The sequence below is a fragment of the Oncorhynchus mykiss genome, chromosome 25 (genome assembly GCF_057628025.1).
Source record: "Oncorhynchus mykiss isolate SJ-2025 chromosome 25, ASM5762802v1, whole genome shotgun sequence".
Lineage (NCBI taxonomy): Eukaryota > Metazoa > Chordata > Actinopteri > Salmoniformes > Salmonidae > Oncorhynchus > Oncorhynchus mykiss.
In genome coordinates, this window is record NC_143046.1 from 78,893,917 (window position 1) to 78,966,005 (window position 72,089).

General features: G+C 43.4%; 1 pseudogene across 1 annotated transcript; it reads right to left on the reverse strand.

Moving 5' to 3' along the window:
* Positions 1-21,062: 21,062 nt before the first annotated feature.
* On the reverse strand, positions 21,063-34,550 carry LOC110504227 (galactocerebrosidase-like; annotated as a pseudogene). The gene is made up of 9 exons (XR_016491556.1): positions 34,541-34,550; positions 34,293-34,411; positions 29,960-30,263; positions 28,789-28,913; positions 28,391-28,519; positions 27,881-27,970; positions 27,734-27,821; positions 22,094-22,274; positions 21,063-21,749 (listed from the first exon to the last, which is right to left on the reverse strand). The product of XR_016491556.1 is annotated as a galactocerebrosidase-like (transcript).
* Positions 34,551-72,089: the final 37,539 nt, after the last annotated feature.

Sequence of the window (72,089 nt, forward strand, 5' to 3'; positions counted from 1 at the left end):
GGCTCTCACACACTTTCCATAAAGCAATTTTGCAAGCCCACTGGAAATGTGAATTACCTAGAAATGAAGAGAACTGTTCCCTCTGCTCTCCTTCTCCCCTCCTCTCCTCCCCATGTCCCTCGCTCAATGTCCCCGGGGAGTGATGCGGACTAAAGCTACGTTGATACTGAGGTGTGTCTGTGTTTGTGTGTGTGACTTGTAAATCCATTTTTGATTGTGTTGTTCCATCATCACTAATGTTCACACTCTCCTTAGCATGGGATCACTCTTGTGTCTGTCTGTTACTGATGTCCCACAGCATCAACGGTATGACAGCCACAACAGAACCAAACTCTGCTAACTCACATTCACACTCGTCTGTTAAAGGACATGGCCAGACACACAACTCAGAGAATAGAACTCTTATATTGTTTTAGAGACATGGTTTACCTTCCGTTTCTATATTGAGCTGTCTGGTGTTACTTTTATGAGTTTACACACAATCAATTTGTACCCTGGTGTTTTTACATGTTAGGATTCCAGCTTTAAACAGCATTCCTACCTGGATATTAACATTTCAATCATTGGTATGGGGGCCGTGGAACTTTGGGTTAAACTATTCTAGATGGACTGAGGCACCAACAGATATCACATCAACAGATGACTTCTTAGTAGATACTATTATAACTACAGTATTTGTTATTACTATTTATCAGTGGTGTAAAGTAATTAAGTTAAAAAATACTTTAAAGTACTACTTAAGCAGTTTTTTTTGGGGGGGGGGTATGTGTACTTTACTATTTATATCTTTGACAACTTCACTACATTCCTAAAGAAATTTACCTGACACCCAAAAGTACTCGTTACATTTTGAATGCTTAGCAGGACAGGAAAATGGTCCAATTCACGGACTTATCAAGAGAACACGTGGTCATCCCTGCTGCCTCTGATCTGACGGACTCACTAAACACAAATGCATATTTTGTAAATTATGTCTGAGTGTTGTAGTGTGCCCCTGGTTATCCTTTCATTTTTAAAACAAGAAATGCCATCTGCTTTGCTTAATATAAGACATTTTAAAATTATTTTTTACTTTTGATAATTAATAAGTATATTTTAGCAATAACATTTACATGTGATACTCGTGTGTATTTAGAACCGAATACTTTTAGACTTTTACTCTAGCAGTATTTTTACTGGGTGACTTTCACTTTTACTTCAGTAACTTTCTATTAAGGTTTCTATGACGATTGGGTACTTTTTCCACCACTGGTATTTATTATTCTTGTTCTATGATTTCAAAACCAGCAGAGCTGCGTTGCAACGACACCTGAATGTATGACAATATCTCTCCGTATTGCTGTGTATTTGCTGCAAAATCCTACTGTATATTTGACACACTTTATAAAAAGTGTCTCGGCAAGTGAAAAGGAATAGCAGATTTGCGGATATGGAAGGCATAACTGGGCTTTGACATAAGAATCGTGATAATGAGAGCTGCATTAGCGCTCTGTTAGTGCACAGGCTAATACATAATACTAATGGCGCTTACAGTACACCAGGTTCACATTTAATCATACAGGGATTGACGTTTGATTCTGATGGATATAACAGTCACACAGACATATGTGAAGAAGTCATCTGTTGCATTGCACCTTCTGTTAAAAAAATACCAAATAAATAACTGTCCAAAAGCACATTTTTCTCGGCTAGTTCTATTCATTATGGGCCCTGGTCAAAAGTATTGCAATTCATAGGGAACAGATGTAATTTGGGAAACAGTGTATTGCTCTCCTGTCCTGTAAATTTATATTTATCAAAGATCACCTGATTGACAGATGAGAGTAGATGAGAGTATTTAACGTGATGATCTGCCCCTCTTCGTCCTTGGCTGTGAATTGGATTTCATGCTGCCTGGATGCCCACCCAAACGCCCCCTACCCCCTGTCCTTTTCCCTTTGGGCCTCTCACACCCCCTCGCTCCTTCCTCCCTCCTTTCTGTTCAGGACAGGGGTGTGTGTGTGACTGTGTTTGTAATAGAGGCAGATTGAAAGAGCAGCATGGGCAGGCCTCCACTGTGCCCAAACCCCCACGCTCCACCTGATGTTTTAACAAAGGCCTCCGTCTCCAACTCCACTAGCAGCAGCACCTCCACAACCATGGCCATGGCTGCCTCCCAACCCCCCAACCCCAGCCAGACCCTATCCGAGCCAGGTCAACTGTAGCCAGGTCCAGCCCCCAGCCCCAACACAGGCCCCATCCAGCCGGTCCCAGACCCCATCCTGCCGCTGCCTCCACAACCCTGGAACCAACCGTATGAAACCTGATGGTAGGGAGATGAGGAGAGACAAGGAGCAGATGCACTGACAGTGGGAGAGGAGCAGGGCTGTGCTGGCTCCTCTACGGCTACACACTTTATCACATGTGGGAAAATCAGTGAGGCACAGCGCAAGAAGGTCAGCACCATTAGTACTTTATTCATTCAATCTATTTTGTTGTTGATTCAGACAAATTAAACCGGAACAAGAGAATAGTAAACTACTTGTGTAGGTGGGCAAAAAGGTCAGAAAACATGTTTTACTAAAGCAACTTTTAGTATGTGATTAAACATTGTTAGCATAACAGATGCTGAACACATTTAGACTCATCAGAGTAGTAAAGTTGCAGCGCAGGGGAATCTTCTGTTCTGACGTGGAGAAGAGGTCAGAGGGAGTTTGATCATTGATCCTACACTGACATTATCGGTAAGCAATTATACAGAACAGTAGCATACATTACTACTGAACAATGCTCTAATGAAGACACCCTCCACTGCCATCCATCACAGAGAAATACCCCTAACTTTCCAATAGGGAAGGGAGAGCAGCGCACACACACAGTTCGACAGAGCCTGCTGTTGCAGCGTGGCTCTTGGAGGCTCCTGTTCCCAGCTTCCCTGCTGTAAGTATGGCTGCCTCTCCTTTTCTTCTCCTCTCCTCCTTCCCCCTGTCAACACAATCCCTCCGTCGATCTGTCGTGAGGCTAGGGCGCGGTGGGGGCCGTTCCGCCTCTCGCTGCGTCCTCTGGGCGCTCTCTGGGCCCCATCTCTCCCCGCCCTGCCTGTCTGCACCCCCCCAGCGCCTGTCATCTGCTTCCGAAAGCTGGCATGGCCCAGCCGGGAGAGAGAGTGAGAGAATGATTTTCTTGTCGTACCACCCCTTTGTCTCTCTTTCTTCTCCTCCTTCCTCCAAATATTTTCCTTGGTACTTATCTGTGGCATATTAATGAATCTGCCCTGCCATTCCGAAGCAAAAACTAACTTCAGAGGGAGATGGAGGAATCAATCTTTTACTCTGTACACTGTTCTCCCCTCACTCTGGACTCTGCTCTCCTCTCACTCTGGGCTCTGATCACCTCTCAATCTGGGCTCGGATCTCCTCTCACTCTGGGCTCCGATCTCCTCTCACTTTGGGCTCTGATCTCCTTTCACTTCGGGCTCTGATCTCCTCTCACTTTGGGCTCTGATCTCCTTTCACTTCGGGATCTGATATCCTCTCACTCTGGGCTCTGCTCTTTTCTCACTCTGGGCTCTGCACTCCTCTCCTCACACACACTAATGAAAGAAAGCAGCTTTTTGGCTTTGCCAGAGGAGGATGTTTGGAGCAGCAGAGCTACGTGTGTCTGTGTGTGTGTCTCTGTGTGTGTTGATCATGTAAGGTGGGAGTTTGCACACCTGGCATTTAATGAATCCTCTTAAATGTAAAGTCCCCAAATTTGGGGACCCTATTAGATGTTTTTCATTCAACTCAGTCTAGTATGAAACCTGTGGCCCCTATCTGCAAAAGCAGAGTGTCTGTGGGAAACTCAGTATCTTGGCTATTAATCTGTGCCCTCAAATCTTTGGTATGACTTACTACCATATATAAGGGCATACACATCTATAAGGGCAGGCTGAGCCGATGACCTCATTTCAAGATGGCTGCTACCTACATTCCGGTTAGTGTTGTGAAGTATAAACTAAATAAACACAGAATATGTTGATACACACCGATAGACGGGACTCCTCAGATCATGAGGATATCTTATTTGTCTGCCTGTGACCTACCGTTATTGATCACCAGCCCCGAAAGTCAAAATGCTTATTTTACACAACATTTTCACCAAACAGCAAACATGTCACAAGGTAAGCTTAAATTTGGACTGTGTTTGAGGTATAGCAACATGGGGGGTATCAGATGACTCCTTATGTTGGTAGGAACAAATCTATTGCTAATGTTATCTGAGCATGAATTAATTAATGGCAACATCACAATTCCACCAAATGACTATATCTTTGCGCATCAAGAATATGATGTTGCCTGCTTACGCACTGTAGGCATCCATATCCCCTGTATGTCCCCCAACGCACTGTAGGCATCCATATCCCCTGTATGTCCCCCAACGCACTGTAGGCATCCATATCCCCTGTATGTCCCCCAACACCAGCACAATGTTTGAGAGAGGTTGGAGTTGTAGAAATATATATATTTTTATAGTGAACTATAACTTTTAGGCACATCTAGTGTTCAAAAACAGTGCAATTATTCTATTCGGACACTTTGGAGAGGTTGAAAGGACACTTGAATGTACCCTGGATACACCATAACACCACCACAATGGTGAGGTTGATATGGTAGAAATTGTGTTTTTATACTGAACAACTAGCATTTAGGAATTTAAAATATGTAATAGCACTGGAATTATCTAATTTACAGACATATGCCACTTTGGGGAGTTTTAGGGAGACTTGGAAATGTCCCATGACCACACCTGACACCACTTACTAAAACATCTGCCCATGTCTAGTTGTTAGGTCCACTTATCCCATTTATTTCTGATGTTGTTCACATGTTGTGAAAGCCATCTGATGTGTTTCCAGCTCTAGTCATCAATCATTTATTTATAGCTTATCAATGAAAGATGACTTTCAAAATAAAAAAATAAAAAATGGTTATTTTGTGTGTGCTTGATCTTGTATATTCTGAACTATGTAACTCCTTCATTTCATCATAATCGCTCAGATGTCTTCTTTCCAAATATACCATGTTTTAGCATGTCAGAATCATGTAATTACATATGAATAGCAGTTACTTTTGGATATGTCTATTTATGTGGAAATCTACATTTTGCCATTAAAATTTAAGTGGATAAATATACTGTAGCACCTGAGGAAAATGTAAAGTCAAGCATGTTTTCACAGGATAGTGAGTGAGTGTGCATTTGAGGGTAGGAAATGCTGTAAATGTTCAGGTGTCAATTCTTTGGAGAGGGAGGTTCATTTATAAACTCACATAAAAAGACAAAATTACAACAGACAAAGCTAAGAATAAAAACAATGTGAAACAGTATAGCTGTGTTCAAATCAAAGTTTATTGGTCGCCTTCACAGATTTGCAGATGTTATCGCAGGTTCAGTGAAATGCGTGTGTTTCTGCCTCAGTGCAGTAATACCTAGCAAAGAAAATACAATTCAATAAAACACATAAAGAAATTAAGAAATATCAGAACAAGCAACGTCAGAGACAGGAATATAAATATATACAAATATAATGGTGTGTATACGAATAGAAAGTGTGTGTAGTTATTTAGAATGAGCCATGACTATAATACAGTATATTCATCTAAAGTGGGTAAAACAGCATGTAAACATTATTAAAGTGACCAGCATTTAATGACTATGTATACAGTGACCTTATTCAGTCAGTTTTACACCTTTTATACATTTTTATAAATTAGTCAAGCTTGCTCTTAGTCAATCAAAGCACAGTAAATAGACTATAGGCTACCACTTCGCCAAAATGTCTACTGGCCGAGATTGTGTAGTTCTTAAATGCATTGGGTTCATGCAGGGCCTGTAGGTTGGAATGATTTCTCTCTATATTCAGCTATTAAAAGGCTACATTTTGTTATTACGATATGTATAAAAAGCTGTGGAATATAATCTAGCAATGCAAGTCATTACTCTATTCTTCAGAATTGCATTGTGTTAATTACATTAATTTCTTGTTTCTAAAGTATGTCATTTTGAGAAGATTTGAAGATAGGACATTGCCCCTTTTAGGTGGTGGACCAGAGCCCAGAGTGAGAGGAATGCAGAGCCCAGCTGTTCGATCCCCATTGAGGGAGGAGCAGATGTTTTAAACAGTACAAGTCAAAAGTTTGGACACACCTACTCATTGCAGGGTTTTTCTTTATTTTTTAAACTATTTTCTACATTGTAGAATAATAGTGAGTACATCAAAACTATGAAATAACACATGTGGAATCATACAGTAACCAAAAAAAGTGTTAAACAAATCAAAATAGCCACTCTTTGCTTGATGACAGCACTGCACACTCTTGGCATTCTCTCAACCAGCTTCATGAGGTCGTCACTTGGAATGCATTTTAATTAACAAGTGTGCCTCGTTAAAAGTTCATATGTGGAATTTCTTTCCTTCTTAATAAGTTTGAGCCAATCAGTTGTGTTGTGACAAAGTAGGGTTGGTATACAGAAGATAGCCCTATTTGGTAAAAGACCAAGTGTATATTATGGCAAAAACAGCTCAAATAAGCAAAGAGAAACAACAGTCCATCGTTACTTTAAGACATGAAGGTCAGTCAATCTGGAAAATTTCAAGAACTTTGAACGTTTCTTCAAGTGCAGTCGCAAAAACCATCAAGCGCTATGATGAAACTGCCTCCCATGAGGACCACCACATGAAAGGAAGACCCATAGTTACCTCTGCTGCAGAGAATAAGTTCATTAGAGTTACCAGCCTCAGAAATTGCATCCCAATAAATACTTCAGAGTTCAAGTAGCAGACACATCTCAACATCAACTGTTCAGAGGAGTGTGAATAAGGCATTCACAGTCAAATTGCTGTGAAGAAACCACTACTAAAGAACACCAATAATATGCTGAACACACTGCTTGTGTTGCAAAATAAATGTACACATACATGTCATTCAATCATTGCACCGACACAGCCTGTGCATGTCAGCGAGCGTCTCCATGACCAGGCGCTAAAATAGATTTGGTTCTTGTGACGCTCAACGCACTGCAAGTCCGGCTTCTCCCATCTCCTCATTGGTTTTTAGGAGCATATATCCACGTGGGTGATTGAAAGATGAACTGAGGTCCACACTCCAGTTGGTAGTGGTAATGCACCTGGATTTGGTTGCCAACCACCATATAAAGTCCAAAATAAGAAGAAGAAGCCTGAAGAAAGGAGGAGAGATGACTAGAAACTAATTCGGTTTACCGTTTTATCTGTGGATTCATTGTCGGAGTAGAGGACCTTGTGCATTTCAGGTAAAATAACAACCCAATGTTTATATCCCAGGACAAATGAGCTAGCAACAGCAAGCAAGCTAGCTAGCTAAATTGCCATAAATGTTTAATGCTTTTCGACCGGTCCCCAAATTAATATGGTAGAGTTTTTTAAATATTTCAACCTGCGTGTCCTGAGCACGTCTGGTGTGGGTGGACGAAATCAACTTGCACGGGATGGCACACACGGACGCATGTGCGCGTGCGGTCTGGTCAGCACGCAAGAAGAAGAGACGTGCTTGGCCCAAGAAACACAAGCAATAGACATTAGACCGGTGGAAATCTGTCCTTTGGTCTGATGAGTCCAAATGTGAGATTTTTGGTTCCAACCACTGTGTCTTTCTGAGAAGCAGAGTAGGTGAAAGGATGATCTCTGCATGTGTGGTTCCCACTATTAAGCATGGAGGAGGAGGTGTGACGGTGTGGGGGTGCTTATCTGGTGACACTGTCTGTGATTTGCTTAGAATTCAAGGCACACTTAACCAGCATGGCTCCCACAGCATTCTGCAGTGATACTCCATCTCATCTGGTTTGCGCTTAGAGTTACTATCATTTGTTTTTCAACAGGACAATGACCCAAAACACCTCCAGGCTGTGTAAGGGCTATTTGACCAAGAAAGAGAGTGATGGAGTGCTGCATCAGATGACCTGGCCTCCACAATCACCCGACCTCAACCTAATTGACATGGTTTGGGATGAGTTAGACCGCAGAGTGAATGAAAAGCAGCCAACAAGTGCTCAGCATGTGTGGGAACTCCTTCAAGACTGTTGGAAAAGCATTCCAGGTGAAGATGGTTGAGAGAATGCCAAGAGTGTGCAAAGCTATCATCAAGGCAAAGAGTGGCTACTTTAATAAAGATAAAATCTAAAATATATTTTGATTTGTTTACCACTTCTTTGGTAACTACATGATTCCACACGTGCTATATCATAGCTTTGATGTCTTCACTATTAATCTACAATGTAGAAAATAGTAAAAATAAATAAAAACCCTTCAATGAGTAGGTGTGTCCAAACTTTTGATTGGTACTGTATATATTTACCCCCAAAATTATTGGGGATTGGAAATGTTGCAGACAATTCCATTAATGGAAGCCGCAATCTATCTGCAAAAAAGTTTCTGTGTTCTAAATTGGGAGTAATTTTACAGCTAGTACTGATGGCATCATGTTTCTATAACTTAATTGATGGATTACAAATAAATAAAAATACTTGACCTAATAGCAGCTTGTCGGACGGAGATCTTGCTCTAGATGTCACCAGCTGTCTACTACCTTAGATACGAATAATGCGATTAGCAGACGTGATCAGCAGAGATAGTACCATGGATAGTACACAAGCTTTGATTGGTTTACAGTTTAGTACTCAGCGGCTTTTGCCTGTCCAGCTTGTGAACATAAAAGTAAGTATTTTGAGAAAACAAACTGTATTCATAATAAATAAATATACACAATACAGAGATCGATCGTCTTGAAAACTAAAGCAGAGAGCCTTCTGTGGCCCACCACCTATTTAAGACAAATGTTCCAAAAGATATCACCATGGCTACAGTATGGCTAGCCAAGACGAATACTAGGTGTGTTTTTGTAGCTTTGTTTTTGCAGACTATCAATAGTAGCCAGCATATTGGTGGTATGTCCACTACTGAACGTTTACTTTTGTAAATCACCTTCCCTAAAATAAATAAGCTCAGTGAGTAGACTGATGGCCAGTTCTTTTAGCTCTGGATAGCTCACGTGTGCTGTGTGAATTTATGAATGTGGTCTTCAATGGTTTTCAATGGTAGAGCAGCTAAATGTAGAACTGGAATGCAAAAATGTGCTGAAAAGTTACTGGCGCACCTTGAACTTGAAAGAAAATACATGAATATACCAGAAAAAAAGTAGGCTAAGTGGATTTTGACTCATCGTTACCACATTATATGGGACATGCTAATTCACTCATATTTTATGGCATGTGCAAATTCATGATCTCTGTGTAGAAATATGACTACAACCACAGCACACACAACCGAGAGGCGGGACAGACAGCAGACTGTTAAACCAGCAGTGTTATCCTGTCATCACTCACTTTGTGTTCTATAAATATAGATTTTTTCTGACTTAGCGAATTGAAAAGTAGCCTTTTTAATGTAATTGGAAAAAGTACCCGGATAAAAATGACTCTGTAATTGGCTACATAGCTTATAGCCGGCACTAGTGGAAAACACTTTGTACTACCATAGGGCAGCAGTTTCTAAGGTACAGGGTAGAGTACCAGGTGGTAGCTGGCTAAGTCAGTGACTAAGGCTGGTGGTGACTGTTTACAGTCTGATGGCCTGGAGATAGAAGCTGTTTCTCAGATGTTTTTATTGAATATTTAAAACATACAATCTAATTGCAGTGAAGCTGCTCAACATCTACATCACATTAGTCATCTAACAGATTCCCATCCAGAGCGATCCACAGAAGCAACCAGGGTCAACTCCCTGCTCAATGGCAAGGTCGATATATCTCCCACAAGGTCAAAAACAAGGATCTAAGCCAGCGACCAATCAGCCACCGGCCCAAGCTTCCAACCGCCAGGCCACCCGCCCTCCAAGGTCCCCCCCACAGTTCCCAGAGAGCTGCCCCTCAACCATCCGAGACACACCCCAGAGCCCCCACTCCCCCACCGAGGAAAAAAATAATAATTCTGTTCCTGTCCCCAAAGCCCCAATGCACTAAAAACCAACAAAATGAACAAAAGAGAAAAAAGAGAAAGACAAAATAAAACAATGCAATAAAACTAAAGATCAACAAAAATCATAACAGCAAGGCCAACTGAATATGTTGGGTCCCAGCTTTGCTGCACCTGTATTGGGGGAACAGGGTGTGGCTCGGGTGGGTGAAGTTCTTGATGATCTTCTTGGCATTCCTGTGACTCCGGGTGCTGTAGATGTCCTGAAGGGCAGGCAGTGTGCCCCTGGTGATGTGCACCAACCTCTGGAGAGCCCTGTGGTTGCGGAAGATGTATTTGCATTACCAGCCAGTGATATAAGTAGAAAAGATGCTCTCAATGGCGCATCTGTAGAGGTTCATACGGGTCTTAGGGGCCAAGTTGAATTTATTCAGACTCCTGAGGTTGAAGATGCGCTGTTGAGCCTTCTCACCACGCTGTCTGTGTGAAGGGACCATTTCAGGCCCTCAGTGATGTGCACAGTGGAGAGCTTTTGACCCTCTCCACTGCAGCCACGTCGATGTGGATGGGGCGTGTTCTCTATGCAGTCTCCTGAAGTCCACAATAAACTCCTTCATTTTGTTGACGTTGAGGGAGAGGTTATTTTCCTGGCACCACTCCGCCAGGGCTCTCACCTCCTCCCTGTAGGTTGTTTCATTGTTGTTGGCAGTGGTGACCAGTCATTCATTGCAGGTGAGGCAGAGCCCCACCTGTTTTGAGCCTAGTTTAGTTCATTTAAAAAATATATAATTTTGGTTGCCTGTTTCGCATGTTATTTTTGAATTTATACGTGTCACATATCAGTTGGTAAACAATGTAATAAAAAAAAATGAGTTAGTAGTGGTGGAGAGGTTGTATGGTGGAGAGGGTGTATGGTGGAGAGGGTGTATGGTGTAGAGGGTGTATGGTGGAGAGGGATTTCTGCTGTGTTAAAAACAACTGTGAACCAGGAGGAAAAAAAACGATCTCTGGCTGTGGAAAAAACATTTTGAACGGTCATCCAACTCGGAATTCCAAGCCAGGAACTGTGGAATCTTTCTAGTTCTCCGACCTGAAGATCACTGATGTCATGATTCAACCTTGTTTTTTTTCCGAGTCCCCAATTGTCTTCAAAGCACCAAAGAATGCCAGACTTTGATGACAAAATTTGCCCACAAGAATGACCGCCGCGACACCTTTCTGTTCAAGTGAGAACATCACAACAAGGTGAGTCCAAAAATGTATTGTATGCTGCTGCACAAATTATGTAATATGCCAGGGAGATATGTATACTGTAGCTAAGAAAGTAATACTAAGTGTATGTTCTGTAGTAAGTGGTTAGTAGCCCATGTGCCTCACCCTAATAATTTGGTCCCTTTCCTCCTCAGAACTTAGCCTACTATTCTGACTTGGTGGTGCATATGTAGCCTTAGAGAAATGTCATCATTGAATATTGTAAGAGCTTTCATTGTCTGCTTTATATGCCCCCTTTATTTATCATAAAGTTCTGACTTGGTGTACAGGGAGAATACTGTAAGAACGGTCCATGTTCTGAATTCTGTCCCTGTACATTTCAAAAGTGCTGAACAAATAGTTATTTGACTACGTCCGTCTTAGCGCTCTCATTAACGTCTTAATCAAAATGACGGATTGCTTGTTATCTGCTCATTGATCCCTTATGCCATAGTTTGTACATCTCAATTGATGGTAGAAACCACATTTGTTTAAGCAAGTCAGCCATATCAGCTATGTCTTTTTAAAAGGCAGTAAATGGGTCTGAATGAACTGTTTCGCTGCCAGACAAGGCTTCTCTGATAGCCAGGTGTATTGGTGGTAAGGATTCACTCCATGGTGCTGAAAAGAAAGCTCTGCTGTTGGGACAGATTTATGTAGGCCCTAACAGTTTGTGGGCAATGAATGTATTGTTTAGTGACTTTGCTGGCATGCATCTAAAAAACTTTTTTTGTTTGCCCCACCACGACTTACATGCTAAAATCGCCACTGGTTGTTGGTAATCAGGCCTTCCACTGTTGTTTCGTCAGCAAACTTGATGATTGACTTTGAGACGTGCATGGCCATACAATCATGGGTGAACAAGGAGTACAGGAGTGGGCTGTGCATGCACCCCTGTGGACCCCTGTGTTGAGGACCGGCGGTGGTGTTGTTGCCTACCTTCACCACTTGGGGTCAGCCCTTGTGGGAATTCCAGGATCTAGTTGCACAGGGAGGGATTCAGACCCAGGGCTCTGAACTTAGTGATGAGCTTGGAGGGCACATTGGGTTCGAAGGCTGAGCTGTTGTCGATGAACAGGATTCTTACATAGATATTCCTCTTGTCCAAGTGGGATAGGACAGTGTGCAGTGGGATGGCGATTGTGTCGCCCGTGGATCTGTTGGGGCGACATGCAAATTGAAGTGGGTCTAGGGTGTCAGGTAAGGTGGAGGTGATGTGGTCCATAACTAGCCTCTCAAAGCCCTTCATGATGACAGAAGTGCAACTGGGAGATGGTCATTTAGTTGAGTTATCTTCGCGTTCTTGGGTACAGGAACAATGGTGGGCAACAATGGTGGGCAACAGACTGGGATATAGCGAGAATGAACATGTTTGTAAACACTCAAGCCAGCTGATCTGCACATGCTCTGAGGACATGACTTGGGATGTTTTGGCACTTAAATGACACTGTTTTTTCAGTTGTCCCCATAAAGCAAACATAACAATATTGACTGTAAGCTTGAAGCTGTCCCCCCAGAAATATAATGTCGATAAATTAGACATTAATATACAGGTAGGTGACATGTCTCTCACAGACTTTGACTGCCCAGCTCCCTCTTTAATCAATGAAAGCATTTTCCAGGCCTCCTGAGATTGACTGGAGCAGACAAGAAATATTGGCAGAAAAGAAAAATGTGTCATCCTCCCAAATTGAGGGGCACATAATGATATTCACAAGGAGACCACCTGCAGAGACGCAAGGCAAACTGTTCCTAAGCAACAAAACACATTTTCTTTCTGAATGCCGATGAGGCTGAGGTTTACTGGGGGAAATTTCCCCACCGAATTAAGGCCTCGGCTCATGGTGTGTGTGTCCTCTGTATGTGTGTGAAAAATACATCCCTCCATGGCTTAAGGGGCTTTGAGGAACAGTGACCAGCATCACTCACAGTGGATCCCATCCACCTGCAGCTCAGCATATTGAATGGACCCTGTGACACAGTAAGCTATACCTTCTTACACTGAGTAATGTGCTGTAATGTGCTACATTTCTTTATGGTAAAGATGTAAATTAATCAATTTATGTTTAAACACATACAGTATGATGTGTTTACACATATGATAGACAATGTCTGCTGTAAATATCTCTGTATAAACGTATAAATAAAAGACTGAAAAACTCCAATGAGCCCATAGCTGAGGCAAGGCTGCCATCTAGTGGTCTAATGCTGACATTCAAAATATGTAGAGTGACCCATGGAGGATGATGTCATGAGAGATGCATCTCCAGTCTTTTTGTGGCTTTCTCTCATTTCTTCATCTCCCTTTTTCCAACTGCACCAATCGGAATAGATGCAAAACACTGTGTTTTTTTTCTCGTTTGATGGTTTGTCATTACTGTCAGTTCAGAGGGAATAAAATAAAAAGATGGAGGAAGCCACGTTAACAGAAGGAACTGTAAGTATCAAGAATCTGCCTTACTTTTCAACAGACTGTTTGAACACCAAATACAAGTACATCAATCTGGTTTTATTTGAGGGTAAAAAAAGGGATTAAATCCAAGTAAAATGTGTTTTTATACGTCAGAGTTGTAATTTGATTTAGGCCTACATATCAGGAAAAGGAAAATATGAAAATCAACGTGAAATTGTGTTGCGTTGGCTCGTGCTGATTAAGCATGTACGATGAAATAATGTGGTGTTCCACTGCAACCAATTATGTACGCTTAGAGCTGCAAGTGGAAACATGAGTGACGTAATGAATTGACTTTTTTTTTTTTTTTTTTTTTACATGTATCCTTTGAATTCACAAGACAAATCAAAGTCATTATGATCAGACTGGGACTACTTTTTAGTTACCAAGCGCACCCAAGTTCATTGCTTCAATTAACATGTTAATTAACTGTTGGCTTCAGTCAGGGTTTCATCCCGTTCTCAGGCCTTTTAAGTAATGGTCTACAGAAAAACAGCACAAGGGAAGCTGTGTGTTAACAAAACGGGGCAGGGAACGACACATTTACTAATCAACCTAATCAAAGTTTAAGTGAAATGAGGGGCCACTTGAAATGGCTGAAATATTGTCTGCACTCAACCTCAAGGGACCCCTCCCTGTTCAGTTCACACTTTCCAAGTGTTTAAATAGGACTTTTGAGGTAAACTAACTGTTAGTAGGACATCACGGCTTAAATGCATCAACTGTTACAATTGTGTTGTGATCACATTATTGGACAAATAATATAAAAATGCTACCACATAACTTTATATAAGAACTCCCCCTAAATATAATCAAAGGGAGAAAAGGCTTTCACTGAATCACTTTTAAATATGATGCGAGTACAATTCTGAATTGCAGAGGGCACTAACCTGATATTAAATCCTGATGAGAAGTCCTACTTCACTCCACTTGGGGGATGATCTTGAAGAGATATTCAAACTGAAATACAAAACACATAAATAATATATCAGAGGTGAAGCCATGCTATGAGCATCACTTGGATTTGTAGGATTATTGGTAACTTCAGACATGTTTTTTCAGCTTCATCTGGATGTCCTCTGACTCAACTCTCTCCACCAAGGACGGCCCAACTACATAGGTAGACAAGAACTGCACACAGATGGGGGACCTTTAAGGCCGGCAGTCTTACCCAATGGTGTACATAAACTTTGAGAAGCGTTGAAACCACCGGTCGGCCATATTGACAATCCCCAGTAGGAGCAGTCCATCATAGGAATGAATGGAATTCTACACTATTTCAATTAAATGTTTCAAGGAACAAATGACATGTATTCACATATTTTTTGTTGTTGTGGGGACAGTAACATTAGCATCTCAAAAAAGGATACATTAAAGAAAATGTTTTCTATATTTATTTCACATTATACAGTTTAAAAGTACGCATTAAATCGTCTTCAATATAATAAATGTGGCAAAAACAAATGTAGACAAATGCATTTCTATAGCTTACAAAATATAATATAACGGTGGGGGAGTGCCCCATCGGTCATCTAGTCCATATATAAATGATTGGTCTTACCCCGTTGTAGCTAACTATTATTATCATCATCCTTACCTACCAAGGTGTATTAAACAGACACACAGCCTATTTCTCCTGGTTTTGAAAAGCGCACAGCAAAGAGTAAGCTAACATTAGCTTGTGGGCAATGAATAAAATACGATTTCTCTGTTTAGCTCAGAGGTGTACAGTTAACAGTTAATTATTATTTATATGATATGTACCTGCATATCAAAATCTAAAAGAACAACCTTTGCAATACATTGAGACATAGGAGTCAAGGTGCTATTAATAATCTTCTCCTGCGCTCAGATGTTGTCTGGGCGTCTCTCCCGTTATTTAGCAACAAGGGGTATCGTTTCATCACGTTTTTGTGCAGGTGCAAACTTGTTGAAAAAAATATGCTAGAGGTTATTTCAAAATAGGCTCTCTTCATTGTAAACATTCATAAAATAAAAATTAAATAATACTTTCGGTATTTAGTCACGAGGCAATGATTCTTTTCACAGTGCATAGAGAACAAAATGTTAATAGAAAAGGTCATTCTCAGATCCAAACGGTTGATTTCCCATTATTTGTTGGAAAATACAAGGCATTTCCCAATTTTTAAAGCTAGCAAGGCTTGCACACACACACACACACACACACACACACACACACACACGGCAAACATACAGTATAGTTGTTAATCAAATATCTGTGCAATCAAATGAGCTGTTCCTTTTAAAAACATGTGTAAATAAAAGCCTTTTCTCATTTGACACACAATCACATTTAAGGGCCCACAGAGGCATAATGGTTTCAATAAATTAATTCATGACCAAGACATTTTTATCGCAAACAAACACAGACAAATTATGATTTTGCCTCCACAGCAAAGTTGTCGAACTGTGCCAGTTCAAATGAGTGTGTTCCTATGGCAGCCCAGCCATTCTTTGGTCCCAATACCACAGTATTCTTCCATAGATGATATCCATTCAGCAACCCTGTGGCACATTCCCCCTGAAAATAGACAGGTTTCTATTAGTTAATGTGTCCATATAACACAGATAAATATACGTATGTGTAAAGGAAAAGGCAGGGAGAGGAAACTAACCACCAAATACTTCCATTTTTTAAGTTGTCTGGTAGAGACAAACACAATTTTACTCTACCAAGATCTTGAAGTCATTTATATGAAAAGAAGAGCTGACAGAGATGCATTTTCATGATAATTATCAGGTTTCCATGGAACTAGTTTTCCTACTGTTTCAGAGATTGAAGTTGTGAACATACCTCGACTGAGGGATAGCGTGTGCCAGCCGTATGCTCTCGTTCCAGAATGACCCTCCGCAAGCACAGTCTCTCCAACTGTGAAACAAATAAGACTTGTAAAACAATAGGCATTAATATATCAATGGCTTGTGCACTACACAACAAAACATTAACTGATAAGCAGGAATTTGTTAAACGCAGGTGTCACTTCAAACAATTTAAAAGGGGTAATCTGCAGTTCAAACACTAAAAAAGTTAAGGGAGAAATGGCTGGAGAAATGTAACCACTCAGACTCATAGACAGAGCTATGGATTCAAGGACTGTTATCCACGACATCAAAATTATAGATTTAACCATGTTTTGAGTCTATACAGTTTTTGTTTATGATAACATTGTTCACAAACATTGGCGCCCCGGCAAAATAAATAGTGGGGGTACGCCGTACTGGTAAAACATGATCCTATAACAATAATGAAAACAAAATGTCAAAACTGTAGGCTATTACAGCATTATTTATCATTACCTCACGTCTGAGGCATGAAACATCAAATCAAATTTTATTTGTCACATACACATGGTTAGCAGATGTTAATGCGAGTGTAGCGAAATGCTTGTGCTTCTAGTTCTGACAATGCAGTAATAACCAACGAGTAATCTAACCTAACAATTTCACAACAACTACCTTATGCACACAAGTGTAAAGGGATGAAGAATATGTACATAAAAATATATGAATGAGTGATGGTAAAGAACGGCATAGGCAAGATGCAGTAGATGGTATTGCGTACAGTATATACATATGAGATGAGTAATGTAGGGTATGTAAACATTAAGTAGCATAGTTTAAAGTGGCTAGTGATACATTTTTACATACATTTTTACATTATTAAAGTGGCTGGAGTTGAGTCAGTATGTTGGCAGCAGCCACTCAATGTTAGTGGTGGCTGTTTAACAGTCTGATGGCCTTGAGATAGAAACTGTTTTTCAGTCTCTCGTTCCCTGCTTTGATGCACCTGTACTGACCTCGCCTTCTGGATGATAGCGGGGTGAACAGGCAGTGGCTCGGGTGGTTGTTGTCCTTGATGATCTTTATGGCCTTCCTGTGACATTGGGTGGTGTAGGTGTCCTGGAGGGCAGGTAGTTTGCCCCCGGTGATGCGTTGTTCAGACCTCACTACCCTCTGGAGAGCCTTACGGTTGTGGGCGGAGCAGTTGCCATACCAGGCGGTGGATACAGCCCGACAGGATGCTCTCGATTGTGCATCTGTAAAAGTTTGTGAGTGCTTTTGGTGACAAGCCGAATTTCTTCAGCCTCCTGAGGTTGAAGAGGGGCTGCTGCGCCTTCTTCACCATGCTGTCTGTGTGGATGGACCAATTCAGTTTGTCCATGATGTGTACGCCGAGGAACTTAAAACTTACTACCCTCTCCACTACTGTCCCATCGATGTGGATAGGGCGGTGCTCCCTCGGCTGTTTCCTAAAGTCCATAAACATCTCCTTTGTTTTGTTGACTTTGAGTGAGAGGTTATTTTCCTGACACCACACTCCGAGGGCCCACACCTCCTCCCTGTAGGCCATCTCGTTGTTGTTGGTAATCAAGCCTACCACTGTAGTGTCGTCCGCAAACTTGATGATTGAGTTGGAGGCGTGCATGGCCACGCAGTCGTGGGTGAACAGGGAGTACAGGAGAGGGCTCAGAACGCACCCTTGTGGGGCCCCAGTGTTGAGGATCAGCGGGGTGGAGATGTTGTTACCTACCCTCACCACCTGGGGGCGGCCTGTCAGGAAGTCCAGTACCCAGTTGCACAGGGCGGGGTCGAGACCCAGGGTCTCGAGCTTGATGACGAGTTTGGAGGATACTATGGTAAATGCTGAGCTGTAGTCGATGAACAGCATTTTCACATAGGTATTCCTCTTGTCCAGATGGGTTAGGGCAGTGTGGTTGCGATTGCGTCGTATGTGGACCTATTTGGGCGGTAAGCAAATTGGAGTGGGTCTAGGTTGTCAGGTAGGGTGGAGGTAATATGGTCCTTGACTAGTCTCTCAAAGCACTTCATGATGACGGAAGTGAGTGCTTAGGGGAGGTAGTCGTTTAGCTCAGTTACCTTAGCTTTCTTGGGAACAGGAACAATGGTGGCCCTCTTGAAGCATGTGGGAACAGCTGACTGGGATAAGGATTGATTGAATATGTTCGTAAACACACCAGCCAGCTGGTCTGTGCATGCTCTGAGGACGCGTCTGGGGATGTCGTCTGGGCCTGCAGCCTTGCGAGGGTTAACACGTTTAAATGTTTTACTCAAGTCGTCTGCAGTGAAGGAGAGTCCGTAGGTTTTGGTAGCAGGCGTGTCAGTGGCACTGTATTATCCTCAAAGCGAGCAAAAAAGTTGTTTAGGAGCAAGACATCCTGGTCCGCGACAGGACTGGTTTTCTTTTTGTAATCTGTGATTGACTGTAGACCCTCCCACATACCTCGTGTCTGAGGCATTGAATTGCGACTCTACTTTGTCTCTATACTGACTGCGGAGGGAATAGCTACACTGTTTGTATTCGGTCATGTTTCCGGTCACCTTGCCTTGGTTAAAAGCAGTGGTTCGAGCTTTCAGTGTCACGCAAATGCTGCCATCAATCCACGGTTTCTGGTTTGGAAATGTTTTAATAGTTGCTGTGGGTACGACATTGCCGATGCACTTGCTAATAAACTCGCTCACCGAATCAGCGTATTCCAATGTTGTTGTTTGACGCAATGCGGGACATATCCCAATCCACGTGATCGAAGCAATCTTGAAGCGTGGAATCAGGTCGGAACAGCGTTGAACAGACCTGAGCGCTGGAGCTTCCTGTTTTAGTCTCTGTCTATAGGCAGGGAGCAACAAAATGGAGTTGTGGTCAGCTTTTCCAAAAGGAGGGTGGGGGAGGGCCTTATATGCATCGCGGAAATTAGAATAACAATGATCCAGGGTTTTACCAGCCCTGGTAGCTTCAGATTAGCCTTGTTAAAATCCCCAGCTACAATGAATGCAGCCTCAGGATATGTGGTTTCCAGTTTACATAGAGTCAAATAAAGTTCGTTCAGGGCCATTCTCAGTCTGCTTGGGGGGAATATATGCGGCTGTGATTATAAATCGAATTCTGTTGGTAGATAATGCGGTCGACATTTGATTGTGAGGAATTCTAAGTCAGGTGAACAGAAGGACTTGAGTTTCTGTATGTTGTTATGATCACACCACGTCTCGTTAATCATAAGACATACCCCCCACCTCTCTTCTTACCAGAAGGATGCTTGTTTCTGTCGGCGCGATGCGTGAAGAAACCAGCTGGCTGTACTGACTCCGATAGAGTGTCTCGAGTGAGCCATGTTTCCATGAAGTAAAGAACGTTACAGTATGTTATGTCTCTCTGGAATGCTACCCTTTTTCGGATTTCATCAACCTTGTTGTCAAAAGACTAGACATTGGCGAGTAGTATGCTCGGGAGCGGTGCGCAATGTGCCCATCTCCGGAGCCTGACCAGACGACCACTTCGTCTGCCCCTTTTACAGGGTCCTTGTTTTGGTTCGCCGGCTGGGATCCGATCCATTGTCCTGGGTGGTGGGCAAAACAGAGGATCTGCTTCGGGAAAGTCGTAGTTCCTCCCGATTGTATGTAATAAAACCTAAGATTACCTGTGGTACCAATGTAAGAAATAACACGTAAAAAACAACACTGCATAGTTTCCTAGGAACGAGAAGCGAGGCCGCCATCTCTGTCGAGTGAATCAACTTGAAAGCAGGTGGTATAGCCTATGTTCCAAAATGCCATTTGGTTCGAGGAAAACACTGACATTTTGCCAAGGCAGAGATGAGTGGCCGAAAACCGAGACTCACACGGACAGCAGTGGAGCCATTAATTCTGTCACCAAATAGCATGACACTTTGTGGTGTTTAGTGGAGCATTTAATTCTGTCACTAAATAGCATGACACTGTGGTGTTTAGTGCAACAGAAGTAGTCTCTTTCCATTCACTGTTGCCAGAGATAAGTTGCCAGTCGATAAACGTGCGCAGGAAACCTACTAAAGGAGGCCTTTGAAGTGATGGTTGTGTTCATGCCACAATAAAAGGTCATACATAGGCCTACAGAAGCTATTGAAATAATAGGGATTCTAAACATAAATCTATGATCAGCACCTCCTACAACACATAACCCCTCACATTATTCTGCCCCAAAACAATGACAACTTCTCTCACTCAGTGGCATGAGGGCTACTTAAGTGAGCGCTGATGCTGCCTCATGATAAGATATGCCCACTTTGGCAAAAATATTTATCTTATCCATGTCCAGCGCGCCTCTGCAGGGTGCTGTTGGAGAGACGCAGCACTGCAGGGCTCCATCAAATCAATTTAACATAAATTAGGCCTGTGTAGCCTACAGTAGAAAGAGTAGCCTGTGGAGTAGCCTTTTCTGTAGCCCCAGACTGGAGACCAAATGTATTACAATGTCATGAAACAGACACTTTAAAATCCTTAACTTATTAATGAGGAGAGAGTGAGTGCAGGAGAGAAAAATGGCAAGCGGGCAGACATCAGCTTTAGAGTGGCATAGTCAAACAGACAGACAGTAAATGGTGCTGAAAGTAATTCATTTCAACAATTGTCTTCATTTTAAATTTGATTTCATTTAAATACCTCCAAGTCTGGGAACGGCTTGGTGTGTATCAGTAAAACCAGGGCTTAAATTCATTGAGGGTATGCCATACTGTTCATTTAAGTAAAATGCAAAAAGGATACCCATTGTTAGCTTTATATTTTGAACTAAATAAAATCCTCCAGATAATGCAAAGTGTTCTATAACAATGTTTAACTCTGTGGTGCCTTACGCTACAAACAAGCTTTAAAATGCCCACAAAAGACATGACTGATGCATATGGGATATATCGATTAGTCTCTATGACATTCTGAAGCTGAGCTGCTGAATGTATAGCTATTCTGTCCCAGGCAGCATTTAGGGAAACACTTCTGTTGTTGGGCTAAGCAACGGACAAGTAGTAAGCAGTTGAAGTTTCCATTTTTCTGTGTTGGTTGAGCCGCCTGTGTGGTTGGACAGGTACATTTTTAAAGTGCCTGGTTAGATTCATACTCTAATATTAAATTATTTGCAAAGAGAAACCAGGAGCCATCTGCAAACACCCAGAAGAAGACTCCTTTGGCGCTGCGGACCGACCCGCCTCCTTTGTCCACTCTGGCTGCGATGAACACTCCTCCAGTCTTCACCGTCTCCATGAAGACATCACAGCTCACTGTCAGGTTCTGTCTGGAAAACATACAGTATACACCATTACAATTCTACACTGTAAAATGCACTCTTTCTTGACCCGTTTTCCTGTCCAGTAATTACACGCACCAGTTTCATAAGACATTTGTAGCACATCAAGGCAGATAAAAGTAATAAAAGCTCTTTCTAATTAATGTTATTATCATGACTTGAGCAGGAGTCTAAGAAGTTTCCTCTTGGTACAGATCTAGGATCAGCTTCCCCTGCCCCAATCATAACCTTAACCATTAGTGGGGGAAATACAAAACTAACAATAGATCAACAACTAGGGGCAACTTCACCCTATACCTCGCCCCCCCACTTCCCCTGCCCTGATTCCTCACGATTTATAGTCTCCGATGATGCTAATGGTCTGTTCGGCATCTGCTGCCCAGGTAACAGGCATCTGTGTGACCACCTGGCGCAGGGTGAAGACATGAGGACCAGGGTCCATCAGGTTTATGTAATACTCAAACACCCCCGTCTGGTCAGCAAAGTCTGGGGCCTCAGATAAGGAAGGGATCGCTGCAGAGAGAGAGAAACAGAGAGAGAGCAAGCACAAAATGTCACGTTCTGACCTCTATTTCTGTTGTTTTGTATTTATTTAGTATGGTCAGGGCGTGAGTTGGGTGGGCAGTCTATGTTTGTTTTTCTATGTTTTGGGGCATTTCTATGTTTTCGGCCTAGTATGGTTCTCAATCAGAGGCAGGTGTCATTAGTTGTCTCTGATTGAGAATCATACTTAGGTAGCCTGGGTTTCACTGTGTGTTGGTGGGTGATTGTTCCTGTCACTGTGTTTGTTGTCACAGGATAGGCTGTATAGGTTTTCACGTTCCGTTTGTTGTTTTGAGTTATTTCATGTATCGTTCAGTTTTCCATTAAAGAACATGAATAACCACCACGCTGCTTTTTGGTCCGCTTCTCCTCCTACAGACGAACGTCGTTACAGAATCACCCACCTACCAAGGACCAAGCGGCGTGGTAAACAGAGGCAGCAGCAACAGCAGCAGCAGGAGAAGCGACTGGTGCAGCAGGAGCAACAGCAGCAGCAGCAAAAGCAGCAGCAGGAGGAGCAACAGCAGCAGCAGCAAAATCAGCAGTGGGAGAGGCTGCACTACTTGGAGAGATGGACTTGGGAGGAGATTCTAGACGGGAAAGGACCCTGGGCAGAGCCAGGAGAATATTGCCGCCCCAAGGCCGAGCTGGAGGCAGCAAAAGCAGAGAGGCGGCATTATGAGGAACTAGCACGGCAGAGCGGATGGAAGCCCGAGAGTCACCCCCAAAAATTTATTGGGGGGGGGCACAGGGGGAGTGTGGCAGAGTCAGGAGTCAGACCTGAGCCAACTCCCCCCGTTTATCGTGAGGAGCCAAGGAGGAGCTCAGAACCAGAGCTGGTGTTGGAGGTGAGCGAAGCAGAGACTGTGAAGGAGTTAATGGGGAAATTGGAGGAGAGTGATATGAGGGACTTGCTGGTTTGGTGCATGAGGCACGACATTCGCCCGACGGAGCGTGTCAGGGATTTAATGGCACCGGGGTCAGCTCTCCATACTCATCCTGAGGTGCGTGCGAGGGGTCTGGTGAAGACTGTGCCAGCCTCACGCACCAGGCCTCCTGTGCATCTCCCTAGCCTTGCACGTCCTGTGCCATCTCAGCACTACAGTGCTCCTAGCAGTGCTAACTGTGGCGGGCGTGGTGCTGGTCAGGCACCGTCTTATGCAGTTGTGCGCACGGTGTCCCCAGTACGCGTGCTTAGCCCGGTGCGCTACATCCCAGCTCCCCACATCTGCCGGGCTAGGGTGAAGATCCAGCCAGGGCGGTTGGTGCCAGCCCTGCTCTCAAGATCTCCAGTACGCCTTCACGGCCCGGTCTATCCGTCACCACCTCCACGCACCAGCCCTCCGGTGGCAGCCCCCCGTACCAGGCTGTCTCTCCGGCCCATCCTTACAGGGGCTTCCTCCTCTCCAGCGCTGCCGGAGCCTCCCACCTGTCCGGCGCCTCTGCCGGAGCCTCCCGCCTGTCCGGCGCCGCTGCCGGAGCCTCCCGCCTCTCCGGCGCCTCTGCCGGAGCCTCCCGCCTGTCCGGCGCCTCTGCCGGAGCCTCCCGCCTGTCCGGCGCCTCTGCCGGAGCCTCCCGCCTGTCCGGCGCCGCTGCCGGAGCCTCCCGCCTGTCCGGCGCCTCTGCCGGAGCCTCCCGCCTGTCCGGCGCCTCTGCCGGAGCCTCCCGCCTGTCCGGCGCCGCTGCCGGAGCCTCCCGCCTGTCCGGCGCCGCTGCCGGAGCCTCCCGCCTGTCCGGCGCCGCTGCCGGAGCCTCCCGCCTGTCCGGCGCCGCTGCCGGAGCCTCCCGCCTGTCCGGCGCTACCAGGGCCTTCCTCTTCTCCAGCGTTGCCGGAGCTTCCCGTCTGCCCAGCGCCAGCTGAGCTTCCCGTCTGCCCAGCGGCGCCAGCGCCGTCCGTCTGCCCAGCGGCGCCAGCGCCGTCCGTCTGCCCAGCGGCGCCAGCGCCGTCCGTCTGCCCAGCGCCGCCAGCGCCGCCCGTCTGCCCAGCGCCGCCAGCGCCGCCCGTCTGCCCAGCGCCGCCAGCGCCGCCCGTCTGCCCAGCGCCGCCAGCGCCGCCCGTCTGCCCAGCGCCGCCAGCGCCGCCCGTCTGCCAGGAGCCGCCAGCGCCGCCCGTCTGCCAGGGGCCGCCAGCGCCGCCCGTCTGCCAGGGGCCGCCAGCGCCGCCAGTCAGCCAGGGGCCGCCAGCGCCGCCAGTCAGCCAGGGGCCGCCAGCGCCGCCAGTCAGCCAGGGGCCGCCAGCGCCGCCAGTCAGCCAGGGGCCGCCAGCGCCGCCAGTCAGCCAGGGGCCGCCAGCGCCGCCAGTCAGCCAGGGGCCGCCAGTGCCGCCAGTAAGCCAGGGGCCGCCAGTAAGCCAGGGGCCGCCAGTGCCGCCAGTCAGCCAGGGGCCGCCAGTAAGCCAGGGGCCGCCAGTGCCGCCAGTCAGCCAGGGGCCGCCCGAGCAGCTGCCCCTCTGTCCAGAGCAGCTGTCGCCCCTCTGTCCCAAGCTGCTGCCGCCCCTCTGTCCCGAGCAGCTGTCCCTCGGTCCCGAGCAGCTGCCCCTCTGTCCCGAGCAGCTGCCGCCCCTCTGTCCCGAGCAGCTGCCGCCCCTCTGTCCCGAGCAGCTGCCGCCCCTCTGTCCCGAGCAGCTGCCGCCCCTCTGTCCCGAGCAGCTGCCGCCCCTCTGTCCCGAGCAGCTGCCGCCCCTCTGTCCCGAGCAGCTATCGCCCCTCTGTCCCGAGCAGCTGCCGCCCCTCTGTCCCGAGCAGCTATCGCCCCTCTGTCCCGAGCTGCTATCGCCCCTCTGTCCCGAGCTGCTATCGCCCCTCTGTCCCGAGCAGCTGCCCTTCTGTCTTGAGCAGTTGTCCCTCTGTCCCGAGCAGCTGCTTCACCTCTGTCCCGAGCTGCCCCTCTGTCCCGAGCAGCCCCTCTGTCCCGAGCAGCCCCTCTGTCCCGAGCAGCCCCTCTGTCCCGAGCAGCCCCTCTGTCCAGTGGGGTCATTGAGAGGGGTGGCCATGGTGAGTAAGCCAGGGAGGCGGACAATAAGGCGGACTAAGACAATGGTGAAGTGGGGTCCGCGTCCCGCGCCAGAGCCGCCACCGCGGACAGACGCCCACCCAGACCCTCCCCTATAGGTCAAGGTTTTGCGACCGGAGTCCGCACCTTTGGGGGGGGGGGGGGGTACTGTCACGTTCTGACCTCTATTTCTGTTGTTTTGTATTTATTTAGTATGGTCAGGGCGTGAGTTGGGTGGGCAGTCTGTTTGTTTTTCTATGTTTTGGGGCATTTCTATGTTTTCGGCCTAGTATGGTTCTCAATCAGAGGCAGGTGTCATTAGTTGTCTCTGATTGAGAATCATACTTAGGTAGCCTGGGTTTCACTGTGTGTTGGTGGGTGATTGTTCCTGTCACTGTGTTTGTTGTCACAGGATAGGCTGTATAGGTTTTCACGTTCCGTTTGTTGTTTTGTAGATTTGAGTTATTTCATGTATCGTTCAGTTTTCCATTAAAGAACATGAATAACCACCACGCTGCTTTTTGGTCCGCTTCTCCTCCTACAGACGAACGTCGTTACACAAAAGAGAACAGCATTGAAGGTGAACAAACCATCGGAAATCTAGCAAGGAAAGTGTAAGGGAGCCCGTATGAAACTCATGGCAAAAAAAACTGTCCACACCAAAACATATCCAACGTAACCGCTCATGAAAGTTAGTTTGGAGATGTGAAATGTCACAGGAGGAGAAATATCATACTGTGCAAGACTCAAAACACGATCCAAAGACAAGATGACACTCTGTCTAACACTTTCAGAAGCTTGGGCACACACCTCTTGTATAAAAAAAAGATATGCAGTTGAAGTCGGAAGTTTACATACACCTTAGCCAACTACATTTAAACTCAGTTTTTACAAATTCCCTGTCTTAGGTCAGTTAGGATCACCACTTTATTTTAAGTATGTGAAATGTCAGAATAATAGTAGAGAGAATGATTTATTTCAGCTTTTATTTCTTTCATCACATTCCCAGTAGGTCAGAAGTTTACATACACTCAAATAGTATCTGGTAGCATTGCCTTTAAATTGTATAACTTATGGAAGGCTACCCCAAAATATTTGACCCAAGCTTCTCACAATAAGTTGGGTGAATTCTGGCACATTCCTCCTGACAGAGATGGTGTAACTGAGTCAGGTTTGTAGGTCTCCTTGCTCGCATGCGCTTTTTCCGCTCTGCCCACAAATTTTCTATAGAATTGAGGTCAGGGCTTTGCGATGTCCATTCCAATACCTTGACTTTGTTGTCCTTAAGCCATTTTGCCACAACTTTGGAAGAATGCCTTGGGTTATTGTCCATTTGGAAGACCCATTTGCGACCAAGCTTCAACTTCCTGACTGATGTCTTGAGATGTTGCTTCAATATATCTACATACTTTTCCTCCCTAATGAGCCATCTATTTTGAAGTGCACCAGTCCCTCCTGCAGCAAAGCACCCCCACAACATGATGCTGCCACCCCGTGCTTCACGGTTGGGATGGTGTTCTTCGGCTTGCAAGCATCCACCTTTTTCCTCAAAACATAATGATGGTCATTATGGCCAAACAGTTATATTTTTGTTTCATCAGACCAGAGGACATTTCTCCAAAAAGTAAGCTCTTTGTCCCCATGAGCAGTTGCAAACCATAGTCTGGCTTTTTTCTGGCAGTTTTGAAGCAGTGGCTTCTTCCTTGCTGAGCGGCCTTTCAGGTTATGTCGATATAGGACCCGTTTTACTGTGGATAGACTGTAGATACTTTTGTACCAGTTTCCTCCAGCATCTTCACAAGGTCCTTTGCTGTTGTTCTGGGATTGATTTGCACTTTTCACACCAAAGTACATTCATCTCTAGAAGACAGAACACGTCTCCTTCCTGAGTGGTATGACGGCTGTGTGGTCCCATGGCGTTTATACTTGCATACTATTGTTTGTACAGATGAACGTTGTACCTTCAGGTGTTTGGAAATTGCTCCCAAGGATGAACCAGACTTGTGGAAGTCCACAATTCTTTTTCTAAGGTCTTGGCTGATTTCTTTTGATTTTCCCATGATGTCAAGCAAAGAGGCAGAGTTTGAAGGTAGGCCTTGAAATACATCAACAGGTACACATTGATATCAATTAGCCTATCAGAATCTTCAAATTTTCTGGAATTTTTCAATGTACGTAAACTTCTGACCCAATGGAATTGTGATACAGTGAGTTATAAGTGAAATAATGTCTGTAGACAATTGTTGGAAAAATGTACTGCCCTGCACAAAGTAGATGTCCTAACTGACTTGCCAAAACTATAGTTTGTTAACAAGGAACTTGTGGAGTGGTTGAAAAATGAGTTTTAATGACACCAACTTAAGTTTATGTAACTATCCTACTTCGACTGTATATATGTACATAAAAAGATCACAGTTGTCAGAGGAGTAAGTTCACCTATAAGGGGCTCAGTTTCTTGAAGAAGAATGGCTTTTTAGTCTTGAAGTCGAACCTCGACTGCCATACCTGTAGTTCCCTGATCGAGGCCTATGACAAAGTAGCCTTTTAATCATTAACAGGCATGCAATAACTGTAACAATACTCACAAAAGATCCATTGAGTTGAAATGTTACATTCTGGGGTGTGACATTGAAGGGCGGGAGTGGAGGCCTTACGCACACAGAATGATCATGAGTCTGAAAGATAGAGAAATAAACATCACATTTCACAGTCCTATTGTGTCACAGACAATTTAATCTACAAACAAACTATGGTCACAACACGGTCCTTGCATCAACAGACAGTGGAAGCGAGCTGATAACTCACCGGACTTCCTTCTACTAGCTAAAGCTTAGATCGGAGGCTCCTGGGAAAGCACAGCTTAGTATGAAAGAGAGAGCCTGAGGAAATTGTTGACTTTCTCCAAAACCAGCCTTAAAAGTTAAGCTTCAGAGATCTAACAAGAGCTTTACTAGAATGGACTATTCAAATTAGGAAATGGTTCAAAGCAGTGTACAATCAACAAAATAATGAAGCCTTCTACTAACATTAGATAGAATTACTCAGAATAAATATTCAGTTTAACAGCCATAATATACAGGAAGATAAATACCGACCATGGTTTCTATGACGACGGTGAGGTTTTTCCTTGCTGTCAGTCAGTGTGACATAGCTTCCCCCGTTTGCCAGATGCCCAACGGTCTGCAGGTAGGTCCATCCAGGCTGGCTAAACTGGGTGGTGTGTGCTAGGAGACAATATTGTCAAATGTAAATCAAATATTCAAATTATTCTATGAAGTCTTTCTACATTAGCAGTTGTCACGAAATGTGAGATGCTGAGAGCTGCTTTTGGGGAAGCTTCATATAATAGCGAAACTGTAAGAAGGTCATCAAACATCATTGTGCTAATCTGTACCTACTTTGGAAGTGTTAACAAGTGTAACTCATAACAAAATATATGAAAAACAACAATTTGAGGGTGAACCAGAGGGTTCTTTTAAGTGCAGAGGGTTACCAGTTGTCCAGATGGGTGATTCCACCACATAGTTCCCAGTCCAGGGCTCCTCTGCTGTCATCAAGCCATCTCGCCCAAAGGGAAGATCCTCATAGTAACTGGCTACCAGGTTCCAGGATATGGTGCTGAACAAACATATGTTTCATTTCGCCACAGGTTTTTATTTTAGCTGTTCTTAAATATGAGGCACACAAACACTGAGTGTACAAAACATTAAGAACACTGTCCTAATATTGAGTTGCTTCACCTTTTGCTCTCAGAATAGCCTCAATTAGTCGGGGCATGGACTCTACAAGGTGTCGAACATTTTCCACAGGGATTCTGGCCCATGTTGACTAATGTTTTCCAAACTTGTATCAAGTTGGCTAGATGTCGTTTGGGTGGTGGACCATTCTTGATACGCACAGGCAACTGTTAAGCGTGAAAAACCCAACGATGTAGCTGTGCTTGACACACTCTAACCTGTGCGCCTGGCACCTACTGCCATAACCCATTCAAAGGCACTGAAATATTTTATCACCCTCTGAAGAGCACACATACACAATCCATGCCTCAATTGTCTCGAGACTTAAAAATCTTTCTTTAACCTGTCTCCTCTCCTTCATCTACACTGATTGAAGTGGATTTAACAGGTGACATCAACTAGGGATCATAGCTTTCACCTGGATTTACCTGGTCAGTTATGTCATGTCCCTAATGTACACTCAAGTGTAGGCTTCTTCATCGAGGTTCAGAAGAGGGTGAGTAAAGAGGGCAACATAAAGGAGAGTGTGAGCCGTAGCTACGTAGTGTGAGTAAAATAACATGCTCAGAACGTGATCCGGATCCTTAGCTTTGATAAAGAGATTGAGAAAGATTTCTGTAATGCTGGGGGCAAAAACTCCGTATTCTCAGCCAGGGCCTTAATTGACAACTAACTCTATTTAGTCTAACAACAAAAGTCAACTATTTCAATCGCAGACGGAGTACCAAAATAAAAAATTACACATTTCAGCATCTGTGACAATTGACCATAAATTATCTAAGCAGGCTCAACTTTTCTAACTGCTAAGTTCACTTGCCCATGGTCAATAGGGCAACCCTTAATATCAATCCTTGGGTATGTCATAGAACGACCTTCTCACTGTTGCCGTACTTAGGCTGATTTTGTGTACAAATAAATAAAACGTACGCAGTCATGAGTCCGTTGACATAGTTCTGGTTGAGAATGCGGGCCCAGCAGCCTCCCCCCACCTCGTCATTGAAAGTGCTATAGTCTTCCACAGCTTCTTCTGTGTCTTCCGGGCCTCCATCACTGAGGTGGTGCCTGGGTAGTGGGCCCTGTCAGGCCACACACATGGAATGGTATGAAGGTGATGAACATACACGCGCACGCATACAAACACATGTTCACACACATACGTATACAGACATACAGTATCAGTTAAAAGTTTGGACACACACTCATTCAAAAGTTCTTTATTTTTACTATTATTCTACATTGTAGAATAATAATGAAGACATCAAAACTATGAAACAACACATACATCATGAAAAAAAAAAGCACTGAATGCAGAATGTAGTCCTGAGGAATACTTTCTGAAAGGATGGAAGAAATGCTTCATGCAGTAAATGGAAGAGGTGGTCTCTTCAAGAGATGCCGCAGCAGAATTCCCAGAAACACTCTCCTACCCTATCACATCAACTGCTTCGGCCAGCTCTCGATCGACAAGCACTGAGTAGGTTATGGGCTGCCAAAAGGTTATCACTGGCTATGATTCTGACCTTCTCCAAACCCCCCTTATCCAGAGTGTGCCGCAGCAGCTACCCAGTGACAGAGAGAGAAAGGTGAGTGAGAAGGTGATGAGGTATTAAAGAACCATTCAGGACCATGGACTACATTATTGTATTCACCTTTTACTTTAACATATGCCAGCGCCATGTAATAGATGCATCTTAGATACTAGAGCGGACACATTCTCTATTAGTAGATAATCAACTCCTGGTAAATGCAACGTCTTGGGACTTCCATGAATATATGCACTAAATAAGATTATCCAGATGAATTATGAAGAATGTATTTAAATTTGTACTGGTGCACTGAAATGCACTTAAAACAAAGTTTGGATTACCAGGAGTTAATTGTAATTGCGTTAGGCATCTACATCTCCTGACTGCTCAGGCATCTGAAGTAAAAACAGCCACCAACATTCAGCTTATTGGCTAGTCTGAACACAACAGAGCAATCACAGTTATGAAAACGGGATGGCATCACGCAGACTTCCTCATCGCTTGCCTGCCAAGTGTTCTAGAAGGGTGGAGTGGAATAACTAACTGGTGACAAAAGAGAACTGAAAGACCGTTCAGTTCCTCAATCACCTTAACTGGCATCTGGGTTTAATGATGCAATGTTATTTAACACTTTACTTTGGTGAAAATGCATCTGAGAGTATGATTGTTTGGTATGGAGCAGTGCATTTATAGACCTACTGAACACTATTGCCTACACCACATCTAGAGAGAGAAATACCTGTGAAATTACTTAGCTTCACGTGAGAAATACCATGCCATGGAAGAAACGGAGTGAGACGAGTGAGTAGAAATAGCAGGGGCTGTTTTGTGTCACTTCAGAGCAAGTTGTGGTCCAAGTTGTCCCCTACTTAATCTACCACCTCGACAGCGTTGTTGAGGTACGGGTCTACAACCATAGCATTGGAAATGTCCCAGTCACCGTCAGCTGTGATGATACCCACACCGGTTAAGGAAACTTTATCCAACGTGTCTCAGAGCACCTTGGTCACAAATTAAATGCTCTCAGATGCAAACAGCTGATCTATCTTGATAGGATTTTGATGTATTTATGAACAATTGTATACCTCTGCATCTCTCTCTGCCAATTGCATATAGACCTAAATTAACAAAATGGTTGCAATAGTAAAACCAAATGTTAGTGGCTGTTTTTTTCTTCTGAGACAGTTCACATTGTGTAAAATGCTAATGGCTGCTAAAATAGGGAGAGAAAACCTTACAAATACAAACCTTGATGTACTTGCTGTCAAAGTTATTTTCATTCCAGATCTATATAGTTAGAAAACATCAACATCATATGTTTAAACAGGTGGGTAGATTGAAGGAACACATACAGTGTGTAGATCGTGTTTGTATCCAATTAGCTGAAGTTAAGATAACTAATTTAGGAGTCACTGGCTTACTGGTGCTCTTCCATGCCGTCCCTAGGAGGGGTGCGTCACTTGAGTGGGTTGAGTCACTGACGTGATCTTCCTGTCTGGGTTGGCGGGCCCCCCCCTTCCTGTCTGGGTTGGGGGGGGCACCCCCCCCCCCCTTGGGCTGTGCCGTGGCGGAGATCTTTGTGGGATATACTCGGCCTTGTCTCAGGATGGTAAGTTGATGGTTGAAGATATCCTTCTAGTGGTGTGGGGGCTGTGCTTTGTCAAAGTGGGTGGGGTCATATCCTGCCTGTTTGGCCCTGTCCGGGGGTATTATCAGATGGGGCCACAGTGTCTCCTGACCCCTCCTGTCTCAACCTCCAGTATATATGCTGCAGTAGTTTATGTGTCGGGGGGCTAGGGTCCGTCTGTTATATCTGGAGTACTTCTCCTGTCTTATCCGGTGTCCTGTGTGAATTTAAGTATTCTCTCTAATTCTTTCCTTCTTTCTTTCTTTCGGAGGACCTGAGCCCTAGGACCATGCCTCAGGACTAACTGGCATGACTCCTCCTTGCTGTCCCCAGGCCACCTGGCCGTGCTGCTGCTCCAGTTTCAACTGTTCTGCCTGCGGTTATGGAACCCTGACCTGTTCACCGGACGTGCTACCTGTCCCAGACCTGTGGTTTTCAACTCTCTAGAGACAGCAGGAGCGGTAAAGATACTCTTAATGATCGGCTATGAAAAGCCAACTGACATTTACTACTGAGGTGCTGACCTGTTGCACCCTCGACAACTACTATTAATTTTTGACCATGCTGGTCATTCATGAACATTTTAACATCTTGGTCATGTTCTGTTATAATCTCCACCCAGCACAGCCAGAAGAGGACTGGCCACCCCTCATAGCCTGGTTCCTCTCTAGGTTTCTTCCTAGGTTTTGGCCTTTCTAGGGAGTTTTTCCTAGCCACCGTGCTTCTACACCTGCATTGCTTGCTGTTTGGGGTTTTAGGCTGGGTTTCTGTACAGCACTTTGAGATATCAGCTGATGTAAGAAGGGCGATATAAATACATTTGATTTGATAAGGCCTGCTTTTTTTTTACCCTTATTTTACCAGGTAAGGCCTGCTTTTCTTTTGAAGTCAGAAAGAGTCTGTCTATCAGCTACATTTATGCCTAAACTATGGTGATATTTTATATATGAATGCTTCCGCTCAGTGTGTGAGATCAATTGACACCCTTTACCATGGAGCATTAAGATTTATTTTAAACTGAAAAACTATTATGCAACACTGCACTTTGTAAACCAGGGTTGGCTGCATTGGTGTAAAGTACTTAAGTAAAACTATTTTAAAGTACTACTTATGTAGATTTTTGGGGTATCTGTACTTTACTATTTATATTTTTCACAACTTTTACTTCACTATATTCCTAAAGAAAAGTTGGTAATTTTTACATTTTCCCTGACACCCAAAAGTACTCTTTACATTTTGACAGGAAAATGGTCCAATTCACACACTTATCAAGAGAACATCCCTGGTCATCTCTGCCTCTGATCTGGCAGACTCACTAAACACAAATGCTTAGTTGTAAATTATGTCTGAGTGTTGGAGTGTGCGTCTGGCTATCCGTCAATAACAAAAAAACAAGAAAATTGTGCTGTCTGGTTTGCTTAATATAAGGAACTTGAAATTATTTATACTTTTACTTAAGGACATTTTAGAAATTCCATTTACTTTTGATAATTAAGTATATTTAAAAACAAATACTTTTTTACTTTTACTCAAATAGTATTTTACTTGCTGACTTTCACATTTTATATCAAGGTGACAATTTAGTACTTTTTCCACCACTGGTTGGCTGGCCTTCTCTAGTCACTCGTATGCTCAGACACTGGTATACTTTTATTTACAAAGCCATTTTGGCTTTACTGCCATTTTATTCTTCAAAAACGTGGTGGGTACTCTCTTCATTCTCAGGACTTTATCCTGCTAACTGTTAGAAATGTCCGAACTCAATTTGGTAAAAGGGGTCTAATGAAAATCCGTAAAAATAGTTTTAAAACTGGAAGAACTTGTACCGATTGGTGTTTTTAAATAATTGCTGACAGATTTTGAGGCTGATTCCTTGTCCTGTCAATGTTTTTAAATGTGCTGTTCAATGATTTCGTTATACTCCTGTGATTTTTACTAGATTACTTGTAGTTTTTCATGTTGTCTGTAATTGTGTAATGAATTGGTGCTGCCTATCTTGGACAGGACACCCTTGAGAAAGAGATTTAAAATCTCAATGAGCCCTTCCTGGTTAAATAAATTACAATATTCTCAATATACAACCCACAAAAACAAATAGAATACACACCCCAACATAATCAATATCCAGGTCATGGTACTGCTTGGCTCCTAAGATCCAGGACACCACGTAGGATGCAGTTATATCAGGAAAGTCGTATGGCCAGTTCTTCCCTTGCCCAACCCAACCTGGGAAGGCCCAGGGCAAGCTACAGGTACAAGAGGTAACATTAACAGAGACCAATGTTAGAGAAGGACCACAGCTGACGCTTATATAACAGCCTATGCAAAATTTGACACACTAGCTACAAGTCTTACCTGTGATCATCTTACCAAATATATCCAGCGATTGGCTTGGGCAGGAGCACACCAGAACAGAGTGAGTTAATCCACCTCCCCTAGTTCAAAAGTATTGCAGAGTTCCCGCACATAAATATAAACGGTACCGGCACCTATTTCAGTCCAAGTTAAGCACTGGATATATCCAACTGATTGTCTTCTGATTTGAAAGGCAAACATATCTATAATGAACCAAAAAATAACCACCACAAACCCCAACCAGAAGTCATGGATTACAGGCAAAATCCACACTGAGCTAAAGGATAGAGCTGCTGCTATCAAGGAGTGGGACTCTAACCCGGAAGCATATAAGAAATCCTGCAATGGCCTCCGACGAACCATCAAACAGGCAAAGCGTCAATATAGGACTAAAAATGAATCGTACTACACCGGCTCCGACACTTGTCGGATGTAGCAGGGCTTGCAAAATATTACAGACTACAAAGGGAAGCACAGCCGAGAGTTGCCCAGTGACACAAGCCTACCAGACGAGCCAAATAACTTCTAAGCTCGCATCAAGGCAAGTAACACTGAAACATGAATGAGAGCGTCAGCTGTTCTGGACGACTGTGTGATCACGCTCTCCGCAGGCAATGTGACTAAGACCTTTAAACAGGTCAACATTCACTAGGCCAGACGGATTACCAGGTGTACTCTGAGCATGCGCTGAACAGCTGGCAAGTGTCTTCACTGACATTTTCAACCTCTCCCTGTCAGACTCTGTAATACCAACATTCAAGCTGACCTCCATAGTCCCTGTGCCCAAGAACACCAAGGTAATCTGCCTAAATGACTACCGACCGACCCATAGCACTCAGGTCTGCAGCCATGACGTGCTTTGAAAGGCTGGTCATGGCTCACATCAACACCATTATCCAGAAACCCTGGACCCACTCCAATTTGCATACCCCCTCAACAGATCCACAAATTATGCAATCTCTATTGCACTCCACACTGCCCTTTCACACAAAATGAACACATATGTGAGAATGTTATTAACTGACTACAGCTTAGTGTTCAACACCACAGTGCCTTCAAAGCTCATCACTAAGCTAAGGACCCTGGGACAAAACACCTCCCTCTGCAACTGGATCCTGGAATTCCTGACAGCCTGCCCCCGGGTGGTAAGGGTAGGTAACAACACAGGAAAAGGAGGACAGATCACGCCCCCATTCTCATTGACGCAGCTGTAGTGGAGCAGGTTGAGAGCTTCAAGTTCCTTGGCATCCACATCACCAACAAACTAACATGGTCCAAGCACACCAAGACAGTCGTGAAGAAGGCACGTCAAAACCTATTCCCCCTCAGGAGACTGAAAAGATTTGGCATGGATCCTCAGATCCTCAAAAGGTTCTACAGCTGCACTGTCGAGAGCATCCTGATGGGTTGTATCACCGCCTGGTATGGCAACTGCTTGGCCTCCAACCGCAAGACACTACAGAGGGTAGTGCTTAGGGCCCAGTACATCACCGGGGCCAAGCTTCCTGCCATCCAGGACCTCTATACCAGGCGTTGTCAGAGGAAGGCCCTAAAATTGTTATAGACCCCAGCCAACCTAGTCATAGACTGTTCTCTCTGCTACCGCACGGGCAAGTGGTGCCGGAGCGCCAAGTCTAGGTCCAAGAGGCTTCTAAACAGCTTCTACCCCCAAAGCCATAAGACTCCTGAACATCTAATCAAATGGCTACCCAGATTACTTGCATTGCCCCACTTCCATGCTGCTGCTACTCTCTGTTATTATCTATTAATTCACTTTAATAACTTTTCCTACATGTACATATTACCTCAATTACCCCACATATTGACTCTGTATCGGTACCCACTGTGTATATAGCCTCGCTATTGTTATATTACTGCTGCTCTTTAATTATTTGTTACTTTTATTTAGGCATTTTCTTAGAACTGCCTTGTTGGTTAAGGGCTTGTAAGTAAGCATTTCACTGTAAGGTCTACATCTGTTGTATTCGGCGCATGTGACAAGTACAATTTGATCTCATTTTTCATGAGGTGAAATCATTTCTGGGATCTTTTTTCCATACGTACAACACACTTATTTCTCTCAAATTTTGTGGACACATTTGTTTACATCCCTGTTAGTGAGCAAAGACAATCCATCAAAGTTGATTAGACACCATGATCATTGCACAAAAAAGGCCACTCTAAAATGTGCAGTTGTCACACAACACAATGCCACATGTCTCAAGTTGTGAGAGAGTGCAATTGGCATGCTGACTGCAGGAATGTCCAACAGAGTTGTTGCCAGAGAATTGAATGTTCCTTTCTCTACCATAAGCCACCTCCAACGTCATTTTAGAGAATTTGGCAGGACATCCAACTGGCCTCACAGCTGCAAACCACGAGTAACCACGCCAGCCCAGGACCTTCACATCCGGCTTCTTCTGTGGGATTGTCTGAGGAGGGGTGCTGAGAAGTATTTCTGTCTGTAATAAAGTATTTTTGTGGAGAAAAACAAATTCTGATTGGCTGGGCCTGGCTCCGAAGTGGGTGGCATATGCCCTCCCAGGCCCCCTCATGGCTGCACCCCTGCCCAGTCATGTGAAATCCATAGATTAAGGCCAGATGTATTTATTTAAATTGACTGATTTCCTTCTATGAACTGTAACTCTTTGAAATGGTTGCATTTATATTTTTGTTCAGTATAGTGTAGTGTGTTATCCTAATCATAGTAAGGCAGAAAGGCTCTAATGGTCATCCAGCCTCACCTATGAGAGTGATGTTGGGATTCCTCTTCTTCGCTTCTCTCATCAGCCACCCTCTGAAGTAGTTCTCATCGTTCTCATCGTTCTCATAGTGCATATGTGAGGGTTCTGTTCCATCTAGGGGGGAAAAACTGAATTGAAATGTACTACATGGTAGAATGCAAAATCGTACATGCTAAGTAATTTAACTCAAATAAATGTTTTGCCTGTCATAATTGATAAACACAAAGTGTACCTCCCTACAGGCCCTGGCAAAAGTAGTGCACTATAAAGTAAAGGGGAATAGGGTGCTATTTATGAACCTAACATAGGAAGTGCAGGAGGCATTTTCCCATGTTTACCTGTGGTCTGGGCATCACCTCCAATCTCCACTTTCAGGATGTGTAGAGAAGCCCCAAAGTTTTTTTTTGTTTTTGTTTTTGAATTTTACCCCTTTTTCTCCCCAATTTCCTGGTATCCAATTGTTGTAGTAGCTACTATCTTGTCTCATCGCTACAACTCCCGTACGGGCTCGGGAGAGACGAAGGTTGAAAGTCATGCGTCCTCCGATACACAACCCAACCAAGCCGCACTGCTTCTTAACACAGCGCTCATCCAACCCGGAAGCCAGCCGCACCAATGCGCCGGAGGAAACACCGTGCACCTGGCCACCTTGATTAGCGCACACTGCGCCCAGCCCGCCACAGGAGTCGCTGGTGCGCGATGAGACGAGGACACCTCTACCGACCAAGCCCTCCCTAACCCGGGCGACGCTAGGCCAATTGTGCCCTCCCGGTCGAGGCCGGTTACGACAGAGCCCAGGGACTCTGATGGCACAGCTGGCGCTGCAGTACAGCGCCCTTAACCACTGCGCCACCCGGGAGGCCCTCAAAGCCCCAAAGTTTGGCTGCAGACAGAAAATAAAAGTGACATACTGTTATGGATTTTACACTAAGATACGATTAATGAACGGCTACCCATTAAATGAGATAAGAGGTATTTAGTAATGACATAAGAACGTTTACATTTGTAGCTAATTTACTTTGAAAAGGTAGTCCATTATCTGGCTGCAGTAGGGTTCAGCATAATTTACAAGCAGGCGAGATGTTGCCTAAAACAAAGAGGGAAACGTGTCAGAAAGTGACAAAGATTAGATTGTAAATTTACTCTTTTGTTGCATTGATCTTTCTCGTACAGTCGGACCAGGAAGAAGCCTAGTTTTAGCAGCTAGCATTAGCTACTTACCCCTCCACCGCTCAAACCTCCAATGCCATCAAACTCTCTCCCTAATCCGATTTTATCATCCAAAACGTAGATCTCAGGAGTGCAGAGATCAAAACAAATACACCTTGTATTTATTATTTATAAATCATCCTCAATGTTTACAAAAGTCTGGCTGACTACTGTGAGCGATGAAAACGCACAAGTTTTCATATAACCATGCCCCAATGTAGATCATGTGACAACAAGGTGTATGATATCGAACTTGTTTTCTTACAATGAGACTAGGTAAAGGGAGGGCTTTATTCCAATCAAATCTAAAATCTCTGATGAAGTGTTTTGTCCAAATAATGGTCCAAAAATGTATGCACTTTTTTTTGCCTCCAGCCGCCATCAGCTGCCGCCAATGACATACACTAGGTCAACATGGAAACAGGGAGATTTCATCGGTTCCGTGGTGGAAAAAGTACTAAATTGCCATACTTGAGTAAAAGTAAATATACCTTAAAAGGGTAGGTAGCATAAACGTAACCACATGTAACATATGCATTTGCATTAGAATATGCATCAAAAGTCCCAATGCAAAGTTACACCTCACCTTTCTATTTTTCGAGTTATTACATAAACTCGATTAGAATTCAGAAGAATGCTAATGTCATGTTGGAAAATGTGATGTAATATGGAGGACCCGTCAAGCCAGCCTATTGTTCCTGTCCTCAGCCGTAGCCTCAGGGTTGTCTGTGATAGCCCTGTGTGTGGTAGCCCTCTCCTTTAGCTTAGCGCCAACCTCATGTTAATCCAGGGGCTTTTGATTGGGGAAGCAGCGAACCTTCACTGTGGGGACAACGTCGCCGATGCATTTCCTAACGAAGCCGGTGACGGAGGTGGTTCGCTCGTTAATGTCATCGGCAGAGATGTCCCGAGACTCGCCGATGACATCAACGAGCTAACCACCTCAGACACCGCATCAGCGCTAGCAAAGCAGTCCTGTAGCATAATTTCTGATTCTGTTGACTATTTCTCAATGGAGGGAGTCACGGGTACTTCCGGTTTGAACTTCTGCTTGTAAACCGGAAGCAGGAGTACGGAGTCATGATCTGATTTGCTGAATAGCGGACAAGGGATGGCCTTGTATGCTTGCTTGCGTGTAGAATAGCATGGGTCGAGACATCCACTGCGCTCGAGTCGGCACACCATTTGTTGTTAATGAAGAGGCAAACCCCTCCCCTTTCGATTTCCCTGACTCCACTGTCTTGTCCACTCAGGGAATGGAGAATCCATCCAGTTGTATCTTGTCCAATAGCCATATTTCAGAAAAGTAGAGAATATTGCAATTACTAGAGTCCCGTTGCTAGCAAATCCGCGATCGGAGGTCATCCATCTTATCAAGTGACTGGCCAATAGAATGGAGGGAAAAGGTGGTCGGTTTTCCCTTCGCCTTAATCTCACCAGGACCCCCACTCTCTTGCCTCTGTAAAGATACCCCGTAAATTGGGTCGGAAGTACAGAAAGAGCCCAGGGCAGATAAGTCGAGTAACTGCCGATCTGATGTTCAACAGTTCTTGTCGGTTAAATGATAGCGGACACATTTTGTGAAAATGAAGTAAAGATTAACGGCAAAAGAATCTCAATCTAGCAAAGTTTAGTCGGAACTCGCAAAATGGCGGGCATCCAAAATGGCGCCACACCCCTTAAAAAAAAGGTGCCATTGTGAGTTGAAACAGTTACTCTTTTAAGTAGGTGGATGCATTCCAACCGTCTCCCTTTCTCTATTTATTTCTTGCTTGCTTGTAGTCATTTTTTTCTCCCTCATTCTCTGTTCTGCTCATTGAGGCTCCTGAGTGGCGCAGCACTTTAAGGCACTGCATCTCAGTGCTAGAAGTGTCACTACAGACACCCTGGTTTGAATCCAGGCTGTATCACAACTGGCCGTGATGGGGAATCCCATAGGGCGGTGCAAAATTGGCCCAGTGTTGTCTGGGTTTGACAGGTGCAAGCCATCATTTAAATAGGAAGTTGTTCTTACTGACTTGCCTAGCTAAATAAAGGTAACATTTAAATAAATAAATACATCTGATCCTTCAAGTAGGAGGGCAGTCTCATAGCTACAGACTTACAGCATGGTTACCTGTCCTCCTTTATCTCTCACATGTTTATTTTCGCCGAGACACCAGTATGACCAGACCCCAATCCGGGCCCATTGGAGTTGGGTCAGTTTCCCCCTACTACATGTAAAGTGGTTTGAGCACATGGAAAAGTATCAAATCCACTGACTATCATTGTCATGCCATACTATTTTGTTTAATTTCATGTGTATCTGAAGCTTTTACTTTCAGTAAATAGTAAAGGCCTCCTTGAGTTAAACTGCAGTAGAGGCCATGATGCCATATAGGTCCAAACGAAAACTGAGTCTGCAAGAAACTACAACAACTGCAGCTTCTGTGCTTCCACAACCTCATAACAAGGAGCTTGTTTATCTCTCATGCAATGCTCAAAGGCACTAATGGAGTCCATTCTAAAAGTTGTCAGAACTCTACATATATGGCTCAGTTGTACATGATTAAAAAAACATACAGTAACAATGAATAATGAAAGAGAGCAACCTGGCTCTACGTATTCTACTGGTTTGTGACTGCCTCTGGTTAGAGGGGAATAAGGCAGCCCAAGAGTTAACACACAGGGAACTTTATTTAAACACACAAATAGTCAAGTACATGAGGATGGTCCTGTAAAGGTATTTGTGTTCACGAATTCCATGCACAAAACTCTACACATGATAACACCGTCAGGGCCAGGGAAATATTTATACCCTTGCAGAAATGTGCAACGGACATGTCTGACCAGCGCAGGGCTGGCTAGGAGCATCTGACCAATCAGAGAATGCGTGATCATTGCATGGGCGTGGGGTGCATGGGGAGAATCTGATTGGCTGAAGCCACGAAGTGGAGGTAATAGCATTCTCTCAAGTAAGGGGGAGAAAAGGTGAGTATGGGCATTAGCCAGACTCTGTGGCTCCCGCCAGACAAAGAAACACACACACTGGAAAATAGTCCTAGGACCTGGACTGCTTACTTGATGAAGTGACGTTCAGTTATTCTTGGTAAATTGCATCCCCCTTTCTTTTTGGAATATTTATATTTTAAGATATTTTGAGCAGTATAACAATACACACCAACAAAACACAAATCTAAACATCTAGACATGGAGTAGACACAGCAATGATTGCTTTCTATGCCTGTTAACAAAATTCCAGGTGGGAGAGAGGCAAGCAGGTAAAGAAAATGAAGACTGAAGGAATAATCATGTGAAAGATCTAGGGTTACATTTGAAAAACAAATCTTACCAAAATTAAGTAGCTTATAGGACTACCCATATGGTCAGTGTGTTCCATACAACAGCATGTTAAAGTTGTATTTATTTTTGGTTCCAGGTGGAACCCTCTGTGCAAAACGTTGTACATGGAACCCATAATTGCTATACCTGGAACAAAAAGCATTTACCTGGAACCAAAAGGCATTATTCAAAGGGCTCCCCTCCCCCATGGGGACAGCCGAAGAACCCTTTTAGGTTCCAGATAGCACCTTTTTTTCTCAGAGTGTGCACACACTTACTAGACAATGTTGAGATTGCAAGAAAGGCATTTACTGTACATGTGACATTAAAAACTTGAAACTATAAACTTGATATACACACTCACTCACAGACACTACACTCCCACACAACACAACACTACACTCCCACACAACACACACACACCGAGTCATGGCTGAACGATGACAGGGATAACATACAGCTGGCTGTGTTTTTGTTCCATCAGCAAGATATAACAGCTGCCTCCGGTAAGACAAGTGGTGGCGGTCTGTGTCTATTTGTTAATAACAGCTGGTGCATGAAATCTAATATTAAGGAAGTCTCAAGGTTTTGCAAAAACTAAAGCAGGAAGTACCAGTGACTCGCTCAATAAGGAAGTGGCCAGATGAAGCAGATTCTAAGCTACAGGACAGTTTTGTTAGCACACACTGGTACAGTGTATATGTTCCGGGATTCTTCCGATGGCATTGAGGAGTACACCACATCAGTCACCACAACAGCATCGATTACGTCGTCCCCACAATGACCGTATGTACATACCCCAACCAGAAGCCATGGATTACAGGCAACATCCGCACTGAACTAAAGGGTCAGATGTGACAGGGCTTGCAAACTATTATGGACTACAAAGGGAAGCACAGCACAACGTTCCATTGGAACACAGGAGTGATGGTTGCTGATAATGAGCCTCTGTACGCCTATGTAGATATTCCATTAAAAATCAGCCATTTCCAGCTACAATAGTAATTTCCAACATTAACAATGTCTACACTGTATTTCTGATCAATTTTATGTTATTTTAAGGGACGTAAAATGATATTTTCTTTCAATAACAAGGACATTTCTAAGTGACCCCAAACTTTTGAACGGTAGTTTACGTGAGAATGCTATTCATTAACTACAGCTCAGTGTTCAACACCATAGTGCCCTCAAAGCTCAACACTAAGCTAAGGACCCTGGGACGAAAGACCTCCCTCTGTACCTGGATCCTGGACTTCCTGACGGGCTGTCCCCAGGTGGTAAGGGTAGGTAACAACACATCTGCCATGCTGATCCTCAACACGGGGGCCCCTAATGGGTGTGTGCTCAGTCCGCTCCTGTACTCCCTGTTCACCCATGACTGCATGGCCAAGCACGACTCCAACACCATCATTAAGTTTTCCGATGCCACAAGAGTGGTAGGCCTGATCACAGAGAACGATGAGCCTATAGGGAGGTCAAAGACCTGGCAGTGTGGTGCCAGGATAACAAACTCTCCCTCAAAATGATCAAGACAAAGGAGATGATTGTGAACTACAGGAAAAGGACGACCATACACGTCCCCCATTCTCATCGACGGGGTTGTAGTGGAGCAGTTTGAGATCTTCATGTTCCTTGGTGTCCACAGCACCAACAAACTATCACGGTCCAAACACACCAAGACAGTCATGAAGAGGGCATAACAATGCCTATTCCCCCTCAGGAGACTGAAAAGATTTAGCATGCGTCGTCAGATCCTCAAAAAGTTATACAGCTGCACCTTTGAAAGCGTCCCGACTGGTTGCATCACTGCCTGGTATGGCAACTGCTTGGCCTCCGACTGCAAGGCACTACTGACGGTAGTGCGTACGGCCCAGTACATCACTGGGGTCAAGCTTCCCGCCATCCAGGACCTCTTTACCAGGCGGTGTCAAAGGAATGCCCCCAAAAATGCTAAAGACTCCAGCCACCCTAGTCATAGACTGTTCTCTCTGCAACTACACAGCAAGCGGTACTGGAGCACCAAGTCTAGGTCCAAAAGGCTTCTAAACAGCTTCTACCCCCAAGCCATAACAAATGGCTACCCGGACTATTTGCATTGTCCCCTCCCCTCACCCCCTTTTTTATGCTGCTTTTACTCGGTTTATTATCCATGCATAGTCACTTTACCTCCACCTACATATTACCTCAATTACCTCGACTAGCCGGTGCCCCCGCACATTGACTCTGTACTGGTACACCCTGTATATAGCCTCGCCTCTGTTATTTTCTTATTTTTCATATATTCATTTTATTACTTCAGTTTATTTTAGTTAATACTTTCTTTAACACTTTTTATCCTTCTTAAAACTGGCCAGTTGGTTAAGTGCTTGTAAGTTTGCATTTCACTGTAAGGTCTGTTGTATTCGGCGCATGTGACAAATAACATTTGATTTGATCGTTTGCTGCTGCTATTCTGTTCTTCATTTTACTCTTATTATTATCTATCCATTTGCCTAGTCACTTTATCCTGCCTTCATGTACATATCTACCTCAAATCCCTCCAATACCTCGTGCATCTGCACATTGATTTGGTACAGAGACTCCCTGTTTGCATCTCCATTCTTGTGTATTTTATTTTATTCTTCTCACTAATTTTTTAAATGATCATATAATTTTTACTCTGCATCATTGGGAAAGGTTCATAAGCAAGCATTTTACTTCCAAGTCCACACCAGTTGTATTCGGCACATGTGATAAATACAATGTGTTTTGATGTGAATACTCAATGACAATTTTGTCAAGAAGCTCAATGGTCTTTGAGGGACTCTGAACTTAGTTGTTAAATACATGATATTGCCCTTGGCATTTCTGAATTAGTTTTTGAGGGTCTGGAATCTTCGCCACAAATTCCTCAATTGGTTGTCCCTTGAGCCTGTTTTCATGTGTGAAAAGTAATGTTGTGTATGTTGACTCTTCACAAAATGTGGTCTCAATTATCTTTTCTTACATGCATACATTTTCATACTGTTCCCCCATGGGAATCAAACTCACAACCCTGGCGTTGCAAGTGTCATGCTTTACCAACTGAGCCACACTGATGACTTTTCTTCTTCTGTGAAACTGCCCTAACACTCTATTGCAATGATCTTTTCTTATCACGCGGTAAAGAAACGGCCAAGTACTGACCTGAATAACATTCATATCACAAAGAGGAAACGATTCATCTCTTTGCTTCATCTGTCTAAAAAAAAATGTTATCTGTAAATTGTATGTGCTTTGTGTTCATAGATTTTTTTTTATTACAAGGGGAGTGCAGAAGCTTTTATGAATTTGCTGCACACATCTACAAAATATGAATGACACAAGCTTGGAATCGGGTGTGCTTGATTTCTTTACACAACCACTTCAATTCAATTAAGCCCTCATAATAGACCAGTAAAGTAAAGTAAAGTGTTACCAAATTATTTATGATGGCAGTCACTTATAGCTTTAGCTAAGACATGTATGAGTCATGTTTTCAGAATTTAAGTTTAGTGTACTGTAGGCCTATGTTTACTGGTCTGGGTGTTCTAGCCACATGTCCAGAGGTACAAGAAGCCCATTAACGATCAGGAGCATCTCTAGTTTATTTTCATGTAGACACCGACATAATCTCTCAGCGCTTTCAAAGGAGATTTTCCATTGAGAATGATTTTTAGTCCAGGACTAGGCTTAATCTGTGTCCAGGAAACAGGACAATAGTGTTTTATTTCTTTGCACGTTCGGATGACTCGTGTCTGAGACTGATGTTGATTGGCCAGTGTGGAGTGGGGAAGAGCACTGTGGGTAACACCGTCCTAGGCAAAGAGGCATTTGAATATGGACTGCGTTGGTCTTTCCTCCCTGACCAATGACTTTTGGAAAGCAGAGGCAGTGTGTGGGAGAGGAGTAACAGTGGTTGAGACTCCATGCTTGTTCAACACTCTCTGTATGCCCCTGGACCTCATCCCTTCCTTCTGGTCCTTCAGCTGAGACAATTCACACCGCAAGAACAGAGAGTGATTGAGACTACATCTGACGAGGTCAATGAGTACATTGTTGTTCTCTTCACAGGGAGGGAGAGACTAAAAAACATATTAATAGAGGAGTTCATTCAACAAGACACAATCCTGCCTCCGCTTGTTCAGAAATGTAACGGTCGGATATATGTGTTCAGGAGCAATGTCATGGCAAACAACAATCAGATCAGAGCTTTTAGCTAGACGAGAAACAATGTCAGGAAACATGGAGTCGTTCACTCTCAGAAAAGACCTAGGTTATTCAGGTGACAGCGAACAAGGACAACAACCAATAAGAGAGCGAGAACTCAGGGCTACCTCAAAACTGCTGGTGTGGGGCTTGTTGGTGATGGTTCTTTTTATTATGCTATGCCTGGTGGGAGTTGTGGTATGGGCATTGCTTGGGGTGAAAAATGGGGCCATTGGGTTTGGTATCTCCATCACCCTATCCATTATGGTTGTAATGATCAAAAGGCAAATAAAATACACGCATTATAGATTTTAGAGCCTGACAGAAAGCCGACCACACGTTTCACTCCAAACTCTACACTGTCATCAATTAACTAGCACTTTTGTTTTCAAGAGATCCTGCTAATGACACAAAACAAACTTTAAAAAAAGAATACATGTGAATACCCATTATCATGTGTACTGTATATGACTGTTACACACTAAGGGCTCTATTTTCAGCTGGCTCTAAGGAGTGGCAAGTGTCAAACGCATGTTAGTTTGGTCCTGTTAAAACTGTCGCACTGGCATATATTCGGCAATTTACCTGTCTATCAGCTAGCTTCTGCTGAGGGGGAGGGGTGGCAATATTTGAGGTGTGTTCTTAAAAACAAGCGCAAAAGTGACAATTTCATACAGTGCTAATGGGAAGTTAAGACCCACAAAACGCAGTCTATAAAGGCATGGATTTTGAGAGTGGAAGCGCAGCCTACCCATTCATTACACACAGTGCCCATGGAAGAGAGATGTGCCTTTGGTGCCAGTGAATTGTGTATTTAGAAATAATATTTTTGGAGAATATGCCTCACACATAGGCAACGATACAATTGACAGGAGCCTAGTATTTTTTATAGATGTGCGAATGTTATGCATAAAAACATTTACAGTGCCTTGCGAAAGTATTCAAACGTAAAGATATAAAACTTTTTTTTTTTGTGAAGAATCAACAACAAGTGGGACACAATCATGAAGTGGAACGACATTTATTGGATATTTCAAACTTTTTTAACAAATCAAAAACTGAAAAATTGGGCGTGCAAAATTATTCAGCCCCTTTACTTTCAGTGCAGCAAACTCTCTCCAGAAGTTCAGTGAGGATCTCTGAATGATCCAATGTTGACCTAAATGACTAATGATGATAAATACAATCCACCTGTGTGTAATCAAGTCTCCGTATAAATGCACCTGCACTGTGATAGTCTCAGAGGTCCGTTAAAAGAGCAGAGAGCATCATGAAGAACAAGGAACACACCAGGCAGGTCCGAGATACTGTTGTGAAGAAGTTTAAAGCCGGATTTGGATACAAAAAGATTTCCCAAGCTTTAAACATCCCAAGGAGCACTGTGCAAGCGATAATATTGAAATGGAAGGAGTATCAGACCACTGCAAATCTACCAACACCTGGCCGTCCCTCTAAACTTTCAGCTCATACAAGGAGAAGACTTATCAGAGATGTAGCCAAGAGGCCCATGATCACTCTGGATGAACTGCAGAGATCTACAGCTGAGGTGGGAGACTCTGTCCATAGGACAACAATCAGTCGTATATTGCACAAATCTGGCCTTTATGGAAGAGTGGCAAGAAGAAAGCCATTTCTTAAAGATATCCATAAAAAGTGTTTAAAGTTTGCCACAAGCCACCTGGGAGACACACCAAACATGTGGAAGAAGGTGCTCTGGTCAGATGAAACCAAAATTGAACTTTTTGGCAACAATGCAAAACGTTATGTTTGGCGTAAAAGCAACACAGCTGAACACACCATCCCCACTGTCAAACATGGTGGTGGCAGCATCATGGTTTGGGCCTGCTTTTCTTCAGCAGGGACAGGGAAGATGGTTAAAATTGATGGGAAGATGGATGGAGCCAAATACAGGACCATTCTGGAAGAAAACCTGATGGAGTCTGCAAAAGACCTGAGACTGGGACGGAGATTTGTCTTCCAACAAGACAATGATCCAAAACATAAAGCAAAATCTACAATGGAATGGTTCAAAAATAAACATATCCAGGTGTTAGAATGGCCAAGTCAAAGTCCAGACCTGAATCCAATCGAGAATCTGTGGAAAGAACTGAAAACTGCTGTTCACAAATGCTCTCCATCCAACCTCACTGAGCTCGAGCTGTTTTGCAAGGAGGAATGGGAAAAAATGTCAGTCTCTCGATGTGCAAAACTGATAGAGACATACCCCAAGCGACTTACAGCTGTAATCGCAGCAAAAGGTGGCGCTACAAAGTATTAACTTAAGGGGGCTGAATAATTTTGCACGCCCAATTTTTCAGTTTTTGAATTGTTAAAAAAGTTTGAAATATCCAATAAATGTCGTTCCACTTCATGATTGTGTCCCACTTGTTGTTGATTCTTCACAAAAAAATACAGTTTTATATCTTTATGTGTGAAGCCTGAAATGTGGCAAAAGGTCGCAAAGTTCAAGGGGGCCGAATACTTTCGCAAGGCACTGTATACGTGTGCAGAAAGTGCCGTGGAGTGAGAGAAGTGATTAATGATATCATGCTTCTGACCCAATCATTTTTAGAAATCGAATTGTGTGTTAAAAAAAATAAATAATAAATATGTATTTGATTAAAAACCTAACTAATTAGAACGATTCACTGTCCATGAGTTTATAGTGAGAATGTATGTAACAGGGTTATATTGGTGATTCCCCTTGCCACTTTATTGTTAAGCCAATGGGTTTTTGGTTTCAGTTTTGTCTTGCCTTCACCTACTCAACAGGGCATCTTATTGGCTGGTTTGCGTAGCTTGCTTACGAGGGAGGATGTTTCAGTTAGAATCGTCCCAGTGAACAAGCGCCAAACCAGCGGTAAGATGTTGGTTGCAAAGCACTGTATGTCAGAAGTGATTTTATTCTCCTAAGTGATGATTTAAATGTACAATTTATATACATTTGTTTGCAAATGTTATTAGAACACCACACATAATATTTAGCAGTTTTTGGTGCATATGTGTTATGCATTTTGTTGTAGAGAATTCCAGCTAATACTAGCTAGCAACTTACTGTGTCTGGTGGGGGGGTTCGTATATTTTGTACAGTGCGTGAGTGCAGAATTGGATGGTGAGCCGTGCATTGCATGACGTGCAATTTTGTGCTGTTTCTATCAGGTACATTGTTCAAAATATTATATTGTATATTGTAATTGTTGTATTATTTTGGTAACTACAATGTCCCAGTGAACAAGCACCAAACCAGCGTGCGTGAGTGCAGAGTTGGATGGTGAGCCGTGCATTGCATGACGTGCAATTTTGTGCTGTTTCTATCAGAATAAATCTCCATGACTGGAGCTACACGTTGGAGTTCGTGTCGATGATTGATTATACACAACGCAAGAAGAGTATTGTTACATGTACATGTCTCGAATGCAATGCAATTTCATCTGCTAGGCCTATTTTTGGAGAAGTGCAAATATGATCTTACAATATTACATTTGCAAGCAATATAACAGCGAGTGAACATTCCCCATTTATCTTTATATTGGATATTTATCCAGCTCCTGTGAAAAGTTTGGATGTGTGTAAAACTTTCATAGTCTAAACTGCCTTCATTATACGCCCACATGGAGCAATTATGGTGCCTTTAACTGGATTTAGGAACCTCTTATTGTTGTTTCGTTTTTATTTAGAATTTGATTAGAATTATACACTATCTTTTAGTTCTCATCAATAGCCTAGTGAATTTAATCTTGCTTATTGACTATGTTTGGCATGTCCAGATTACAATTTACATTAGGCCCAGCCCCTATATCAGTGTGAAGGCTATAGCCAGTTTAACAATCTATTTCCATATTGAAGAAATGCAATTAGAACAAAGTGGACTGAAAATGTTCAACATATTTAGCAAATATGGGGGCAGGTTTATTAACGAACTAGGCTACAAAGGACTAACATTCGAATTGAAATTGAACGCAATACATAAAAGACCGTAAATAGACAAGCAACCACATGTTTAACCAGGGAGCACGTTCTGATTGTCCAGTGAGGGGCCAAGCGTCGACACACCCACAAGCCACCACCAGCTACAGTATTGTGCCCATAATTATGGTTGTGAAAATAGCTAAAATATTTCTGACACACCCCCGAACCTATAACTCTATCGCCAGCTCTAAGATTGACCATTGAGTTAGGTTGTTGAAATAGAGCCCTACATTTTAAATCAGATTTTCTATAGATGTCTGTACATTTGTAAACAGTCAATCATCTCTCAGTTATATCTAATTAATTCATTAGTTCATGATCACCTTAAGCTGTTGCAGTACTCCATGTGATATTTCTGGTTCATCAGGAACGTGTTCTTGTCAACATCTGTCATGGTTGTGTGGAGAGACGGACCAAGGCGCAGCGTGATTAAAGTTCCACATATTTATTTACGCGATACTTCCAAACAAAAAGAAACAAACAACGAACCGTGACACCAGAGGTGCCACATGCACTAACTCAAAACAAGATCCCACAAAACACAGTGGGGAAATGGCTGCCTGAATATGATCCCCAATCAGAGACAACGATAAAAAGCTGCCTGTCAGGACTTCTAGAAATAGTGGGTGGAGGAGTCAGGCGCAGAGAGCAGGGTAGTTAGATACGTGGATATATTTATTCCCAAAGCAACAGAGTATCGGTCAACGCCACACACACGGGCGCTAAAAGACCCAGTCCAAAACAAACAGGACGAAACGGTTCGGGGAAATAAAATCCACAAAAATCACACACACCAATAACAGAAAAACAAGCCCGCACAAAAGCCGGCGGGCCTACCGGGTTTAAATTGCCCAAAACCAAACCTAAACAAGAAACAGGTGCAACTAATCAGACAACACTAAATGAAACAGAAAGGAGATTGGTGGCAGCTAGTAGGCCGGCGACGACGACCGCCGAGTGCCACCTGGACAGGAAGAGGCACCATCTTCGGCAGGATTTGTGACACTGCCTCTGATTGGAAACCATACCAGGCCAACATAGAAATAAACCCCCCCCCTAGTCACCCCCCCCCCTAGTCACACCCCGACCTAACCAAAACAGACAATAAAAAGGCTCTCTATGGTCAGGGCATGACAGTACCCCCCCCCCCCCCCCCCCCCCAAAGGTGCGGACTCCGGCCGCAAAACCTGAAACCAACTGGGGAGGGTAGGTAAGGGGGGGTGACTAGTGTCAGTGGCGGCTCCGGTGCGGGTCTTTGCCCCCCGTACAGACCACGAGTCGGGCCATGGAGCCGGGTTGGACGCCGTGCCTGGACTAGGCACCGGTGCAGAGGAAGGCTCCTGCCGTGGAGTGGGACTGGCCGCCGTGCCTGGACTGGACACCAGCTCAGAGGAAGGCTCCTACCCTGGAGCTGGACTGGACGCCTTGCCGGGAAGCTCAGGACTGCTGACCCTCGCTGGAGGTTCCGGAACATTGACCGTCGCAAGAGGTTCCGGAACGCTGACCGTCGCAGGAGGTTCCGGACCGTGGTTCCGGATCATTCATAAATGACCAGCATGGTCAAATAATAATAAGGCAGAACAGTTGAAACTGGAGCAGCAGCACGGCCAGGTGGACTGGGGACAGCAAGGAGTCATCATGTCAGGTAGTCCTGAGGCATGGTCCTAGGGCTCAGGTCCTCCAAGAGAGAGAAAGAAAGAGAGAGAGAGAGAGAGAGAGAATTAGAGAGAGCACACTTAAATTCACACAGGAATAGGACAGGAGAAGTACTCCAGATATAACAAACTGACCCTAGCCCCCCGACACATAAACTATTGCAGCATAAATACTGGAGGCTGAGACAGGGGTCAGGAAACACTGTGGCCCCATCTGAGCACACCCCCGACAGGGCCAAACAGGAAGGATATAACGCACCGATATAACGCACAACGCAAAGCGCAGTGCCTGGACACAGCCTTTAGCCGGGGCGAACAGCCCTTAGCCGGGGCATGTTGGCCATATACTACAAACCCCTGAGGTGCCTTATTACCGTTATAAACTGGTTACCAAAGTAATTAGAGCGGTAAAAAGACATGTTATGTCATAACCGTTGTATACGGTCTGATATACCACGGCTGTCAGCCAATCAGCATTCAGGGCTCGACCACCCAATTTATAAAAAGGATTATACCACACCCCCTCGCGCATTATTGCTTAATTATATGATAGTGGTAACAACATGTGCTCCATCCCGTCCCCGTCAATTCAACGTCTATTCCACGTTGGTTCAACTCAATTTCATTGAAATGACATAGAAACAATGTTATCTCAACCAGTGTTTACCCATTGTGATGGCTCTGGTGACAAGTATGATTGGTTGCTTAGAGTTGTTTGAGGAAACAGCATCAAAGCATGGTATGTGTGTGTAAATAGGATGCAAGACATCCCACTACTTCCCCGTATAAGAGGTTGTTGTCCTGTAAAGGGTTATACTATTTTGGTCAATATCAATACCTGGATGTATGACCTGTATCTTTGCCATATTATCTACCCACTAAACATGTTAACTTGACTCACATCTTTCTGCATTACAGTCTTGTTGTCAGTCAGTCTTATGCAATGGTAGCAAGCTGTCACTTGATGTCAGTGTTGTCCAATGATAATACAAAAATTGAATTGTTGTTTTGTGCCTTGATTCTCTCATCAGTGTCATCCTCTTGGCTACTATGGATACATTTTAATTTAGCACAAGTTGGATTCACGCATGCACACACCCACACACACTCACGCACGCGCACACGCACGCACACACACACCTGCACGCACACACACACTTCAGGTAGAACCTACAGTAATATTTTCAGTGTTAAGTTCAATGCTTGTCAACATACCCAGTGTTATTAATAAGGATGATCTTCTCAAGTTGTATCACTTTCTATTTTATCATCTGAAACACAAAAATATATATATTTTCTATGTTCTTATACTTGGGGTGCCTAATGTTCTTACACCTACTATCTGGGGACAAAATTAATTTCAGCGGCTTTGATTGTGGAACTATTTACTTTCTAAATGTGCATATTAAGCCCAATCACAAAGTGGCAGCCACTTAAAAGTAATTTAATTTGGGCGGCGCTTTGCTCCATTGCCTGTCACTTATTAGTGAAGCTGCCAGACAGAAGATTTAGATTTAAACTGTCCTCTATTGGACTGCCAAGAGCACGACCAGAATTCAAATTACGCTGCTTGTAAGAACCTAGCTTAAAAACTGCATGCTATGTTGTAAAGTTAGAATGAATTGAACTATACAAGCCTCCTCGTCATGTACACAAGCAACCTCTTTAAATGCAGTCGGAAAGGTTTAACACCAGTGAGTTAAATCATTTGTGAAACATTTGCATACTGTGACATTTTCTAAATGGCAGGTATAGAAAGAGGCAAATGATCAAGTAGAAGTTTGCAGTGTTTGTATACAACTGTCAAATATATGCTGTATATTACATACCTTAGACAGCCAAAAGGGAAGTGATTTGATTACTTTAACTTTTCTGTATTTTCACACCTCAGTGTCACAATGTTGGGTGCACATGTGCTATTTATATACTGTAACTGCACAGCAACCAACACATCATGACTAGTAGGCAGGTATGTGTCATTAATTCAAGATTGATAAGGGAGTTGTGATACCAGATTCATAGGCATCAAAAGATATTCCACAGTAATGGTGTCATGTACCGTATGTTTTCTCCAGTGTTGTGGTGCATCAAATATTTATTTCCCTCCAATCTATATGAAATCATCTTAGGGAAATACCTTCATCTTATCTCACAGGAGATTTACAATAATTAATAATTATGTATTTAACTTCTATAGCACTTTTCATAACAGAAAGAAATTTCAAAGAAAACCAACAGAGGCCAAGGTAGATTCTCAATTACATTTCCCTGACTCCTCGCGTCCTCCCTCCCAAGACCCTACAAGATGGTGAGGTGCTGGAGGGGAAATAGGAACATTTGAAGTATAAATATGAACACTTCACTCAGACTCTGCTAAGGATGAACCCTTTTCCTAGTGGCCAGTGATTTAATGCAGGAAAACTGAAAACTGTCTTACCTCATTTCTACCGGCATATCACCTCTGCAACTAGAGGCAGAAATAAAATGCTAGATCACCTTTACTACACAAAGCCCTCCCTCGCCCTGTCCTTTACTACACACACAGACAAGCATACAAAGCTCTCCCTCGTCCTCCATTTGGAAAATATGGCCATATCCTCCTGATTCCAGCTTACAAGCAAAAAGTCCAACTGGAAGTACCAGTGACGCGCTCAATACAGAAGTGGTGCAATGAAACGGATGCTTCGCTACAGGAGAGCTGTAGAGCTCCGAGACAGGATTGTGTCAAGGCACAGATCTGGGGAAGGGTACAAAAACCTTTCTGCAGCATTGAAGGTCCCCAAGAACACAGTGGACTCCATTAAAAGTAAGAAGTTTAGAACCACCAAGACTCTTCCTAGAGCTGGCCGCCCGGCCAAACTGAGCAATCGGGGGAGAAGGGCATTGGTCAGGGAGGTGACCAAGACCCTGATGGTCACTCTGACAGAGCATCAAAGTTCCTCTGTGGAGATGGGAGAACCTTCCAGAAGGACAACCATCTCTGCAGCACTCCACCAATCAGGACTTTATGGTAGAGTGGCCAGACAGAAGCCATTCCTCAGTAAAATGCACATGACAGCCCGCTTGGAGTTTGCCAAAAGGCATCTAAAGGACTCTCAGACCATGTGAAACAAGATTCTCTGGTCTGATGAAACCAAGATTGAACTCTTTGTCCTGAATACCAAGCTTCACGTCTGGAGGAAACCTGGCACCATCCCTGCGTTGAAGCATGGTGGTGGCAGCATCATGCTGTGGGGATGTTTTTCAGTGGCAGGGACTGGGAGACTAGTCAGGATCGAGGCAAAGATGAACGGAGCAAATTACAGAGAGATCCTTAATGAAAACCTGCCCCAGAGCACTCAGGACCTCAGACTGGGGTGAAGGTTCACCTCCCAACAGGACAATGACCCTAAGCACGCAGCCAAGACAACGTAGGAGTGGCTTCAGGACAAGTCTCTGAATGTCCTTGAGTGGCCCAGCCAGATCCCGGAATTGAACCCGATCTAACATCTCTGGAGGGACCTGAAAATAGCTGTTTAGCGACACTCCCCATCTAACCTGACATAGCTTGAGAGGATTAGCAGAGAAGAATGGGAGAAACTCCCCAAATACAGGTGTGTCAAGCTTGTAGCGTCATACCCAAGAAGACTCAAGGCTGTAATCACTGACAAAGGGTGATTCAACAAAGTACTGAGTAAAGGGTCTGAATACTTATGTAAATGTGATATTTTCGTTTTTTGATTTTATTTGTATTTTGACATGTGTTGGCTTTGACATTATGGGCTATTGTGTGTAGATTGATAAGGGAAAACAACAATTTAATCAATTTTAGAATACGGCCGTAACGTAACTAAATGTGAAAAAATTGAAGGGGTCTGAATGCTTTCCGGATGCACTGTATTTCCCAGCTAGAAGCCAGGGATTACAGACAACATCCACATTGAGCTAAAGGTTAGAGCTGACACTTTCAAGGAATGGGACACTAATCCGGATGCTTATAAGGAATCCTTCCGACGATCCATCAAGTAGGCAAAGTCAATACAGGACTAAGATCGAATCCTATTACAACTGTTCTGATGCTCGTCAGATGTGGCAGGGCTTGCAGGGCTCACAGATTACAAAGGGAAACCCAGCCGAAAGTTGCCTAGTGACGCGAGCCTACTAGACAAGCTGAATGCCTTATATGCTCAATTCGAGGTAAGCGACACTGAACTACGCGTGAGAGCACCAGCTGTTCCAGACAACTGTGTGATCATGCTCTCCGTAGCAGATTTGAGTAAGCCCTTTAAACAGGTCAACAGCTATGTTAACCAGCTGGCAAGTGTCTCCACTGACATTTTCAACCTGTACCTTACCCAGTCTGTAATACCTGCTTGTTTCAAGCAGACCACCATAGTGCCCAAGAACGCCAAGGTAACCTGTCTAAATGACTGGCCTGTAGCACTCACATCTGTAGCTATGAAATGCTTTGAAAGGCAGGTCAACAGCCCCAACAGATCCATAGATGACACAATCTCTATCACACTCCACACTTCCATTTCCCACTTGGACAAAAGACAACCTACGTGAGAATGCTGTTCATTGACTACAGCTCAGCGTTCAACACCATAGTGCCCTCCAAACTCATCACTAAGCTATGGACCCTGGGACGAAAGACCTCCCTCTGTAACTGGATCCTGAACTTCCTGACAGGCCGCCCCCAGGTGGTAAGGGTAGGTAAGAACACACCTGCCACGCTTTCCCTCAACATAGGGGCCCCTCAGGGGTGCATGCTTAGTCCCTCCTGTTCTCAATGTTCATCCACAACTGTGTGGCCGCTCACTACTCCAACACCATCATTAAGTATGCCAGCGGCACGACAGTGGTAGGCCTGATCAGACAGACTATTTGGAGGAGATCAGAGAACTTTCAGTGCGGTGCCAGGACAACAACCTCTCCCTCAACGTCAACAAGACTACAGGAAACAAAGGGCCAAGCACGCTCACATTCACATCGACGGCGCTTTAGCAGAGCTGGTTGAGAGCTCCAAGTTCCTCGTTGTCCACATCACTAAGTGTCTATCATGGTCCAAACACACCAACACAGCCGTGAAGAGGGCAGGACAACGTCTCTTCCCCCTCAGGAGGCTGAAAAGATTTGCCATGGGCCCTCAGATCCTCAAAAAGTTATACAGCTGCACTATTTAGAACATCTTGACTGGCTTCATCACCGTTTGGTATGGCAACTGCTTGGCATTCGACCGCAAAGTGCTACAGAGGGTAGTGCGGACGGCCCAGTATATCACCTGGGCCAAGCTCCCTGTCATCCAGGATCTCTATACCAGACAGTGTCAGAGGAAGGCCCTACTCCAGTCACCCAAGTCACAGACTGTTTCTCCGCTACTGCAAGGCAAGTGGTACCGATGCAACAAATCTGGAACCATCAGGATCCTGAACAGCTTCTACCCCCAAGACATAAGACTGCTAAATTGTTTGTTTGGGTAGCTATTTGGTTAACTATTTAACTACTGCATTGACCCTTTTTGCCAAAAATGTTTTACTCATTGTCATACGCTGCTGCTACTGTTTACAATCCGTCACTTTATTCCTAGTACATACAGTGCCTTCAGAAAATATTCATACTCCTTGACCACATTTTGATGTGTTACAGGCTGAATTCAAAATGGATTAAACATTTTCAAAATGGATTAAACATTTTCAACATTGCCATAGATTTAATTCAAAACCGTAATCAAAACTGTAACTTCCCAACTCAGTGAATGTTCCTGTCTTCTTGGTAAGCAACTCCAGTGTATATTTGGCCTTGTGTTTAAGGTTATTGTCCTGCTTTAAGGTGAATTCATCTCCCAGTGTCTGGTGGAAAGCAGACAGAATATTTGTATTCTGTACAGGCTTCCTTCTTTTCACTCTGTCAATTAGGTTAGTATTGTGAAACAATGTTGTAGATCCATCTTCAGTTTTCTCCTATCACAGCCATTAAACTCTGTAACTGTTTTAAAGTCACCATTGACCTCATGGTGAAATCCCTGAGTGGTTTCCATCCTCTCCGGCAATTGAGTTAGGATGGACACCTGTATCTTTGTAGTGACTGGTTGCATTTATACATCATCCTAAGTGTAATTAATTACATCACCATGTTCAAAGGGATATTCCTTGTCTGCTTTTTTCATTATTTTTACCCATCTACCAATAGATGCCCTTCCTTGCATGGCATTGCAGAACCTCCCTGGTCTTTGTGGTTAAATCTGTGGTTGAAATTGACTGCTCGACTGATGGACCTTACAGATGTTTGGAGTACAAAGAGGACATAATCATAAAAACACTATTATTGCACACAGAGTGAGTCCATGCAACTTATTGTTAAGCAAATGTTTACACCTGAACTTATTTAGGCTTGCTATAACAAAGGGGTTGAATACTTACTGACTCAAAACATTTCAGCTTAAAATTGTTTTATTAATTAGTAAAAAATAATCAAAACATAATTCCAATTTGACATTATGGGGTATTGTGTGTAGACCAGTGACAAAACATCTCAATTGAATCAATTTTAAATTCAGGCTGTTACAAGGGGTGTGAATCAGTGCTTAATTTGTAATTCGGGAGGTGCCGGAAGAAAAAGTGAGCATTAGAGGGTGACTTGGGGAGAAAATACATTGGAATTAAAAAAATCACTTTTATAATAAATCATTGCATGCATATCATCACATTTACATAGTGGCATAGAGCAGTAGAGTAAAGGCACTTACAGAAGTTGCACATATGGGAAAACAATATTGTGGCCTAGGGTTCCGGAAAAAAAGACTTCCGACTTCAGTGTGTTCAAGACAACTGGGAAGTCAGAAAAAAATGAGCTCCGACTAGGAAAATTAGTTTTGAAAAGTCATTCAACTCGGGATTTCCAAATGGGAAACTCTGGCCTCTTTCTAGAGCTCTGACTTTCCGACCTGAAGACCACGACGTCATGATTCAACCTATTTTTTTTTTCTTCTAAATTCCCAGTTGTCTTGAAAACACCATAATACCACACAAATGACCGAAATGACAGGCTACTTTGACACTGACAAACTGAGAATCTGAGATCAATGAAAACGACCTTGTCTTGAATCCATCAATAGCCTCTGCCTAGGTGTGTGGAGACATATTGTATGCTATAATATAAAAAAGCTTTCCAGTTTCACTGACTCACCCAATGACACGCAGCTCACTTGCTAGTGATGCCATATGCGCTAGTGCCAAAAGCCTCTCTCTCTCTCTTGTTTTACTTTGTAAAACAATATTTGGAAGACAAGTTGATAAAGTATTTTGGTATCCTACAGCTGACAGATTAGTCTTCTCTTTTCAGTAGGAGCCATTTGCTTTCCAACCTGTGTTTTCCCGCGATTGTAGACTTTTTGAAATATTGCGGAAGGCCAGTTTTGTCTGCATGCTAGGTTTGCCTTGTGTTCCCGACTGTAGGCTATGCCTTGTTATTGGCTTACACTCCACAGCGAGGATATTTTTAAAATAAGCTCTTTGTACTCTGTGGCAAAGTTTTGTCTTTCTCATGGTGCAGTAGGCTATTCTGAATTATGTCATTTCTTTATGAACAGGCTGATAGTCTCTATAACTTTGGAAAATATATTTCAATTCATCAGGCGTGCTGCAGCTTCTCCAGAACCCTTCACGCGGCTCTTTAAGGAAATAAATTATGAAGTGTAATGCTGGAGAGATGAGAGTTGCAGGCTCATTTCTATCAGAGCAGAGAAAGGGAGAGAGATCATAAAAAGAGAATTAAAGAAGAGGCAACTCGAATAAACTTTGATCGCTTTAATTAGAATTAGAATGAGAACTGACACTGAGAGGTACAGGATCTGGCTCAAATTTAACACTGGTGTGAATACTTTCTGAAGGCACTGTATCTACCTCAATTTACCCATACCCCTGCACATCGATTTGACTCGGTACTGGTACGCCTTTGTACTGTATATAGCCAAGTTATCATTACTCACTATGTACTGTATCTATTATTACTTTTATTATTAGGTGTTTTCGTTTTTTTAAAAATATTTAAACATGTTCTTTCTCTCTGCATTGTTGGGAAAGGCCCATAAGCATTTCACTGATAGTCCACACCTGTTGTTTACGAAGCATGTGACAATTACAATTTTATTAGTTTTAACAGTGTTTTGTGTTGTAGATCAAAATTATACATATTATTAATCTTTCTCAGATTATGTTAAGTAATTTGACATCAGAAAGTGCAGTCCTTTCTGTGAGTCACATTGCTTATTCTTTACTTCCTGAGTCATCTATGAGGGCAGCCATTCAGTCACTGTGTTCACGACATGGTCTGTTGCATTCAACCAGATGTTGAAACCCTGATGTGTACAACTACTGCTCCCTTCCACTGCCATCTCGCTATACTGTGGGGAATACCAGTGAATTCATGTAGGGTCTCACAAACAGCAGAGGAATACTATTGTGACTGAGTAGTGTCTTGAACTGCATTGTTTGGTCAGCAGACAGTAGCTTCGATATCGACTGCTGAAGAATAGAGTGTGAGAGTCAGGGAATACCATTGTATGGTTCTCAGACAAGATACAGCTCTGCGTTGTTTAGCCTGTATACAGGTAACTAAACTTCCAGTGGTGACTGGTGGCAGTTTAAGTCGGAGGACTGGCTCGGAATGAAAACATTCCATTAAATCCATTTCAGCCATTATTGTGAGCCGTGCTCCCTTCACAAGCCTCCTCTGGCATAAGTAGCTTCATTAGCATTGGGGCTAGCTGATTGAAGGAGTGACAGTATCTGATAGCGGATGAGGGGTGTGTGTAGGATTGTGTGTGACAGGGCCCGTGGGAGGTGGCAGGCAGTGTGTTGTCGGCTGATAGTCTATTCCCTCAGGGTGGTACGGGTTATGGGAAATAACTCCACGGTAGGTGTGACGACTGTGTCCCTGGCACTATGGAGACGCAGAGTGATGAGCTGTACTTGATAAACCACACACACACACACACACACACACACACACACACACACACACACACACACACACACACACACACACACACACACACAGTGGTGAGCTGTACGTGATAGCTCTGAGCCTCAAGTCCCAAGCTTGGTGAAATCTATCATCCAAAGGTTATTGAAAGACATCTTGTCTCTTGGAGTTGATTATTTCAGCACCTGTAATACCTGATGATAAATTATTACTGTATACCTGTGTCCTTCATGTATGAGCCAATATGTCTTCTTAGCTAGAAGGACGATTGGTAAGAGACTAAACATCCTGTTTTTTGTAACACAGAAGCCTACAATTGAATTTGTCTCCTCAATGTTCGAATAAATATGCCTTTTCTGTTTCAACAATATATATTGCATTGTCAATATAGGTGCTCAGCAAATGCACAACACAATAGAGCTAAGATTTAGGGTCTAAGTTCTTCTGTTGCCACTAAATCAAATCTAATCAAATGTTACCTTACAGTGAAATGCTTACTTACAAGCCCTTAACCAACAATGCAGTTCTAAGAAAATACCCCCCCAAAAAGTACGAGATAGGAATAACAAATAATTCAAGAGAAGCAGTAAATAACAATAGCGGGGCTATATACAGGGGGTACCGGTACAGAGTCAATGTACCGGTTTCGAGGTAATTGAGGTAATATGTACATGTAGGTAGTTATTAAAGTGACTATGCATAGATAATAACAGAGAGTTGCAGTGGTGTAAAGAGGAGGTGAGGGGGGGGGGGGGGACTGCAAATAGTATGGGTAACCATTTGACTAGATGTTTTGGAGTCTTATGGCTTGGGGGTAGAAGCTGTTTAGAAGCCTCTTGGACCAAGAGGCTCCGGTACCGCTTGCCGTGCGGTAGCAGAGAGAACAGTCTATGACTAGGGTGGCTGGAGTCTTTGACAATTTTTAGGGCCTTCCTCTGACATCGCCTGGTATAGAGGTCCTGGATGGCAGAAAGCTTGGCCAATGTGATGTACTGGGCTGTTTGCGCAACTCTGTGGAGTGCCTTGCGGTCAGAGGCGGAGCAGTTGGCATACCAGGCTGTGATGCAACTAGTCAGGATAATCTCGTTGGTGCAGCTGAAGAACATTTTTGAGGATTTGAGGACCCATGCCAAATCTTTGAAGTCTCCTGAGGGGAAAAGGTTTTGTTGTGCCCTCTTCATCACTGTCTTGATGTGCTTGGACAATGTTAGTTTGTTGGTGATGTGGACACCAAGGAACTTGAAGCTCTCAACCTTCTCCACTGCAGCCCTGTCGATGAAAATGTGGGTGTGCACAGTCCTCTTTTTCCTGTAGTCCACAATCATGTCCTTCATCTTGATCACATTTAGAGAGAGTTTGTCATCCTGGCATCTGACCTCCTCCCTAAAGGCTGTCTCGCCGTTGTCGGTGATCAGACCACTGTTGTGTCATCGGCAAATGTAAGGATGTTGTTGCAGTCGTGCCTGGCAGTGCAGTCTTAAGTGAACAGGGAGGACAGGAGGGGACTGCGTGGGTGCGTGCTCAACCCATTAGGGGCCCCTGTTTTGAGGATCAGCGTAGTGGATTTGTTGTTACCTAACCTTACCACCTGGGGAGGCCTGTCAGGAAGTCCAGGATCTAGTTACAGAGGGAGATGTTTAGTCCCAGGTTCCTTAGCTTATTGATGAGCTTGGAGGGCACTATGGTGTTGAACGCTAAGCTGTAGTCAATGAATAGCATTCTCACATAGGTGTTCCTTTTGTCCAGGTGGGAAAGGGCAGTGTGGCGTGCAATAGAGATGTTCTCATCTGTGGATCTGTTGGGGAAGCATGTAAATTGGAGAGGGTCTAGGATTTCTGGGATGATGGAGTTGATGTGAGCCATGACCAGCCTTTCAAAGCACTTCATGGCTACAGATGTGAGTGCTATGGGTCAGTAATCATTTAGGCAGGTTACCTTAGTGTTCTTGGGCACAGGGACTATGTGTCACGTTTTGACCAGTTCTTTTGTGTTTTCTTTGTTTTAGTGTTGGTCAGGACGTGAGCTGAGTGGGCATTCTATGTTGTGTGTCTAGTTTTCCCGTTTCTATGTTTGGCCTGATATGGTTCTCAATCAGAGGCAGGTGTTAGTCATTGTCTCTGATTGGGAACCATATTTAGGTAGCCTGTTTTGTGTTGGGTTTTTGTGGGTGGTTGTCTTCTGTCTTCGTGTGTCTGCACCAGATAGAGCTGTTTCGGTTTTTCACATTTGTTGTTTTGTATTTTGTAGTGTTCATGTTTACCGTCTTTATTAAACATGATGAACACTAACCACACTGCGCTTTGGTCCTCTCCTTCGTCCACGGAAGAAAGCCGCTACACTATGGTGGTCTGCTTAAATTAAACTAGAAAACACTCTAAAGTCTCTAAAACTGTTAAAATTATGTCTGTGAGTATAACATAACTCATTTGGCAGGCAAAACCCCGAGGACAAATCTTCCAGGACATTTTTTTTTTGAGGTCACTCTCTTTTCAAAGGGGTTTCTATGGGAATCTAGAATTCTAAGGAAGTTGCTTGCAGTTCATATCGCTTCCACTAGATGTCAACAGTCTTTAGAAATTGGTTGATGTTTTTCCTTTGAGAAATGAAGAAGTAGCCCTGTTCCGAACGAGGGTCGAGTGAAGTGTACTGTTTGTTAGAGGCACGTGACCTGAAAGCTCGCTCCACTTTGTTTTCCTTCGGTATTGAACACAGTTTATTCCGTCTTAAATTTGATAGATTATTTACATTTAAAAATACCTAAAGTTGGATTAGGAAAGTTGTTTGAAGTGTTTGGATCAAGTTTACAGGTAACTAATTAGATAATGTGTAGTCATGTTGCGCGAGTTGGAACCGGTGTATTATCTGAATCATACATGCCAAATAAATTGACATTTTGGATATATAATAACAGAATTTATCAAACAAAAGGACCATTTGTGAACCTCTTGAGGCTAAGCGAGACGTTAACGTCTCATCTAGCCTCTAGCCCAGGGAAATGCGTAGCGCCCAAATCATATAGTACTCGTTAAAACTCAAACTTTCATTAAATCACACATGCAGGGTACTCAATTAAAGCTACACTCGTTGTGAATCAAGCCAACATGTCAGATTTTTAAAATGCTTTTCGGCGAAAGCATGAGAAGCTATTATCTGATAGCATGCAACCCCCCGAAATACCTGAAGGGGACGTAAACAAAAGAATTAGCGTAGCCGGCGCTACACAAAACGCAGAAATAAAATATAAAACATTCATTACCTTTGACGAGCTTCTTTGTTGGCACTCCAATATGTCCCATAAACATCACAATTGTTTTTTTTTTTTTTTTAATCCGTCCATGTATACCCAAAATGTCCATTTATGAAGCCCCTCTGATCCAGAAAAAAACATATTTCCAAAACGCAACGTCATTTTTTTAAATTCAAAAAGCTGCCTATAAACTTTGCCAAAAACCTTCAAACTACTTTTGTAATCCAACTTTAGGTATTTATAAAAGTTAATAATCGATCAAATTGATCACGGGGCGATCTGTATTCAATAGCTGCAAGTCAACAAAGCATGGACGATTTTCTCTCTTTCATATCCATCCAGCGTGTACTCACTGACAGGAAGTGCCTATTCTTCATTTCACCAAGGATAAACTTCAACCCAATTCCCAACACTGGCGACATCGTGTGGAAGCTGTAGGAACTGTAAACTGCCCGCTATCTATTTTCCCTTGCCATAGACAATACATTGAACTGGCAGAGGGACATTTTTCTTTTTTTTTTACCAGTTTTTCCTTGGGGTTTCGCCTGCTACACACATTCTGTTATAGTCACAGACATGATGTAACCAGTTTTAGAAACGTCAGAGTGTTTTCTATCCACACATACTAATCATATGCATATACTATATTCCTGGCATGAGTAGCAGGATGTTGAAATGTTGCGCGATTTTTAACAAAATGTTGAAAAAAGTCACCCGATTTTTAACAGGTTTAATGGACATGTTGGAGTGCCAACAGAAAAAGATCTTCAAAGGTAAGGCATGAATTATATGTTATTTCTGACTTTTGTGTTGTGCCTGGTGGGTTGAATTATGATTTTCATGTGTATGTTTGATGGGGTCCTGCCCTCAGTTAATAGCATGGTTTTCTTTCACCGTAAAGCCTTTTTGAAATCTGACACTTTGGCCGGATTAGCAAGTTCATCTTTAAATCCATGTATAAGACATGATTTATGAATTATTATTATGAGTATTTCTGTTTTTGAATTTGGCACGCTACTATTACACTGGGTGTTGTCAAATCGATCCCGTCGCGTGAAGGGATAACTAAGAAGTTAAAACATGTTGGTATTACAGACTCAGACAAGGAGAGGTTGAATATTGTCAATGAAGACACTTGGTCAGCGCATGCTCGTGGTACACGTCCTGGTAATCTGTCTGGCCCTGCAGCCTTGTGAATATTGAACTGTTTAAAGGTCTTACCCACATCAGCTGAGGTGAGTGTGATCACACAGTCATCCGAAACAGCTGATGCTCTCATGCATGTTTCAGTGTTATTTGCCTTGAAGCGAGCATAGACAGTAGTTTAGCTCGTTTGGTAGACTTGTGTCATTTGGCATCTCTCGGCTGTGCTTCCCTTTGTAATCTGTAATGGTTTGCAAGCCCTGCCACATCCGATGAGTGTCAGAGCCAGTGTAGTACGATTGGAACTTAGTCCTGGACTGACGCTTTGCCTGTTTGATGGTTCATCGGAGGACATTGCGGGATTTCTTATAAGCTTCCGGGTTAGAGTCCCGCTCCTTGAAAGTGGCAGCTCTAGCCTTTAGCTCAGTGCGGATGCTGCCTGTAATCCATGGCTTCTGGTTGGGGTATGTACGTACGGTCACTGTGGGGACGACGTCATCGATGCACTTATTGATGAAGCCAATGACTGACTGATGCTCGGCCTCCGACCACAAGGTGCTACAGAGGGTAGTGCTGTCACAATCGTCCTATGAGATATGAGTACATTCTCTTTTTATGAATGAAACACTTAACAAAAACCAACGAACGAAATGTGAAGCTATACAAATTAGTGCACACAGACAACTTAACATAGTCAAGATCCCACACCAGAAAGTGGAAAAAGGGCTGCCTAAATATGATCCCTAATCAGAGACAACGATAAACAGCTGTCTCTGATTGGGAACCATATCAGGCCAACATAGAAATACACAACATAGAATGCCCACCCCAAATCACACCCTGACCTAACCAAATAGAGAAATAAAATGGCTCTCTATGGTCAGGGCGTGACAAGTGCGTATGGCCCAGTACATCACTGGGGCTAAACTGCCTGCAATCCAGGACCTCTACACCAGGCGGTGTCAGAGGAAGGCCCTAAAAATGGTCAAAGACCCCAGCCACCCCAGTCATAGACTGTTCTCTCTACTACCGCATGACAAGCGGTACCGGACTGCCAAGTCTAGGACAAAAAGGCTTTCACCCCCAACAGTTTTTACCCCCAAGCCATAAGACTCCTGAACAGGTAATCAAATGGCTACCCGGACTATTTGCATTGTGTGTACCCCCAACACCTATTTTACGCTGGTGCTACTCTCTGTTTATCATATGCATAGTCACTTTAACTATACATTCATGTACATACTACCTCAATTGGCACGACCAACCAGTGCTCCAGCACATTGGCTAACCGGGCTATCTGCATTGTGTCCCGCCACCCACCAACCCCTCTTTTACACTACTGCTACTCTCTGTTCATCATATATGCATAGTCACTTTAACCATATCTACATGTACATACTATCTCAATCAGCCGGACTAACCGGTGTTTGTATGTAGCCTCGCTACTTTTATAGGCTCGCTACTGTATATATCCTATCCACTGTTATTTTTCACTGTCTTCTTACTGTTGTTTTATTTCTTTACTTACCTATTATTCACCTAATACCTTTTTTACACTATTGGTTAGAGCCTGTAAGTAAGCATTTCACCGTAAGGTTGTATTCGGTGCACATGACAAATAAACTTTGATTTGATTTGTACTCCTCAATGCCATCCGAGGAATACCTGAACATATTCCAGTCTGTGCTAGCAAAACAGTCCTGTAGCTTAGCATCTGCTTCCTCTGACCACTTTTTTATTGATCTAGTCACTGATGCTTTCTGCTTAAATTTTTGTTTGTAAGCAGGAATGAGGAGGTTAGAATTATGGTCAGATTTGCCAAATGGAGGGAAAGGGAGAGCTTTGTATTGTTCTCTGTGTGTGGAGTATAGGTAGTCCAGAGTTCTTTTTCCTCTGGTTGCACATTTAACATGCTGATAGAAATTTGGTAAAATGCATTTAATAAGTTTCCCTGCATTGAAGTCCCCGGCTACTAGAAGCATTGCCTCTGGGTGAACATTTTCTTGTTTGCTTATGATGGAATACAGCTCATTCAGTGCTGTCTTAGTGCCAGCCTCTGACTGTGGTGGTATGTAAACAGCTACAAAGAACACAGATGAAAACTCTCTCGGTAGGTAGTGTGGTCTACAGCTTATCATGAGATACTCTACCTCAGGCGAGCAATAGCTCAAGACTTCCTTAGGTATCGTGCACCAGCTGTTGTTTACAAAAATACATAGACCACCGCCCCTTGTCTTACCAGAAGCCACTGTTCTATCCTGCCGGTACATCGTATAACCAGCCAGTTGTATGTTGATATAGTCGTCGTTCAGCCACGACTCCATGAAGCATAAGATACTACCGTTTTTAATGTCCCATTGGTAGTTTAATCTTCCACGTAACTCGTTGATTTTATTCTCCAAAGATTGGACGTTTGCTAGCAGAATGGAGGGAAGTGGGGATTTATTCGATCGCCTACGAATTCTCAGAAGGCAGCACGGCCTTTCTCTGCCTCCTCTTCACGCAGATCACGGGGATCGGGCCTGTTCTCGAGGAAGCAGTATATCCTTTGCGTCGGGCTCGTCAGAGTCATGAAAGTAAAATAAGAATTCTGTTAACAGTGGTGAGTAATCGCAGTCCTGATGTCTAGAAGTTATTTTCGGTCATAAGAGACGGTAGATACAACATTATGTACAAAATAAGTTAAAAAAACAAGTTACAAACAACGCAAATAAACTAACAAAAAAGCACAATCAGCTGGGGGCTAGTAAAACTTCTCCTCCGGCGCCATCTTTTATCTATTTGTCTGCCTGTTTATCTCCTGATATATTCTGCTGAAACCCACTTTTAACCCTTGCTGACCAAACAATGGCGGCTGGCATAAAATCTGTAACCTCCCACGAAAAGTGTCTACTCTGCCTAAATCACTCTCACAATCCTTCAGTGAATGTCCCTCTTGTTTTGCACAGTTTCTCGAGAGCGTGCCCTTTTCAAATGTTAATGTACACAAGGGTACAGCTACATGAGACATGCTACCCTGGGCCTGAAATATAGACATTTTATTTTATTTATTTTTTATTTCACCTTTATTTAACCAGGTAGGCAAGTTGAGAACAAGTTCTCATTTACAATTGCGACCTGGCCAAGATAAAGCAAAGCTGTTTGACACATACAACAACACAGAGTTACACATGGAGAAAAACAAACAAACAGTCAATAATACAGTAGAAAAATAAGTCTATATACAATGTGAGCAAATGAGGTGAGATAAGGGAGGTAAAAGGCAAAAAAGGCCATGGTGGCAATGTAAATACAATACAGCAAGTAAAACACTGGAATGGACACATGGCGTGCAGGGATGCCACGTCAGCTGATAGGTGCATGTCGGTGTGCAAATGCATCCAAGCTGTGCAGTTTGATGCAATGTGTTACAACCCAAAGCGGAGCAGGTTTAGGGTAGGGATGCTGTTTGGTGTGACCATCTAAGGAGGCCACACAGTTTAACTCTTCGAGATTTGGGAGAGTGTTAGTTTACTGGGTGTGTGCCAATTTGCTGCGTCCTTAAACCCTCTTTGATCGTATTCATTAACAACAGTAGGATTTGACTTGAATGCCTCAGAATGAATCTAACTTACAACAGGACACATGCAATATGTGTCAATGCACTTCCAGTGTGTTACATGTGTTTCATGTTGACAAAGAGATGCAATATCATCTGGTCTCAGGCCTTTACCATATCTCCATTCACAAAGATGTTCTGCACTGCTTTATATATTTTTTACATTTACCAAATTCTACTCTTATATAAAAAGAAGGCCATTAACGACTGAAATATCATGATTTTAACTCAAATTGTGAGCGAGAGTCGCGCCAATTCCTTCCAAATGCTAACTTTACACTTAGAAATTACATCATTTATAAGAGCACCACTTTGTACACCACAATCTCTTCTCTTTAAAACCTTGTCTGCTCCTATCTTTCAATGAACCCACAAGGCCTTTTTAAATGAAATAGCTCTCCCAATCAGGAGAGAAAGAGGAAGCTGATTAATGGCACAGCGTGAAAATGCTTTCAGGCTTCAAGGTTTATCAATCAGCTCCATCTCACAGTTGGAGCTCTGGCACCCACCACTGAAAAAGTTTCTCTTACAATGTTGTGAATGTGTTTGAGGAGTAGAAGGGTGTGGGGGGAGGTAAAACCTGACATCTCACATGGTTTCTGAATGTTTAATGGACTTATGTCCTAAGATGTAAACAACAACAGTTGCGGTTTTAAAAGCAATTCAATTATTATTGTATGTTTATGTTCCACTGATTGAAGGTAGCCTCTGTCTGCTTTGATTGCTTGATCTATTGAGCTTTCTTATGTCTTCCTCATTTGATCCAGAGAGGCGCAGCGGTTTAAGGCACTGCATCTCAGTGCAAGAAGCTCGAATCTAGGCTGTATCAAATCCGGCTGTGATTGGGAGTCCCACAGGGTGGCACACAATTGGCCCAGCGTTGTCCGGGTTTGGCCAGGGTAGGCCGTCATTGTAAATGACTTGACTAGTTAAATAAAGGTAAAAAATAATGCATTTCCTCTCATTTGTAACTATGTGGTACTCTACCTTCTTGAGAGGAAAAAGACAATCCATGTTATTGTAAGAATATGTCGAAGATAAATACACAACGCAAAGACAGAGTTCAAGAATAGAACTAATGATTCATGGAAATAGTGTTATTTCCGTAATAGGGAATTATTTATCAATGTTTCAAAGACATGGGAGGAATATGTCTTCTGAAATAGGATACTTGGTCAACCATTGGTGAACCACAGGCTAGGGCTGGGTTATAAAACTACATACTGTCTCTTTGTTCTGGAGAGAGAATCACTGGAGAGAACCACAGGAGAGAATCACTGAGAGAGCATCACTGAGGACAGGGGAGAATGACCATCTACCTCCCTGTATGATTTGTTCTCTTCGAGTTAACCTATTTTCCTCCCCCTGATTTGCTTTCGGGTTTGAGTTATTGAAGAGTAACAAATTGCTAACATTTGGTGCCGTGACCTGGATGAATTGGTCTGAACAACAACAACAAGAAAACTTATCAGCTGTGTGTTCATCCAGAAGAAAGAGAGCGCAACCCACTTTGGGAGAGTCAACTATTAATCTATTAGTCTAGAACAATATAATTTTAAAATAACTAAATCATGTTAAAATAAATGCATGCAATGAGTGATATGTATCTGTGATGTATAAGGGTTCAAGTCCTTTGTTCTATTACAGACTTCCTTTGTTCTCTATGAAAAAGTTGTATATATATATATATATATATATATAAACATATAAACATATAAACATAGAGATATATATTATACAACTTTTGAAGTTAATCTAATGCCATTGTTTAGTGAGAAAACCACTCTGGAAAAGGGTAGAACAGCTCCTCTGGATGTGAGCTTGAAAAATATATTTTAAATTCACTGTCTAGTGATATGAAGAACCATTTCAAAATAGAGAAGTGTAGGCAAGAGATAATAAAGAAATATCCTGTCATTGTCGACAAAGATGGAATATGGAATCTGTCTGATTTATACCTAACTCTTGGGGAAAAATACAGAGAACGTCTAATTCCTTGACAAAGACACTATGGGCTTTAACTCTATTAGCCGAAGTAAGAGAACGGGATGATAGATTATTTCGGGAGAATCATGACAGGACATTGCAGAGAGATAAGGAAATCAAAACCTTGAAAGAAGAAATTCAACAATTACAGGCAAGGGTTGTAAAAACAGACTTGGCTCCAACATGTGGAGGACTATTTCTTCCTTCAATCCAGACTGAGTTGTGCAAGGATGATTGCGTTTCAAGCATCTGGTCAACATTGCCTGGCTTTGAGTCAACAGATACTGACAGAGGTGACAAACGATGTCTTAGGCCAATCAGAACACAGGGTGTAAAAGGTGGCAAAGACAAACCCCTGGTGACAGTAATCACACATAAATCAGCATCTCCGAAACAGTTGGCTGAATGGTTGAAAACTTTGAAACATCCCAGAGAAGTGGGTATGAAAACATGGAACCATTTGAAGCGGTATAAGAAACTCTACAATCCACATCCTTATGATGGGTTGCAGTTGATAGCCTTTGTTTTGAACAACCATGAACATGGTGTACTTCAAGAAAAGGTTTATAGAGCTGTGGGTGGTGAAGAGCAAGATGTGGTTGATGGATGGAGAGCCATACATGTTTTCCTTAAGGGTCTGACCAATATAACCACCAATTGGGGAGAGATAACCAAATGTGTTCAAAAACCAAAATAAAAGTTTGTTGAATTTGAAGAAAGGTTTAGAGCAGAGGTGGTTAGACACAGTGGGTTACCTGACATGGAAGATGAAGATACACTCAATTCCATCCAGAAATGGGGAAATCACTCATCAGCTGTGGCAATCCATATGTGATGATTTACGAAAAACATTTGGTTCCACAACTAATGACTGGGAGAGACAAAACTACGGTGACATCATCGACAGGTTGTCTCGACTGGACAGAGACATCAATCAACATAATAAACTGTCTGTTATCAGAGGTGTGCAGGTTCAGAGTGAAACCAACAACATTATCCATTCAGCAGAAGAGAAACCTGGAGTATGTCATTATCGCGGGATTTCTGGTCACTGACAATGAGAATGTCGGATAAGTTAACATGATTTTATGAGAAGTGACCAGGAGAAGCAGGATCCGTCTCAGGGAAAATGGAATCAAGAGAACAGCCCCAACGACACAATGCTGATGCAAAAATTTGAGAAGCTCTCTCCGTTTCAGCAGCAGTTTGCTGGATGCTGTTGAGGGAAACTAATAGACCCCATTCTTACGTCCCATCTCAACTGGTGTACATATGATCGGAGGGAATATATGTGAACATGATGGTTTACAACTTTAGTCACTGTATGTCACGCCCTGACCTTAGAGATCATTTTTTTTCTCTATGTTTGGGTAGGTCAGGGTGTGACTCGGGTGGGAAAGTCTATGTTTTTTATTTCTTTGTTTTTGGCCGTGTGTGGTTCCCAATCAGAGGCAGCTTTCTATCGTTGTCTCGGATTGGGGATCACATATAAGTTGTCATTTTCCTT